At 44.1% G+C, this 72089-nt stretch overlaps 1 protein-coding gene and 2 long non-coding RNA genes across 5 annotated transcripts; 2 read left to right on the top strand and 1 right to left on the bottom strand.

Annotated features, from left to right (window-relative positions):
• Positions 1–19732: 19732 nt before the first annotated feature.
• Positions 19733–32788, top strand: LOC126108901 (uncharacterized). The gene is made up of 3 exons (XR_007523649.1): positions 19733–19945; positions 30876–31374; positions 32661–32788. It is a non-coding gene; the product is annotated as an uncharacterized LOC126108901 (long non-coding RNA).
• Positions 32789–32936: 148 nt separating this feature from the next.
• LOC126108898 (uncharacterized) lies at positions 32937–33627 on the bottom strand. Of its 3 annotated transcripts, XM_049914267.1 has the most exons (3): positions 33576–33627; positions 33262–33418; positions 32937–33104 (listed from the first exon to the last, which is right to left on the bottom strand). In XM_049914267.1, exons 2-3 carry the CDS (start codon positions 33400–33402, stop codon positions 32937–32939), a joined length of 309 nt encoding a protein of 102 aa, XP_049770224.1. In that variant the 5' UTR covers positions 33403–33418; positions 33576–33627. The 3 variants fall into 3 exon arrangements, with proteins under 3 accessions (XP_049770224.1, XP_049770225.1, XP_049770223.1); XM_049914268.1 differs by lacking the exons at positions 33262–33418; positions 33576–33627 and adding an exon at positions 33419–33559; XM_049914266.1 differs by lacking the exon at positions 33576–33627 and having other exon boundaries at positions 33037–33104; positions 33262–33559.
• Positions 33540–39342, top strand: LOC126108900 (uncharacterized). Its single transcript, XR_007523648.1, has 2 exons — positions 33540–33676; positions 39013–39342. It is a non-coding gene; the product is annotated as an uncharacterized LOC126108900 (long non-coding RNA).
• The last annotated feature ends 32747 nt before the right edge of the window (positions 39343–72089 follow it).

The raw sequence follows: 72089 nt of genomic DNA, 5'->3' as shown, positions 1-72089 counted from the left end.
CGATTAATCTGAATGGTTTGCAATGTTCCAGCTATTCTATTCGAACTCAATGCTGATGTACCGACAAGGACCATTTTCGCAGATAAACATGCGAGTACGTAATGGATGTTCAGTTTCTCTATATAGTTCGTCGCACTCACACATTATACATCCGCTGTAAGAACGATTTCATGCATTTACATTTTTGATGTCCCACAATATTGGTTGGCTAAATATTATGACGATACGCTGCATACAACTTCCACATATATTGTTTGTCATGTAGTCAAGACTACGTAACGAAGCCAAAATCGTGGATAAAATTGAAATGTAGTTTGTTTATTAACATGTCTCTTTCCACTAATTAAATATGAAATATGAATCGGGATTGGAGGTGATGATCCTATCCTTCTTTTTAAGTATTTTAGGTCCCCGTTAATTAATATCTGGTAGTTAATAAGCGAACTATTTTTTATGCTGTCGCGTTGTTTGTATCAGTTACCCCCGCAACCGTCCAAGGATAAGATTCTATTCATGTTCCGCGCACACGCGGTCCACCATTTTATAAAATGCAGAATAACCTAAACTATAGCTTTCCGTTGCGCCCAACTTTCGTGGGTTCCACAACCATAATAGTTTCCCAAGAGTATTTTTCCCAGCTAACACAAAGTTCGAATTATGTTGTCGGATTCATTTTCACTCCACACGACAATAAACGTCTCTGATGACTTCGTCACACGTAATGTATTTTAAACGTGCTTGAAGAGTCTTTAAATAATCTCCTTAACGAATTTCGCAGTCGCGTACCACTTTTTCATCGACTAGCCCGATCGCGATAACTGAAGGCAGAGAGCTCAATAATGTGTTACATGTTCTTTTATATGTATTAAAAAACAAACGCGTCCCTATATCTTTCCGTCCCGCTTGGTCTTTGCTACTTTGCTTTGTATTACTTTTCATTATAATGCTTCTTAGTAATACTGTGGAGTTATTAAAGTTTCGTATTACTTTCCCCTTTTTAATTCTTCCAAAATACAGTCTATTTATCCCCCATTTTAATTAATATGATGCTAATTGATACGCCTGCCCGCAAAGTACCGTTATAACAGACACACGAATATTGTGAAAAAAATTCTTTTGGCTTCTACTGCTGTTATGACGACCGCTCGTACTAAGTTTTCTCATTTATCTCGTATTTACAGTCATCGGCCAGTTAAAATTTTATTACATGGATAGAAGATACGAGTTGGACGAGACCAAGTAGATTGAATAAGGTTATTGCCGATGGTAGAATACAATTTCGGTCACAATAGTACATTTCATACGCTTTTTATCCTGTAAAAGCGGTGTCTGCATTAACCCTCAAACTACAAATGGCGATGGGAGGGAGGGAGGGACACAGAGTTCTTTACACCTCCCTTTGAAAATTCACTTTATATTTTAAGATTTTGAAGAAATTATACATTGTTTTTAATGAATTATTCTACCAGATTCCTGAACTGTTTCGAATTTATCAGTAAAACTTAACCCAAAAAACTGACTGTAGTAGACATCAGTTGCTACTGTGAATGACATGTTCAATATTTACAAGTCACTTACGCATCAGTTTCTCTTTCAAAATTATGTTTTTAATGTAAGTTAACGACAGTTAACGAATTGTGCCTTTTTTAATGTGAGTAAGCGCCCCCCCCCCCCCCACCCCTCTATCCTCGTGGAAAACGCTTTGCGAAAAACGTCTAGGTCTCGCTAGGTTTAATGCGAGAAACATCAGGGCGTAAAACATAACTGTTGTCGCCACACGCGGTACTCGGGTACAACAGTGTCTTCTCTGTCACTGACACGTGGTACAGAATTCCCGTCAGCTGCATCCTTCTCCTGTTAGCGCTTGCCCCTAAGTTCGCCAACACACTCGCCAAAGTCCCTCTACTGCGCATCTACATCTACATCCATACTCCGCAAGCCACCTGACGGTGTGTGGCGGAGGGTACCTTGAGTACCTCTATCGGTTCTCCCTTCTATTCCAGTCTCGTATTGTTCGTGGAACGAACGATTGTCGGTATGCCTCTGTGTGGGCTCTAATCTCTCTGATTTTATCCTCACGGTCTCTTCGCGAGATATACGTAGGAGGGAGCAATATACTGCTCGACTGCTCGGTGAAGGTATGTTCTCGAAACTTTGACAAAAGCCCGTACCGAGCTACTGAGCGTCTCTCCTGCAGAGTCTTCCACTGGAGTTTATCTATCATCTCCGTAACGCTTTCGCGATTACTAAACGATCCTGTAACGAGGCGCGCTGCTCTCCGTTGGATCTTGTCTATCTCTTTTATCAACCCTTTCTGGTACGGATCCCACACTGCTGAGCAGTATTCGAGCAGTGGGCGAACAAGCGTACTGTAACCCACTTCCTTTGTTTTCGGATTGCATTTCCTTAGGATTCTTCCAATGAATCTCAGTCTGGCATGTGCTTTACCGACGATCAACTTCATATGATCGTTCCATTTTAAATCACTCCTAATGCGTACTCCCAGATAATTTATGGAATTAACTGCTTCCAGTTGCTGACCTGCTATATTGTAGCTAAATGATATGGGATCTTTCTTTCTATGTATTCGCAGCACATTACACTTGTCTACATTAAGATTCAGTTGCCATTCCCTGCACCATGCGTCAATTCGCTGCAGATCGTCCTGCATTTCAGTACAATTTTCCATTGTTACAACCTGTCGATACACCACAGCATCATCCGCAAAAAGCCTCAGTGAACTTTCGATGTCATCCACAAGGTCATTTATCTACATTGTGAATAGCAACGGTCCTACGACACTCCCCTGCGGCACACCTGAAATCACTCTTACTTCGGAAGACTTCTTTCCATTGAGAATGACATGCTGCGTTATGTTATCTAGGAACTCTTCAATCCAATCACACAATTGGTCTGATAGTCCATATGCTCTTACTCTGTTCATTAAACGACTGTGGGGAACTGTATCGAACGCCTTGCGGAAGTCAAGAAACACGGCATCTACCTGTGAACCCGTGTCTACGGCCCTCTGAGTCTCGTGGACGAATAGCGCGAGCTGGGTTTCACACGATCGTCTTTTCGGAACCCATGCTGATTCCTACAGAGTATAGAGCGCTCATAACGGTGCGACGGTATAATTTATATCTGAGGGAATGAGTCCCGCTACAGATGATAAGGCGTTTAAACCATTAGACAGTGTTTCCCCATATGTATTGTACTTTTGTGTATACCTAACTTTAAAGAAAAATTGCATAGGCTACACCGTGCTAAGGTTGTTTTCTTCCTCATAGTCACATTTAACAGAAGATCTGTGTATCAGTGAAGTCCTCTTTTAACAATTAACTTCGAATGGATGTGGCGCACTGCAATAGTAGAAGTTCTAACCAGAGAGATTTGACCACTCTGAAACCAAAGAACTACAGTAGGTACTCTCGTGTTATATACAGGGTGTTACAAAAAGGTACGGCCAAACTTTCAGGAAACATTCCTCACACAGAAATAAAGAAAAGATGTTATGTGGACATGTGTCAGGAAACGCTTAATTTCCATGTTAGAGCTCATGTTAGTTTCGTCTATATGTACTGTACTTCCTCGATTCACCGCCAGTTGGCGCAATTGAAGGAAGGTAATGTTGACTTTGGTGCTTGTGTTGACATGCGACTCATTGCTCTACAGTACTAGCATCGAGCACATCAGTACGTAGCATCAACAGGTTAGTGTTCATCACGAACCTGGTTTTGCAGTCAGTGCAATGTTTACAAATGTGGAGTTGGCGGATGCCCATTTTATGTACGGATTAGCACGGGGCAATAGCCGTGGCGCGGTACGTTTGTATCGAGACAGATTTCCAGAACGAAGGTGTCCCGACAGGAAGACGTTCGAAGCAATTGATTGGCGTCTTAGGGAGCGCGGAACATTCCAGCCTATGACTCGCGACTGGGGAAGACCTAGAACGACGAGGACACCTGCAATGGACGAGGCAATTCTTCGTGCAGTTGACGATAACCCTAATGTGAGCGTCAGAGAAGTTGCTGATGAACAAGGTAACGTTGACCACGTCACTGTATGGAGAGTGCTGTGGGAGAACCAGTTGTTTCCGTACCGTGTACAGCGTGTGCAGGCACTATCAGCAGCTGATTGGCCTCCACGGGTACACTTCTGCGAATGGTTCATCCGACAATGTGTCAATCCTCATTTCAGTGCAAATGTTCTCTTTACGGATGAGGCTTCATTCCGACGTGATCAAATTGTAAATTTTCACAATCAACATGTGTGGGCTGACGAGAATCCGCACGCAATTATGCAATCACGTCATCCACACAGATTTTCTGTGAACGTTTGGGCAGGCATTGTTGATGATGTCTCGATTGGGCCCCACGTTCTTCCACCTACGCTCAATGGAGCACGTTATCACGATTTCGTACAGGATACTCTACTTATGCTGCTAGAACATGTGCCTTTACAAGTACGACACAACATGTGGTTCATGCACGATGGAGCTCCTGCACATTTCAGTCGAAGTGTTCGTACGCTTCTCAACAACAGATTCGTTGAACGATGGATTGGTAGAGGCGGACCAATTCCGTGGCCTCCACGCTCTCCTGACCTCAACCCTCTCGACTTTCATTTATGGGGGCATTTGAAAGCTCTCGTCTACGCAACCCCGGTACCAAATGTAGAGACTCTTCGTGCTCGTATTGTGGACGGCTGTGATACAATACGCCATTCTCCAGAGCTGCATCAGCGCATCAGGGATTCCGTGCGACGGAGGGTGGATGCACGTATCCTCGCTAACGGAGGACATTTTGAACATTTCCTGTAAAAAAGTGTTTGAAATCACGCCGGTACGTTCTGTTGCTGTGTGTTTCCATTCCATGATTAATGTGATTTGAAGAGAAGTATTAAAATGAGCTCTAACATGGAAAGTAAGCGTTTCCACGACACATGTCCACATAACATATTTTCTTTCTTTCTGTGTGAGGAATGTTTCCTGAAAGTTTGGCCGTACCTTTTTGTAACACCCTGTATACAGATGCACTTAATAGTAGTGAGAGATGATTCTAATAAAATATTTTTGGCTCTACACAGTCGTCTGTTTTTGTTTAGGAGTTACTTATAGATGGCCGTTAAGAGTTTGGAGTTGGATAGTATGCATCAGTTCGCAGCACTCATTGCGATGTGCCCAGAACCATCAATAGCGGGTCATACCTGTGAAATGTAGGAGTGTTACTCAGTCAGTAGCTCAACCGAGAGCATACGTTGGTAATGACTGTACTGAACGTCAAGAAATGAAGACATGCTGTTGCTACATGAAATGGAACAGAGGATATGTTGAGCCAGTATTAGACCGTGTGGTACAGAAATAAAGTCAATTACAACTGTCCTCTTGCAGGTATCCTCACCGACTGTGTGCCAATGTGAGTCCCGTTCCAACAGTTGCTAGTCGATGGTACATACGTCAGCCAGATGGATGTCGTCTTCCGTAGCACTTGCTCGACATTTCGTGCTGTGTGTTGTGGGATATTTTTGTGTTGGCATTCGTCAAGAGCGTCGATTAGGAGCTACACTCTGACTGTGGCAGTTCGCATGACGCAACATGTGTCCTGGTGAGACGATCCAGACTCCAGTAACAACTGTGCGAGCCAGCTGTTGCATTCTAGTATGCACAACCAGTTGTCAACAGCAAAGCAATACAGTTTCCAGTCATAAAATGCCGTAGTTTGTCTCAGTACGTGGAGAAGTAAGGAGGGTAAGTTTCACCAACTGCGACACAGTCGCGTATACAAACAGTGATCCAATACTGTCAAATGTTTTTTATTCCAGTCTTTGATCACAATATGAATTCTTTAGACGATGACCCGTTTCAGTCCGTAATGAGCATCCTCAGATCTATAATATACAAATATATACGTCTAGTGAGCAGTGTGTCTTTCAATATAATACAACAATACGTATCACAATGTACTATCATATAACCAGGCAGAAAATACGGTAAAACGTACCTTTTTTACACCACGTCCTGAAGTGATAAGGCCATAATGGCATCGTCAAAAAATGTAAATACAATCAGCAGAGCATCGCCACATAGATCTAAAACAAGGTGTAGAATAGGCCGCATCGTCTACACAGTCATTATTGCAGCTGGCTACTGAAGTACAGTAGCTACCAGAAATACCTTTGCCTACATCGTCCCTAGATGTCGCTACTGTCGGATTACGTTTACGCAAAAATCATAATCTGATAAAAGCACATTATGTAAAATACGTGTAGCAAACTTTTAAAATTGATAACTATCATAGAAAATAAATTGTGATACGTGCTTCGCGTATTTATACCTAGCCTTACTTGATGATTTATGTCGAGCACAGTAGGTATTTGCCCTACTTCCATACATGAATCGCAAAAACCCTGTAATTGATTATGTCCTACCTATTCATTGAATGTATAACCAGACTATATAATTTTATCTATTGACTGTTAATATGTTGTTTAAAAGTTTCCTGTGGGAGACATGTCAGGATGTATGTAAACCCCTGTGGTGGTTGAGTTCTTACGATGGGTGCTGGCCTACGTAAAGTCCTGGCTGCCGACCCAACAGAGGGCGCTGATCATTGATCTGCCTTTCCTTCAGCTGTCATACAGACGTTTTACCTTTCATAGGCAAGTTATAGGTTGCTACAGCCAACGTAATACGTATATTAATTGTTGACCGTAAATTCACCGTAAAAGTGTCATACCTATTATCTTTATATATTTCCATTTAATAATTTTATATGGGTAACTGTATTCGTTTTTTAATGTATCACAATTTAGTTTCTATGAAAGTTATCAAGTTTAAAAGTTTGCTACACGAATTTTACACAATCTGTTTTTATCAGATTATGTTTTTTGCGTAAATGATGACTACATCTAAGCCGACAGTAGCGACATCTAGGGACGATGTAGGCAAATAGATTTCTGGTAGCTACTGTACTTCAGTAGCCAGTTGCAATGGTGACTGAGTGGACTGTTCTACACCTTATTTTAGATCTATATGACGATGCTCTGCTGATTATATTTATATGTTTTGACGATGGCATTATGGCCTTATCACTTTAGGACGTGGTGTAAAAAAAGGTACGTTTTGCCGTATTTTCTGAACATCTCCCTGGTTATATGATAGTATATTGTGATGCGTATTGCTGTATTATGTTCAAAGACACACTGCACACTAGATGTACATATATTTGTATATTATAGGTCTGAGGATGGTCATTACGGACTGAAACGGGTCATCGTCTAAAGAATTCATATTGTGGTCAAAGACTGGACTAAAAATCGTTTGAGGAGGGTAAGTTGTTCAGTGAAATGAGGCTACAGTTCTTTATGGCTTTGTAAGCATCGTCCTGGTACACCATCCTGAAAAAATCCATGATTGGGAGACTACGGTGTAATTAGAGAGGATGAAGTCTCCACCCATTCTGAGTACATGTGCACGATGGGGCCACTGCAACAAAATGTTCAGCTTCAGAAACTGTGTTGAAGGTTTACAGGTAGTGACCCGTGGCATCAGTTGGACACTGCAAGGATACCTTTGTGTTGTAATTCACCTGTGATGGACAAATGTTATGAAATGCCGCCTGCACGACTTGTTTCAGAATAGACCACGACGGCAGCCACGCAGAAAGTCGAGGAGGCCGCCGCCGTCATCCACGTAAAGGCTCACACCCACCAGGTGATGGCCACGCAGAGCTGGTCTGACGCTTTTCTCCAGGAGCCTGAAGACGTGGTCAGAGTGACGCGACTGCTGCACGAGCCACCAGCAGAACCCAGGTGAGCACAAGACATGGCAGTCATCTGTGTTTGGCAAAGCTGTGCGTGCGTGTGTGTGTGTGTCTGTCCCTAACGTAACGTGTTTCCCGCTGAGTTTCGATGCTGCGTCTGTGCTGTGAGATACGCCTTCAGGTACGGCTGCAGAAGACATTTGCGGGTAGCCCACAGCGCTTTCACTTCTTTCTCGTGTCAGGTTGTGTACAGATATTTAAATTGAGCTGTATTTATTACCACTTAAACTAACTAAAAATCATTACCATCGCTGTCCTGCCCAAAAGCAGGCTTTCGTGTGGTAACTATCCGGGCCCTCCTGTCTCCAACCATCCCCTTCAGGTCTGTGAATTTCCACTTCCCTTTATGTTTCCTTCCATCTCGTATCTCGTCTTTCTACCCAATCTCCTCTCCCGGACGAGACCTTCCAAAGCGCCCTTTAGCAGGCACTCTCTTCACATTGGAAGTCCCATCCAGTTCGTCTTTCTTCATCTTTTAACCAGGAGCACTCTTCTCCTCTCGCCAGCAGTTTCCAACACTCTCCCGTTACTTACTCTCTCCAGACACTCTGTGACCAAAATGGTACTCAAACAGAGGATGACAGACTAAAGGCCGAAATACTAAATGTCTTTTTCCAAAGTTGTTTCACAGAGGAAGATTGCACTGTAGTTCCTTCTCTAGATTGTCGCACAGATGACAAAATGGTAGATATCGAAATAGACTACAGAGGGATAGAGAAACAATTAAAATCGCTCAAAAGAGGAAAGGCCGCTGGACCTGATGGGATACCAGTTCGATTTTACACAGAGTACGAGAAGGAACTTGCCCCCCTTCTTGCAGCGGTGTACCGTAGGTCTCTAGAAGAGCGTAGCGTTCCAAACGACTGGGAAAGGGCACAGGTCATCCCCGTTCTCAAGAAGGGACGTCGAACAGATGTGCAGAACTATAGACCTGTATCCCTAACGTCGATCAGTTGTAGAATTTTGGAACACGTATTATGTTCGAGTATAATGACTTTTCTGGAGACTAGAAATCTACTCTGTAGGAATCAGCATGGGTTTCGAAAAAGACGATCGTGTGAAACCCAGCTCGCGCTATTCGTCCACGAGACTCAGAGGGCCATAGACACGGGTTCCCAGGTAGATGCCGTGTTTCTTGACTTCCGCAAGGCGTTCGATACAGTTCCCCACAGTCGTTTAATGAACAAAGTAAGAGCATATCGACTATCGGAACAATTGTGTGATTGGATTGAAGAGTCCCTAGATAACAGAACGCAGCATGTCATTCTCAATGGAGAGAAGTCTTCCGAAGTAAGAGTGATTTCAGGTGTGCCGCAGGGGAGTTTGTAGGGTCGCTGCTATTCAGAATATACACAAATGACCTTGTGGATGACATCGGCAGTTTGCTTAGGCTTTTTACGGGTGATGCTGTGGTATATCTAGAGGTTGTAACAATGCAAAATTGTACTCAAATGCAGGACGATCTGCAGCGAATTAACGCATGGTGCAGGGAATGGCAATTGAATCTCAATGTAGACAAGTGTAATGTGCTGCGAATACATAGAAAGAAAGATCCCTTATCATTTAGCTACAATATAGCAGGTCATCCGCTGGAAGCAGTTAATTCCATAAATTATCTGGGAGTACGCATTAGCAGTGATTTAAAATGGAATGATCATATAAAATTGATCGTCGGTAAAGCAGATGCCAGACTGAGATTCATTGGAAGAATGCTAAGGAAATGCGATCCGAAAACAAAGGAAGTAGGTTACACTACGCTTGTTCGCCCACTGCTGGAATATTGCTCAGCAGTGTGGGATCCGTACCAGATAGGCTTGATAGAAGAGATAGAGAAGATCCAACGGAGAGAGGATCATTTAGTAATCGCGAAAGCGTTACGGAGATGATAGATAAACTCCAGTGGAAGACTCTGCAGGAGAGACGCTCAGTAGCTCGGTACGGGCTTTTGTTGAAGTTTCGAGAACACACCTTCACCGAGGAGTCGAGCAGTATATTGCTCCCTCCTACGTATATCTCGCGAAGAGACCGTGAGGATAAAATGAGAGAGATTAGAGCCCACACAGAGGCATACCGACAATCCTCCTTTCCACGAACAATACAAGACTGGAATAGAAGGGAGAACCGATAGAGGTACTGAAGGTACCCTCCGCCACACACCGTCAGGTGGCTTGCGGAGTATGGATGTAGATGTAGATGTAGAGATCAACTTATCCTCTCAATTCTCCTCCACATCCACATCTCAAAATATTCTACCCTTTCATCATTATCTCCTCTCATTGTCCACATTTCCGATCCATAGAGTGCTACACTCCACAGTAAACACCAAGTGTTTTACTCAAACCTCTATACAGGTTGCCACACGGTAATGTCTTCTTTCTATTGAATGACTCCTTCGCTATAGCAATGCAAGTTTTACCTGGTGATGGCACCTCACGTCTTCAGTAATCGTACTTAGAATATATGTATAGCCATTACTTGACTGTTAAAATCTTATTCTATCATAATATGTGCCCATCGTTTGGAAATTGTGCTACCCTGTGTCAGATGTTACATTCTGATACGAGACACATATTTTCACTGCCAGACAATCACCGACACAGATTCCCACTCAAAGAACTTCCTGCATTATAGGAATGTCGTTCTTGATTATGGCTCACAAATCAGTGAGATGTCTGAGATAACGGAAGAGAAACGGCACGTCACTTGCGAGTTCGGACTGTTTTGGCTGTAATGGTACTTTGACTTCCGCGCCTCCGCCAATACAAAGATATAATTTACGATCGCGCACGCAGAAGAGCGCTGCGCCAGCGACCGGTTTTTATAAATAATTTTGTTCGTCTTTTTACTTTTGCGTAGGTTTTTGTTTTTAACAACTAACTGATTACACACTCTGTCTCTCTTGTCTTCATACGAAAGACATGTATTTTTCGGCGATGTGTTGAATGTGCTTTTGGGTGGAAATTAAAATTATATTACAAACCGAGGTTGTTTCAACAGTGATTCGAGGTGGTTATCGCCAAATTTGTAAATTCATCACGACAGTGACAACTTGAAGAAGTTTTCAACAGACGGAGAAAAGTGAAAGACGGGTCGTCCTGCAAGAGAAATTAGGAGGACAGCCATGAAGACTATATTGTAATTAATACTGCGTATCTAACAAGATTATAAGGTAAATTTCAATTAGTTTCTGATGCTATTTCCGTACAGTCGCTTTTTGTAGTGTTGCCGACCCGGTCTGCCATGCACGGTCAAATTACAGCACTCTATCAGTCAGTAATACGAAGTCCGCCTTATCCGTTACTGAAACCACCAAAATTCAAAACCCAATCAGATTTTCTATTTTATATTTTTCACGGCAGAACCACGAGGAAAAGGAAACACTACATGGTTTCGATCCTGTAAGGATGCATCTAAGCGTCTATCATCGCTGAGATCGATTGTAAGAGCAGTGCGACGAGGTTCTCGTTTGTTTGTTGCGTTTTTCTCAGTTAACGGTTGACACCAGGTAGACTATGGGTGAGTCGGTAAGCAGTTGGCTGTCATACATGATGGATCCATGGAAGTAACAGTCGCGAGGATATGTAGAAACTGTGGTAAAAACTGAGGTAATTAATGCGCTGCAATCGTCAGGGTGCATCAGGTAATGGAAACGGTGATTCGTGAAATGTGTGAATATGAGTCATCAGATACGTTACATAATCCACACATGGATCTTCTAGCTGCATAATGAGTATTACATTGTCAAACATAGTGCCATGAGCCTTGCTTGGTACATATTAGTGAATGGCTGTGGATATGACCTCAAGACATTGTGACGCAACGTTTGAACAGTGTAGCCACGGGAAACGTGACAGAATATTAACGTCAAGTCATATCAGACTAATGTGACGTGTGTTGGCCCCTCTATTCCCCTCATAACTGCAGGCCTACTGCAGCCACGTCCTAGCTTGCTTGCAGTGGGCACTACAAGGGAAGGAGTGAACGAACTGGGATGAGTGGAGTTACGCAATTTGGTGTTTAAATATAAATCCCCACTCCATCTCAGAAGGCTTTGCTTACATGGCGACTGACCCAATCCTGCACACAACAAGCTTTGTTACTGCAGGTTTTTTTTTTACTCTATTGTAAATAACATAACAGCAAGCTGAGGATATCGAAAGCATGATGTAATAAATGCCTAATTTATACCAGTATTTATGTGCGTGCCATTTTCAGTACTTTGCATCGAAACAGTAGGCTGATGGAGATGAGGCAAAGTTAGTATGAAGTGGTTGACTCACATATCTCAAGCACTGACGTTTTATTTATGTAGGGACTACTGTTGACTCATTTTGGAGTGGTAACAACATTTTGCCTTTTTGTGGAAGCTGGTGAGAGCTGGGTAATGTGGTGACAATCATCTAAATTAGTGATGGATTTGTAATAATTTTAGAAAAAAATATGTATTAGCAATGAACTTTGGGTAAATGCGATACACTGCAATAACAGAACTGCTAACCACAGAGATTTGAGAACTCTGAGAGCAAAGAACTAAAGTAAATACTCAGTGTCACAAATACAGATGCCAATATTAAACATGAAACTAATGTCATGGACTTGACCAGATACATTCATAATGCACTGAATAGTACTATGAGGTCATTCTATCAATATATTTTTGGCTCTATAAGTTGGCTGTTTTTTGTGTAGGAGTTACTTTTAGGTGATCATTAAAAGTTTGGAGTTGGTGAATATGCGTCAGTTCGCAGCGCTACTTGCCATCTGCCCAGAACCATCGGTACTGGGTCATACCTGTCAAGTGTAGGAATATCAGTTACTTACGACACTACTGGCCATTAAAATTGCTACACCACGAAGATGACGTGCTACAGACGCGAAATTTAACCGACAGGAAGAAGATGCTGTGACATGCAAATGATTCATACAAGGTTGGCGCCGGTGGCGACACCTACAACGTGCTGACATGACGAAAGTTTCCAACCGATTTCTCATACACAAACAACAGTTGACCGGCGTTACCTGGCGATGCGTTGTTGTGATGCCTCGTGTAAGGAGGACAAATGCGTACCATCACGTTTCGGACTTTGATAAAGGTCGGATTGTAGCCTATCGCGATTGCGGTTTATCGTATCGCGACATTGCTGCTCGCGTTGGTCGAGATCCAATGACTGTTAGCAGAATACGGAATCGGTGGGTTCAGGAGGGTAATACGGAACGCCGTGCTGGATCCCGACGGCCTCGTATCACTAGCAGTCGAGATGACAGGCATCTTATCCGCACGGCTGTAACGGATCGTGCAGCCACGTCTCGATCCCTGAGTCAACAGATGGAGACGTTTGCAAGACGACAACCATCTGCACGAACAGTTCGACGACGTTTGCAGCAGCACGGACTATCAGCTCGGAGACCGTGGCTGCGTTTACCCTTGACTCTGCATCACAGGCAGGAGCGCCTGCGATGGTGTACTCGATGACGAATCTGGGTGCACGAATGGCAAAACGTCATTTTTTCAGATTAATGCCGGTTTTGCTTACTGCATCACGATGGTCGCATCCGTGTTTGGCGACATCGCGGTGAACGAATATTTGAAGCGTGTTTTCGTCATCGCCATACTGGCGTATCACCCGGCATTTCAGATGTGTTGCGACCAGTGGCTCTACCCTTCATTCGATCCCTGCGAAACCATACATTTCAGCAGGATAATGCACGACCGCATGTTGCAGGTCCTGTATGGGCCTTTCTGGATACAGAAAATGTTCGACTGCTGCCCTGGCCAGCACATTCTCCAGATCTCTCACCAATTGAAAACGTTGGTCAATGGTGGCCGAGCAATTGGCTCGTCACCGTAGGCCAGTCACTACTCTTGATGAACTGTGGTATCGTGTTGAAGCTGCACGGGCAGCTGTACCTGTACACGCCATCCGAGCTCTGTTTGACTCAATGCCTAGGCGTATCGAGGCCGTTAGTAGGGACAGAGGTGGTTGTTCTGGGTACTGATTTCTCAGGATCTATGCACCCAAACTGCGTGAAAATGTAATCACATGTCAGTTCTAGTATAATATATTTGTCCAATGAATACCCGTTTATCATCTGCATTTCTTCTTGGTGTAACAATTTAAATGGCCAGTAGTGTAGCTTACCCAAGAGCATACGTTGACAGTGACTGTATTGAACGTCAACAACTGAAGACATACCCTTGCTATATGAAGTGGAACAGGGAATATGAGGAGCCAGAATTCGATCTTGTAATGTAGAAATAAAGTCATCTAAAATTATTCTATTATCAGTATCATCACTGATGCTGTGGTACTGTGAGTGCAGTTCCAACAGTTCGTAACTGACAGCACATACATTAGTCAGATGGGTGTCATCTTCTCTATTACTTCCTCAAAATTTTATGCCACATATGGTAGGACATTGATGTATTGGCACTCGTAAAGACTCTCAATGAGGAGCTACAGTCTGACAGTGGCACTTCCTGACATAACATGCAACAGTGAGGCAGTTCAGACATCGGTCAGTTGACTATGTGAAGCAACCTCTGCATTGTAACATATACAACTAGTTATTAAGAGCAAAGCAATACAGTTCACATTCATGAAGTATCGTACTTTGCCTCAGCATGTGGAAAAGTAAGGTGGGTAAGTTGTTCAGTGAAATGATGTATAGTTATTTGTGACCTTTTTAAGTATTGTGTGAACCTTCCCGTCTCCTCTACATCTCTTTTTTTGTTACGCAACCTTCCCTTCTACAATAACCTATGAAACCTTCCCTTAGGATTTTTGTTGTTGTTGTTGTGGTCTTCAGTCCTGAGTCTGGTTTGATGCAGCTCTCCATGCTACTCTATCCTGTGCAAGCTGCTTCATCTCCCAGTACCTACTGCAGCCTACATCCTTCTGAATCTGCTTAGTGTATTCATCTCTTGGTCTCCCTCTACGATTTTTACCCTCCACGCTGCCCTCCAATACTAAATTGGTGATCCCTTGATGCCTCAGAACATGTCCAACCAACGGATCCCTTCTTCTAGTCAAGTTGTGCCACAAACTCCTCTTCTCCCCAATCCTATTCAGTACCTCCTCATTAGTTATGTGATCTACTCATATAATCTTCAGAATTCTTCTGTGGCACCACATTTCGAAAGCTTCGTCAATTAAATTAAATATTTCTTCTGTCACCCATGGATTTCTATTAGCCCTCGTCTTTTTGCCAACTTCATCCTCTGCTGTCTTCACTACTTCATCCCTCAAAGCTATCCATTCTTCTTCTACTGTATTTCTTTCCCCCATTCCTGTCAATTGTTCCCTTATGCTCTCCGTGAAACTCTGTACAACCTCTGGTTTAGTCAGTTTATCCAGCTCCCATCTCCTTAAATTCCCACCTTTTTGCAGTTTCTTCAGTTTTAATCTACAGGTCATAACCAATAGATTGTGGTCAGAGTCTACATCTGCCCCTGGAAACGTCTTACAATTTAAAACCTGGTTCCTAAATCTCTGTCTTACCATTACATTATCTATCTGATACCTTTTAGTATCTCCAGGGTTCTTCCATGTATACAACCTTCTTTGATGATTCTTGAACCAAGTGTTAGCTATGATTAAGTTATGCTCTGCGCAAAATTCTACCAGGCGGCTTCCTCTTTCATTTCTTACCCCCAATCCATATTCACCTACTACGTTTCCTTCTCTCCCTTTTCCTACTACCGAATTCCAGTCACTCATGACTATTAAAGTTTCGTCTCCCTTCACTATCTGAATAATTTCTTTTATTTCATCATACATTTCTTCAATTTCTTCATCACCTGCAGAGCTAGTTGGCATATAGACTTGTACTACTGTCGTAGGAGTGGGCTTCGTGTCTATCTTGGCCACAACAACGCGTTCACTATGCTGTTTGTAGTAGCTTACCCGCATTCCTATTTTCCTATTCATTATTAAGCCTACTCCTGCATTACCCCTATTTGATTTTGTGTTTATAACCCTTTATTCACCTGACCAAAAGTCTTGTTCCTCCTGCCACCGAACTTCACTAATTCCCACTATATCTAACTTCAACCTATCCATTTCCCTTTTTAAATTTTCTAACCTACCTGCCCGATTAAGGGATCTGACATTCCACGCTCCGATCCGTAGAACGCCAGTTTTCTTTCTCCTGACAACAACGTTCTCTTGAGTAGTCCCCGCCCGGAGATCCGAATGGGGGACTATTTTACCTCCGGAATATTTTACCCAAGAGGACGCCATCATCATTTAACTATACAGTAAAGCTGCATGCCCTCGGGAAAAATTACGGCCGTAGTTTCCCCTTGCTTTCAGCCGTTCGCAGTACCAGCACAGCAAGGCCGTTTTGGTTAATGTTACAAGGCCAGATCAGTGAATCACCCAGACTGTTGCCCTTTCAACTACTGAAAAGGCTGTTGCCCCTCTTCAGGAACCACACGTTTGTCTGGCCTCTCAACAGATACCCCTCCGTTGTGGTTGCACCTACGGTACGGCTATCTGTATCGCTGAGGCACGCAAGCCTCCCTACCAACGGCAAGGTCCATGGTTCATTGGGTGGTTAGGATTTTTATCTCTTGCTTAATAATAGCAAATGAAATCTTCCCTTTGAAATTAATTCTCTTTCTCAATCTTCGCGTACAAATGTAATTGCTGCTTATTAAAAGTTACTTTCTGATTATTTCGACGAAACATAGAATGTGTCGTCGTCGTGGCCCTCAGTCGTTACCTGCAATAACCCAAAACTGTTCCTCACCTTCTTTGTTGCTACTGGACCGCCATCTGACTGCTACATCAAACTGCGACATGAATGTACTTACTCTGTTTTACTATACTGTATTAGCTGATGGTGGGCTGTCATAATAAGTGGCTGTATTTATTACCAAAGCTGACGTTATTGTTTAATTAATTTGACTGAAGTTACGTAATTCATAGCTAAACTTTTTCTTGACAACAATAAAATTTTGCAAAGTTTTAGGTTGATGGTTTTTGGGATCGATTATAATCAGTAATGCAATATTGCTGGCAAAAATTAATTATATTCTGAATGAAATAATTTTACAAACGTTCAAATGGGACTTATTTTTTACAATAATCTTACAACTAGCAATCCGCAAACATACCTTCAGTAGTCTTGAGTTTCTCAAAAAATAGTTCAATAATATTAGTTCCTCTTGTGATAATAGTTAGCTGATGCCTCTGCACATCCGTTTATAATCTCTACTAAACCACAGCTGGTGGCTGGCAGGCATACAGCTTCTCTCAACCTCTCGCTTCAGACCTGCCACCGACTCGCTTCACATCTCGGTCACTAATGACTTCCTACGAAGGCCAAAGTGCGGTCTCTCCCGCCAACAATGCTTTCTGGTGCAGACAATCCCTGCTACCATTACAAAATGTATCGATGCGCGGTCTTTCCCGCTCTTTTCCCAGGCCGGAGTGGCCGTGCGGTTCTAGGCGCTACAGTCTGGAGTCGAGCGACCGCTACGGTCGCAGGTTCGAATCCTGCCTCGGGCATGGATGTGTGTGATGTCCTTACGTTAGTTAGGTTTTATTAGTTCTAAGTTCTAGGCGACTGATGACCTCAGACGTTAAGTTGCATAGTGCTCAGAGCCATTTTGAACCGCTCTTTTCTTAAAATGTATCCATACGCGGTCTCTCCCGCCCTTCTTAAAATTATATCAATGAGCGGTCTCTCTTGCAAACAATAGTTTGGTGCAGACATTCCCTGCTACCACAATTATTTCCAACATGATAAATATTAATTATTCCTACTTAATCCTCATAATAAAATATAAACATCTTTCATAAATTGTGGTTTGACAATAGAAATACCTTCATCTATATCTACATCTACATCCATACTCCGCAAGCCACCTGACGGTATGTGGCGGAGGGTACGTTGAGTACCTCTATCGGTTCTCCCTGCTGTTCCAGTCTCGTATTGTTCGTGGAAAGAAGGGATGTCGGTATGCCTCTGTGTGGTCTCTAATCTCTCTGATTTTATCCTCACGGTCTCTTCGCGAGATATACGTAGGAGGGAGCAATATACTGCTTGACTCCTCGGTGAAGGTATGTTCTCGAAACTTCAACAGAAGCCCGTACCGAGCTACTGAGCGTCTCTCCTGCAGAGTCTTCCACTGGAGTTTATCTATCATCTCCGTAACGCTTATCTATCATCTCCGTAACGCTTTCGCGATTACGAAATGATCCTGTAACGAAGCGCGCTGCTCTCCATTGGATCTTCTCTATCTCTTCTATCAACCCTATCTGGTACGGATCCCACACTGCTGAGCAGTATTGGAGCAGTGGGCGAACAAGCGTACTGTAACCTACTTCCTTTGTTTTCGGATCGCATTTCCTTAGGATTCTTCCAATGAATCTGTCTGGCATCTGCTTTACCGACGATCAACTTTATATGATCATTCCATTTTAAATCACTCCTAATGCGTACTCCCAGATAATTTATGGAATTAAGTGCTTCCAGCAGATGACCTGCTATATTGTAGGTAAATGATAAGGGATCTTTCTTTGTATGTATTCGCAGCACATTACACTTATCTACACTGAGATTCAATTGCCATTCCCTGCAGCATGCGTCAATTCGCTGCAGATCCTCCTGCATTTCAGTACAATTTTCCACTGTTACAACCTCTCGATATACCACAGCATCATCCGCAAAAAGCCTCAGTGAACTTCCGATGTCATCCACAAGGTCATTTATGTATATTGTGAACAGCAACGGTCCTACGACACTCCCCTGCGGCACACCTGAAATCACTCTTACTTCGGAAGACTTCTCTCCATTGAGAATGACATGCTGCGTTCTGTTATCTAGGAACTCTTCAATCCAATCACACAATTGGTCTGATAGTCCATATGCTCTTACTTTGTTCATTAAACGACTGTGGGGAACTGTATCGAACGCCTTGCGGAAGTCAAGAAACACGGCATCTACCTGGGAACCCGTGTCTATGGCCCTCTGAGTCTCGTGGACGAATAGCGCGAGCTGGGTTTCACACGATCGTCTTTTTCGGAACCCATGCTGATTCCTACAGAGTAGATTTCTAGTTTTCAGAAAAGTCATTATACTCGAACATAATACGTGTTCCAAAGTTGTACAACTGATCGACTATAGAGATATAGGTCTATAGTTCTGCACATCTGTTCGACGTCCCTTCTTGAGAACGGGGATGACCTGTGCCCTTTTCCAGTCCTTTGGAACGCTACGCTCTTCTAGAGACCTACGGTAGACCGCTGCAAGAAGGGGGGCAAGTTCCTTCGGGTACTCTGTGTAAAATATACACGTGTTACTTGTGCAGGATCTCTATCCTAAAGGCCTTCACGATCAAGTGAATACACTCTATTTAGAAATGAAAGAAATAAAGTCTCCACCCGTTTCGACGCTGTGCACGATGAACGCACTGCAACGAAACGGGCAGCTTGGAGGACTGTGTTTGAAGGTCTACAATTGTGGCCTCAGTTGGGTATACAGCATCGATACCTTGGCGTTGTACTTCAATTGTGACGGCCAAATTTTATGAAATGCTGCTCGACGGAGGTCCGCCCGAACCTGGTATAACTACAGTGGGTGCTGCGTAAAGGCAACGCCTCGTTTCAGAGTCGACCACGACGGCAGCCATGGAGGAAGTGCAGGTGACGACGCGTGTCGACCTCGGCGCCCTCCTAGGCGTGGCTGACGGCGCCGCCGTGACGCTGGTATTGGGCGACGCGTGGGCGACGCGTGGGCGATGCGTGGGCGACGCGTGGGCGACGCGTGGGCGACGCGTGTCGGGAGCCAGCACCGCGTCGTGGAGTCCAGTGGTGGCCACGTCAGGAGGGTGGGGTTCCGAGGCAGGCCTTCGAGGGGCCCAGCACCGTCCCTCGGCTGGTCGCTGCTGGCAGCAAGCGTGCTGTGTCGAGGCTGAGGACCCGGCGCGAGCAGCAGCCGGTGTCCCAGCTGAGCGCAGGCAGGCGTTCTGGCAGCCCGGCCCAGCCCACATAAGGGCCCGCAGCACCAGGTGACGGCCGCGTAGGGCTGGGGCGACGCTTCGCTCGGTGGGGCCGCAGACGCCGTGGTGGGCGACCTGAAAAATGTGCTCAGCACGAGTTGCCAGCAGAGTCCAGGTAAGTACAAGAAAAGACACTCATCTGTTTCGGCAATCCTAGCTGTGTGTGTGTGTGTGTGTGTGTGTGTGTGTGTTTTCCAAACACCGAGTGTCTCTAAACTGATCCGTGGCGGTTAGCTTTTAAATCAGCTAAGAAATCGTCATTATCAGTTTCACAGGCTGCGACATCGTCGCGAAAAAACACAGTGACCCGTGTATGTAATAAGTTTCCTTTAATTTACATCTACGGTCACAATCTTTTCTGGTTAACAGATTACCGGTTTCGGTCTTTAATGACCATCATCAGGTCAGCAGCAAAAATGGGAAAAACATAAATACACTCGAAAACTGTATACAGCTTAAGAACGATACATAGAGCATATTGAAAAGTAGTACTGACAAAATTTACATTTGTGCACTTTAAACATGAAGAGGGATACCTGTCTCATAAAAACAAAGTCCTAATGCACTGCAGCCACAGTGGCGTAGTCAACTGTTAAATGCGGAATCAGCACCAGCATCGTCAAATACATATAAATCACATCACACGCACGAGTCAAGTTGTCAGTAAAACTACTGTTTAAAACAAGCTGCCGTGCAGTAGCCACAAGATGTCTCTCCTTTCATTTGTGGCTCCTTTAGCGATTTGTTTTATGTTGTTTAATATTACCCGGTGCAATATGAAGGTGTTTAATATTTATGTTATTGTCTAGAATATTGGCACTAGAGCGAATGTCAACCACTGCTTTTTAACTCTTCATCTTTTTGACAATATTACTTTTGTTGTGTTCTTCTTTTTATGGCTTTTTATTACCGTAAGATCTTTATACTTCATAAGCTTATTACAGACTTTAACTATTGTATCCCCCTTTTATTTTCGCTGTTTCAATTAATTATTGAAAACTAGTGTATACTGACATTAGCGACATCTGGTCAACTTACTACACAAACATCTTGTGGCTACTGCACGGCAGCTTGTTTTAAACAGTAGTTTTACTGACAACTTGACTCGTGCGTGTGATGTGATTTATATGTATTTGACGATGCTCGTGCTGATTCCGAATTTAACATTTGACAATGCCACTACGGCTGCAGTGCATTAGGACTTTGTTTTTATGAGACAGGTATGCCTCTTCATATTTAAAGTGCACAAATGTAAATTTTGTCAGTACTACTTTTCAATATGCTCTATGTATTGTTCTTAAGCTGTATACAGTTTGCGAGTGTATTTATATTTTTCCCATTTTTGCTGCAGATCTGATGATGGTCATTAAGGACCGAAACAGGAAATCTGTTAACCAGAAACGATTGTGACCGTAGACGTAAATTAAAGGAAACTCATCATTATCAGTGATCTGCCCAAAGACAGGTTTTGACATGGTAGCTCTCCAAGCTCCCCTGTCCCCTGCCATCCACTTCAGGTCCACAAATTTCCACTTCCCTTTACGTTGTCTATACCATATTGCATCTCATTCTTCCACTCAATCTCCTCCCACGAAGGAGACATCCCAAAGCGTCTGCCGGTAGGCACTCCCTTCACATCTAATGTTCCATCCAGTTGTTCCTCCTTTGTCTTATAACCAGCAGCTGTCTTCTCCTCTCGACAACACTTTCCAACACTGTTTTGTTATTTAGTCTTTCCATTAGCTTATCCTCTCCATTCTCCTCCACATTGCTATCTCGAGAGGTTCTAGCCTTTTCTCATCCTCTTGTGTCATTGTTCACGTTTCTGCTCTTTAGTGTGCTACACTCCAGAGGAAACACTTGCCAAGTCTTGTCCTCAGACTTTTATCCAGTTAGCCACATAATAATTTCATCTTTCTATTGAATGCCTCCTTTGTGATAGTAATGTGAATGTTCAGCTCCTGATGGGATATGAAATCTCCTGCATTCGTACTTCCGAGAAGTGTAATATTCTCACTTGCCTAGTAAAAACTTGTCCTGTAGTAATATGTGCCAATCATCTGGAAATCTGTGCTACCCTGTGTCAGATGTTATCGTGTGATGCTCACGAGACACATATTGTCACCTCCAGACAGTCACCCACACAGATACCCAGTCAAAGAACTGCTTACTGCATTACATGAATGTTGTTCCTGACTGAGGCTGACAAATAACTGGGAGGTGTGGGACAACAGAGCAGAAACGGCACGTCACTTGCGAGTTCGGACAGTTTGGGTTTTGATACTGTAAGCGTGCATCTTAGCGTCTGTCACTGCTGGGATGGATTGTAAGAGCATCGCGCCTCGGTTCTCTTTTGATCGGTGTGTCTTTCTCTCAGGTGACGGTTCACACCCAGTGGACAACGGGTGAGTCGGTAAGCAGATCGCTGTCACCGGTGACGGACCTGTGGAAGTAACGGTTGCAGAAATGTGTAGAGACTGAGGTAATTAATCTGCTGCAATCATCTGGGAGTGTCACGTAATGGAAACGGTGATTCGTGAAATGTGTGAATATGAATCGAGTAATGAGAAACACGAGAGAATCTTCTAGCTGCATAACGACAACTACATTTGTAATCTCCTCGGGAGCTACAAGTAGGGGGAAGCAATATATTCGATACCTCATCCAGAAACGCACCCTCTCGAAACCTGGACAGCGAGCTACACCGCGATGCAGAGCGCCTCTCTTGCAGAGTCTGCCACTCGAGTTTGCTAAACATCTCCGTAACGCTGTCACGCTTACCAAATAACCCTGTGACGAAACGCGCCCCTCTTCTTTGGATCTTCTCTATCTCCTCTGTCAACCCGACCTGGTACGGATCCCACACTGACGACCAATACTCGAGTATAGGTCGAACGAGTGTTTTGTAAGCCACCTCCTTTGTTGATGGACTACATTTTCTAAGGATTCTCTCAATGAATCTCAACCTGGTACCCGCCTTACCAACAATTAATTTTATATGCTCATCCGACTTCAAATCGTTCCGCACGCATACTCCCAGATATTTTACAGAAGTAACTACTGTCAGTGTTTGTTCCCCTATCATATAATCGCACAATAAAGGATCCTTCTTTCTATGTATTCGCAATACGTTACATTTGTCTATGTTAAGGCTCAGTTGCCACTCCCTGCACCAACTGCCTATCCGCTGCAGATCTTCCTGCATTTCGCTGCAATTTTCTATTGTTGTAACTTCTCTGTATACTACACCATCATCCGCGAAAAGCCGCATAGAACTTCCGACACTATCTACTATGTCATTTATATACACTCCTGGAAATGGAAAAAAGAACACATTGACACCGGTGTGTCAGACCCACCATACTTGCTCCGGACACTGCGAGAGGGCTGTACAAGCAATGATCACACGCACGGCACAGCGGACACACCAGGAACCGCGGTGTTGGCCGTCGAATGGCGCTAGCTGCGCAGCATTTGTGCACCGCCGCCGTCAGTGTCAGCCAGTTTGCCGTGGCATACGGAGCTCCATCGCAGTCTTTAACACTGGTAGCATGCCGCGACAGCGTGGACGTGAACCGTATGTGCAGTTGACGGACTTTGAGCGAGGGCGTATAGTGGGCATGCGGGAGGCCGGGTGGACGTACCGCCGAATTGCTCAACACGTGGGGCGTGAGGTCTCCACAGTACATCGATGTTGTCGCCAGTGGTCGGCGGAAGGTGCACGTGCCCGTCGACCCGGGACCGGACCGCAGCGACGCACGGATGCACGCCAAGACCGTAGGATCCTATGCAGTGCCGTAGGGGACCGCACCGCCACATCCCAGCAAATTAGGGACACTGTTGCTCCTGGGGTATCGGCGAGGACCATTCGCAACCGTCTCCATGAAGCTGGGCTACGGTCCGCACACCGTTAGGCCGTCTTCCGCTCACGCCCCAACATCGTGCGGCCCGCCTCCAGTGGTGTCGCGACAGGCGTGAATGGAGGGACGAATGGAGACGTGTCGTCTTCAGCGATGAGAGTCGCTTCTGCCTCGGTGCCAATGATGGTCGTATGCATGTTTGGCGCCGTGCAGGTGAGCGCCACAATCAGGACTGCATACAACCGAGGCACACAGGGCCAACACCCGGCGTCATGGTGTGGGGAGCGATCTCCTACACTGGCCGTACACCACTGGTGATCGTCGAGGGGACACTGAATAGTGCACGGTACATCCAAACCGTCATCGAACCCATCGTTCTACCATTCCTAGACCAGCAAGGGAACTTGCTGTTCAAACAGGACAATGCACGTCCGCATGTATCCCGTGCCACCCAACGTGCTCTAGAAGGTGCAAGTCAACTACCCTGGCCAGCAAGATCTCCGGATCTGTCCCCCATTGAGCATGTTTGGGACTGGATGAAGCGTCGTCTCACCCGGTCTGCACGTCCAGCACGAACGCTGGTCCAACTGAGGCGCCAGGTGGAAATGGTATGGCAAGGCGTTCCACAGGACTACATCCAGCATCTCTACGATCGTCTCCATGGGAGAATAGCAGCCTGCATTGCTGCGAAAGGTGGATACACACTGTACTAGTGCCGACATTGTGCATGCTCTGTTGCCTGTGTCTATGTGCCTGTGGTTCTGTCAGTGTGATCATGTGATGTATCTGACCCCAGGAATGTGTCAATAAAGTTTCCCATTCCTGGGACAATGAATTCACGGTGTTCTTATTTCAATTTCCAGGAGTGTATATTGTGAAAAGCAATGGTCCCATAACACTCCCCTGTGGCACGCCAGAGGTTACTTTAACGTCTGTAGACGTCTCTCCATTGAGAACAACATGCTGTGTTCTGTTTGCTGAAAACTCTTCAATCCAGCCACACAGCTGGTCTGATATTCCGTAGGCTCTTACTTTGTTTATCAGGCGACAGTGCGGAACTGTATAGAACGCCTTCCGGAAGTCAAGGAAAATGGCATCTACCTGGGGGCCTGTATCTAATATTTTCTGGGTCTCATGAACAAATAAAGCGAGTTGGGTCTCACACGATCGCTGTTTCCGGAATCCATGTTGATTCCTACAGAGTAGATTCTGCGTTTCCAGAAACGACATGATACGCGAGCAAAGAAACATGTTCTAAAATTCTACAACAGATCGATGTCAGAGATATAGGCCTACAGTTTTGCGCATCTGCTCGACGACCCTTCTTGAAGATTGGGACTACCTGTGCTCTTTTCCAATCGTTTGGAACCTTCCGTTCCCCTAGAGACTTGCGGTACACAGCTGTTAGAAGGGGGGCAAGTTCTTTCGCGTACTCTGTGTAGAATCGAATTGGTATCCCATCAGGTCCAATGGACTTTCCTCTGTCGAGTGATTCCAGTTGCTTTTCTATTCCTTGGACATTTATTTCGATGTCAGCCATTTTTTTGTTCGTGCGAGGATTTAGAGACGGAACTGCAGTGCGGTCTTCCTCTGTGAAACAGCTTTGGAAAAAGGTGTTTAGTATTTCAGCTTTACGCGTGTCATCCTCTGTTTCAATGCCATCATCATCCCGGAGTGTCTGGATATGCTGTTTCGAGCCACTTACTGATTTAACGTAAGACCAGAACTTGCTAGGATTTTCTGTCAAGTCGGTACATAGAATTTTATTTTCGAATCCACTGAACGCTTCACGCATAGCCCTCCTTACGCTAACTTTGACATCGTTTAGCTTCTGTTTGTATGAGAGGTTTTGGCTGCGTTTAAACTTGCAGTGAAGCTCTCTTTGCTTTCGAAGTGGTTTCCTAACTTTGTTGTTGAACGACGGTGGGTTTTTCCCGTCTCTAACAGTTTTATTGGGCACGTACCTGACTAAAACGCATTTTACGATTGCCTTGAACTTTTTCCATAAACACTCAACATTTTCAGTGTCGGAACAGAAATTTTCGTTTTGATCTGTTAGGTAGTCTGAAATCTGCCTCCTATTACTCTTGATAAACCTTCCTCTCTTTTTTTAAATTCCTGTTTACTTGCATATTCAGGGATGCAGCAACGGCCTTATGATCACTGATTCCCTGTTCTGCGCTTACAGAGTCGAAAAGTTCGGGTCTGTTTGTTATCAGTTGGTCCAAGATGTTATCTCCACAAGTCGGTTCTCTGTTTAATTGCTCGAGGTAATTTTCGGATTGTGCACTCAGCATAATGTCACTCGATGCTCTGTCCCTACCACCCGTCCTAAAGATCTGTGTCCCAGTCTATATCCCGTAAATTGAAATCTGCACCTTAGACTATAACATGCTGAGGAAATTTATGTGAAATGTATTCCAGACTTTCTCTCAGTTGGTCTGCCACTAATGCTGCATTGTCAAACACATTGCCACGAGCCTTGCCTTCGTACATTAGCTTTGAATGGCTGTGGATTTGATTTCAAGACGTCGTCTTGCAACATGTGAGCAGTGCAGCCGTCTGAAATGTGACAGAAAGCTAATGTTAACTCATATCAGACTAATGTCACGTGTGTAGCGTATGAGCCCCTTTATTCCCCTCAGTACTGCGGGCTTATTGTAGCAGCCTCCTACCTCACTTGCAGGGAGCACCACAAGGGAAGGAGTGAACGAACTGGATGACTGAGGTGGTTGTTAAGTATAAATCCCCACCCCACCTCAGGGGACTTCGTGTACATGGCAACTGATACACACCTGCATATAAAAAACCTTTTTTGCTCTACTGTAAATTACGTAACAGCGAACTGAGAGTGTGAAAAACTTAGGACAATGTAATAAATTCGTAGTTAATATGAATATATTTATGTTTATGTCATTTTCAATACTTTGCATCGAAACAGTAGACTAATGGAGATGAGCGAGAAGTTTGCATGAAGTGGCTGAGAGACGTTTCTCAAGTACTGGTGTTGTTTTATTTCTGTGGGGCCACTGCAGTCTCATTTTGGAGGGGTGAAGATTTTTTTGCTTTTTGGTGGTTAGAGCTGACTGCTGCAGTAAGTGGTAGCAATCACATAAATTAGTGATGGTTTTATAACTTTTTTAATTCATAGAAAAAATGTATTTAACAATGAACTTTGAATGAATGTGATACATTACAATAACAGAACTGCTAACAAGAGAATTTTAGCTCTCTGAAAGCAAAGAACAAAAGTACACACTGTGTTTTATAAATACAGATGCTAATATTAAACAAGAAATTAATTTCATGGACTACAGCAGATATGCCCATAATGCCATGAACAGTACTGAGAGCTCATTCTAAGAACATATTTTTGGCTGTATACAGTCGTCTAGCTGGCCGAAGTGGCCGTGCGGTTAAAGGCGCTGCAGTCTGGAACCGCAAACCGCTACGGTCGCAGGTTCGAATCCTGCCTCGGGCATGGATGTTTGTGATGTTAGGTTTAACTAGTTCTAAGTTCTAGGGGACTAATGACCTCAGCAGTTGAGTCCCATAGTGCTCAGAGCCATTTGAACCATTTGAGCCACAGTCGTCTATTTTTGTTAAGGTGTTGCTTTTAGATGGTTGTTAAGATTTTGCAGTTGGTGAGTACACATCAGTTCACAGCAGTCATTGCCACCTGCCCAGTAGTAGTACGTGATACCTGTGAAATCCAGGGATATCACTTACTTAGTAGCTTAGCCAAGAGTGTATGTTGACAATGACTGTACTGAATGTCAATAAATGAACACATACCCGTGCTGCACGAGGTGGAACAGAGGATGTGTAGAGCCAGGTAATGCAGGAATGAAGTCAGTTGAAACTATCCTCTTGTCCGTACCTTCATTGGCGCTGTGGTAACGTGAGACCAGTACCAACAGCTCCTAGTTGACAGCACGTACGTTAGTCAGATGGATGCCATCTTCTGTACATTTTGTGGTAACACGGTAGGATGTCGTTGTAAAGGCATTTGTCAAGTGTGTTGAGAAGGAGGCTCAGTCTCACTGTGACATTTTGGTTGATGAAAGATGTCATACTGATTCAATACAGGCATTAGTATCAGATGGTCGGTTGACTGTGAGAGCATTGTAATATACACAACTAGTTGTCAAGAGCAAAGCAATACAGTCTCCAGTCGTAAAATATCGTAGTTTGCCGCAGTATGTGCAAATGTAAAGCTGGTAAGTAGTTGAGTGGAATGAGGCTATAGTTGTTTGTGGTTTTTTAAGCATTGTGACGGATCTCCATCCGGAATGACTTCATGATCGAGAGACTGCACTGTTTTTTTTGTTCGCGTATCATATCGTTTCTCGAAGCCCAGAATCTACTCTGTAAGAATCAACATGGATTCCGGAAACAGCGATGGTGTGAGACCCAACTCGCTTTATTTGTTAGTGGGATTTAGATACAGGCCCCCGGATAGATGCCATTCTCCTTGACTTCCGGAAGGCGTTCCGCACTGTCGCCTGATAAACAAAGTGAGAGCCTACGGAATATCAGACCAGCTGTGTGGCTGGATTGAAGAGTTTTCAGCAAACAGAACACAGCATGTTGTTATCAATGGAGAGACGTCTACAGACGTTAAAGTAACCTCTGGCGTGCCACAGGGGAGTGTTATGGGACCATTTCTTTTCACAATATATATAAATGACCTAGTAGATACTGTCGAAAGTTCCATGCGGATTTCGCGGATGATGCTGTAGTATGTAGTATGTAGTATGCAGAGAAGTTGCAGCATTAGAAAACTGCGGCGAAAAGCAGGAAGATCTGCAGTAGATAGTGTTGGAAGTTCCATGCGGCTTTTCGCGGATGATGCTGTAGTATACAGAGAAGTTACAACAATAGAAAATTGTAGCGAAATGCAGGAAGATCTGCAGCGGATAGGCACGTGGTGCAGGGAGTGGCAACTGACCCTTAACATAGACAAATGTAACGTATTGCGAATACATAGAAAGAAGGATCCTTTATTGTACGATTATGTGATAGCGGAACAAACACTGGTAGCAGTTACTTCTGTAAAATATCTGGGAGTGTGCGTGCGGAACGATTTGAAGTGGAATGATCATATAAAATTAATTGTTGGTAGGGCAGGTACCAGGTTGAGATTCATTGGGAGAGTCCTTAGAAAATGTAGTCCATCAACAAAGTAGGTGGCTTACAAAACACTCGTTCGACCTATACTCGAGTATTGCCCGTCAGTGTGGGATCCGTACCAGGTCGGGTTGACAGAGGAGATGGAGAAGATCCAAAGAAGAGCGGCGCGTTTCGTCACAGGGTTATTTGGTAAGCGTGATAGCATTACGGAGATGTTTAGCAAACTCGAGTGGCAGACTCTGCATCGCTGTGTAGCTTGGTGTCTAGGTTTCGAGAGGGTGCGTTTCTGGATGAGCTATGGAATATATTGCTTCCCCCTACTTATACCTCCCGAGGAGATCACGAATGTAAAAGTAGAGAAATTCTAGCGCGGACGGAGGCTTTCCGGCAGTCGTTCTTCCCGCGAACCGTACGTGACTGGAACAGGAAAGGGAGGTAATGGTAGTGGCACGTAATGTGCCCTCCGCCACACACCGTTGGGTGGCTTGCGTAGTATAAATGTAGATGTAGATGTAGATAGAAATTAAACAAATGAAGTCTCTGGCCCCTCTGAGGACGTGCAAGGTGAGGGCACTGCTGCTAAATAGGAAACTTCAAAAACTGTGATGAGGGTTTACAGCTGTGGCATCAGTCGGACACAGCGAGGATACCTTTCTGTTGTAATTCACCTTCGATGGACGAATTTTATGAAATGCTCTGTGCGCCTGTGCCTCATATAACTATTGAGTAGACTTGGCCACTGTTTCTACGTTTCGATATGTGGAACTGTTTCAGTGTTTGGGAACGGCTGTGGTTCACTGTTTCGAAACAGTGGTGTTTCATTGCGCCCCTGTCTCGGATAACCGGACCAGATTCGATCTCGAGCCAGACACAAACTGTATCGTTGTTTCAAAATAAGGCTGTTTCAGTCCACCTGTGCTTGGACCGCCTAATTGTATCGAAACAGTGATGTTTCATTCCGCTCTGTGTCGAACGTGATTCGGGCTCGGCACAGGTACCGAAACACAACACACCACTTCGTGAAACACTCAAGAGTGTCGAAATCTTTTTGACAAGCAATAGCATGAAGCTTAAGATATCCGAAAATAAAGCTTCGTTTCTAGCTGACTGTCCTATTCCGAAATGGCGTACATCTGCTTTATAAACACTAACCAAACAATAAAACAACGCATACTATTCACATTGAAAATAATAAATATGTGAAAGTCATTCAGTTAAATTACACTTTTTTATAACATACGCTTCTCTGTTCATGTACAGTAATCATATTAAGAAACGCAAGTAAGCCTACAACAGTTTGAATAAAAAAAGGGGTAGAGTGACAGTTATTAGACATATAGACAAATTTGATGTAGGTATAATTGCAAGCAATCTGTCTGACATATCACTGATAGTGTAATGGTGAACGGGAAGGGTTGGGAAGCATGGTGAATTTATAGTAACGGTTGGAAACACCTTGAAAGACAAAACTTTTTCTGTTATATTTTGTTATTTATTCGAATTATTTGACATTATTTGTAAGTCTACAGTCACTGTGCCTATTATCCACAATGGTTCCCTTTGTGTGCATGGAAATTATCAGGATGGGTATATTACCCATACTAACGGAATGTGGGAATCCCAGTAGCATATCTGCTGTTTCTGGAGTTTGCTCCCACCTCCAATTCTGTTCGTGGTTGGTCTTCTGTCTTCGGCTATGGCTGTCCTCAGCGAATTGAAAAGTATGAAAGTCACACGACACGAAAGCAGCGCATTTGCTGCAGGAAATACGAAACTGCCAAGACGCCTAAGTGATAGTTTCATACTTTCTGCGATATGATTAGCACTCTCGCAGATCATTTGTGTTTATATGGACATACTTATACAGTAGACATTCAAGATGATAAAATGTGTAGGTTTATTAAATTAGAAATCACAAACTGTTTCACTGTTTCGAAACAGCGTATCGAAACATTATCTTGTACTGTTCGATTTGTTTCGAAACAGTTACGTGTTTCAGTTTGCCCATCTCTACTATTGAGGATGGTATGTAAAGCAAATACATTGTTTCAGAAACGAACACGAGACCGGCCACGAAGGAAGTTCAGGGGGACCACAAGTGTGGGGGCGGGCGGCCCCCTGGGGGCGGGTGACGGCGCCGCGGTGGCGCCCTGCTGCCAGTCGTCGACGCGTGGCTGACGGAGGCCGGGAGCCGCGGTCGCAGAGTCCGGCGGTGGCGCGGTCAGACTGGAGAGTACGGTGCTGAGGCAGCTGCTGGTGCGCCCCTACAGTGTGCAGTCACCCCAGCTGCCCAGCACGGCCTGTCAGCCAGCAAGTGCGGCGTGTCGAGGCCGAAGACCCGGTGTGAGCAGCAGCTGGCAGCTCAGCCGGCCACAGCTGTTCTGGCAGAGTGACACAGCTGCCCCAGCCTCAGGCAGGCCACGCACGTGCACACAAAGCCTCACACACGCCAGGTGACGGCCACGTAAAGCTGGGCTGGTGCAGTGCTCGGTGAGCCCAAAGACGCCGTCAGAGTGAGTCGGCAGCTCCACGAGTCGCCAGCAGACTCCAGGTAACGACGAGACACTTGTCTGTGTTTGGCAATGCTGTGTGTCCGCGTGCGTGTGTGTGTCTGTGTGCGTATTTTATATTTTACTGTTTGTTGCTGAGTTTCCGTACTGTGCCTGTGCTGCGAAATACACCTTTATTGATGCCTCAAAAAACATCTCCTGGTTGCCCACAGTGCTTTCACTGCTTTCTCGTGTCAAACTGAACAGATCTCTAGATTAATCTGTGTTTATTAACAAATTAGCTACAAAACTCATTATCATCAGCGTTCTGCCCAAAGACACGTTTTCATGTGGTAATTCTCCATGCTCTCCTGTCTCCTGCCATCTCCTTCACGTCCACTACTTTTCCGCTTCGTATCTATCATGTTGTATCTAATCCTTCCACTCAATATGTTCCCACGAACGAGACCTTCCAAACTGTTTGTTTGTGGACATTCTCTTCGCATCAAATGTCCCATCCAGTTAGTCTTCCTTTCTCTTATGACCTGCTTCAGTCCTCTCCTCTCCCATCACTCTTTCTGTTACTTAGTCTTTCGTCAGCTTATCCTCTCACTTCTCCTCCACATCTCAAAAGCTTCTAATGTTTTCTCATTCTCTTGGGCCACTATCCATATTTCCGCTCCATCGAGTGCTACACTCTGGCGTACACACTTGGCAAGTCTTTTCCTCAGAGCTTTATCCCATTTGGCACATAATAATGTCTTCTTTTTATTGAATGCCTTCTCAGATATAGCAGTGTCAGTTTTCACCTCCCGATGGCATCCGAAGTCTTCAGTAATCGTACTTCTGAGCTATATATTGCTCTTACTTGCCTAATAAAAACTTATCCTATCTCAATATGTGCCAATCATCTGGATATCTGTGTTATCCTGTGTCAGATGTTATAGTTCTGATGCTCATGAGACAGTCTCCACCCATTCTGAGGACATGTGCACAATGAGGGCACTGCAATAAAAAAATGGCTCTGAGCACTATGGAACTTAACTTCTGAGGTCATCAGTCCCCTAGAACTTAGAAGTACTAAAACTTAACTAACGTAAGGACATCACACACACACATGCCTGAGGTAGGATTCGTAGCAGTCGCGCGGTTCCAGACTGTAGCGCCTAGAACCGCTCAGCCACCCCAGGTGGCGCACTGAAGGTTTACACCTAGTCACCTGTGACATCAGTTAGACACAGGAAGGTTACCTTTGTGCTTTAATTCAACTGTGATGGGCAAATTTTATGAAATGCTGTACTTCATGTGTCTATTGTGGGTGCTATATAAAGGCAGCGCTTTGTTCCAGAATCGACCTCGGAGGCAGCAGTGAAGAAAGTTCAGGAGACCACAAATATGGACGCCCTCCCATATGCGGGTGACGCTGGCAGTGGATCACGTGTGGCTGGTGGACACGAGGCTCTTCCTGTGGCCAGGAGTTCTGCGTCCGATGCCACGTTCCGACGTGACACCCTGGAGGCTGGTGGTGGCACGATCAGCCTCTCTGACGTGGAGCGTCCATTGCTGAGGCAGCTGCTGGCCCACCGCTGTACCCTGCAGATCCCCAGCTCCCCAGCACAGCCTCTCAGCTTCTGGCTGCTGCCAGCGAGTGTGGCGTGTCCAGCCTGACGTCCCAGTGAACGCGAGCCCGCAGCTTGGCTTGCCGTGGAGAACACGGTGGCCGCACTCGTTCTGGCACAGCCGTCCCCGCCTCAGGCAGGCCGCCAGTGCCCTCATAAAGGCTCACACTCACCTGGTGACAGTCATGCAGAGCCGGGCTGATGCAGTGTCCAGTGAGACCCGAGACGAGCTCTAAGTGAGTCGGCTGCTTCACAAGTCGGCACTCGTTCTGGCACAGCCGCCCCCGCCTCAGGCAGGCCGCCAGTGCCCTCATAAAGGCTCACACTCACCAGGTGACGGCCATGCAGAGCCGGGCTGATGCAGTGTCCAGTGAGACCCGAGACGAGCTCTAAGTGAGTCGGCTGCTTCACAAGTCGGCACTCGTTCTGGCACAGCCGCCCCCGCCTCAGGCAGGCCGCCAGTGCCCTCATAAAGGCTCACACTCACCTGGTGACAGTCATGCAGAGCCGGGCTGATGCAGTGTCCAGTGAGACCCGAGATGAGCTCTAAGTGAGTCCGCTGCTTCACAAGTCGGCACTCGTTCTGGCACAGCCGCCCCCGCCTCAGGCAGGCCGCCAGTGCCCTCATAAAGGCTCACACTCACCAGGTGACGGCCATGCAGAGCCGGGCTGATGCAGTGTCCAGTGAGACCCAAGACGAGCTCTAAGTGAGTCGGCTGCTTCACAAGTCGGCAGCAGAATCCAGGTAAGCACGAGACGAGACACTCGTCTGTGTTTGGCAATGCTGTGTGTGTGTGTGTGTTTGTGCGTATTCCGAACATACAGTGTTTGCCAGTGATTTTCCATATTCTATCTGTGCTGTGAAATACACCTTTATTGATGCCTGAAGAGTATGTTTCCTGGTAGCCCAGTAGTTTCATTGCTTTCTCATGTAGGGTTGCACATATCTACTAAATTTAGCTGTATCTGTTTGCACTTAAATTAGCTAAAAACTCATCATAATCATTCTGCCCAAAATCAGGGTTTCATGTGGTAATTCTCCATGCTCTCCAGTGTCCTACCATCCCCATCAGGTCCTGAATTTCCACTTCCCTTTACTTCTCTGTCACCTTGTATCTCATCCTTCCACTCAGTCTCGTCCCACAGATGAGACATTCCAGTGTATCTTTCAGCTGGCACCCCCTACTCATTGAATGTTCCATCCAGTTTGTCTGTCTTATAACCTGTCTCTTGCCAACACTTTCCAACGCTCTTTTGTCATTTAGTCTTTCCATAAGCTTATCCTCTCAATTCTCCTCCACATCCACATCTCAAAATTTTTTGCCTCTTTTCATTTTCTCATGTCCTTGCACATGTTTCCACTCCACAGAGCACTACATTCCAGAGTAAACACTTTCCAAGTCTCTCCCTCAGACCTTTACACAATTTGCCAAATAATAATGTCCTCTTTCTATTGAATGCTGCCTACTCTACAGCAATGGGTGTTTTCACCTCCTGATGGCATCTCAAGTCTCCAGTAAGCGTACTTTCAAGATATATGTTGTTATTACTTGGCTAATGAAAACCTGTCCTATCGTACCATGTGCCAATCACCTGGGAAACTGTGCTACCGTGTCTCAGATGTTATAGTCTGAACACATGAGGCAGTCACCCACACATCTCCAGGTACTCACCCACACATACATCCAGTTAAAGAAGTGCTGTCTGCATTGTAGGGACGTTCTTCTTGGTTCTCAAATGAGTGGAAGGTGTGGGATAACGAGTAAGTTCGTGTACTGACACGTTCCATGACCTTGGATATTTGCTCCTCAATTTGGTCCTACGGAACTTGACGTGTACAATAAATAAATAAAAGCCATGTCACTTGCGAGTTCGGACTGTTTTGGTTTCGATACTGTAAGGATGCATCTAAGCGTCTATCATCGCTGAGATCGATTGTAAGAGCAGTGCGACGAGGTTCTCGTTTGTTTGTTGCGTTTTTCTCTCAGTTAACAGTTGATACTAAGTAGACTATGGGTGAGTCGGTAAGCAGTTGGCTGTCATACATGATGGATCCATGGAAGTAACAGTCGCGAAAATATGTAGAAACTGTGATAAAAACTGAGGTAATTAATGTGCTGCAATCGTCAGGGTGCATCAGGTAATGGAAACGGTGATTTGTGAAATGTGTGAATATGAGTCGAGTCATCAGATACGTTAGATAATCCCCACATGGATTTTCTAGCTCCATAATGAGTATTACATTGTCAAACACATTGCCATGTGCCCTCCTTGGTACATATTAGTGAATGGCTATGGATATGACCTCAAGACATTGTGACGCAACGTTTGAGCAGTGTAGCCATGTGAAACGTGACAGAATATTAACGTCAAGTCATATCAGACTAATGTGACGTGTGTTGGTAGCGTGTTGGCCCCTTTATTCCCCTCAGAACTGCAGGCTTACTGCAGCCACGTCGTAGCTTGCTTGCAGTGGACACTACAAGGGAAGGAGTGAGAGAACTTGTTGGTGGAGGTGAGTGAAGTTATGCAATGCGTTCAATGATGTAAATCCGCACACCACCTCACAAGATTTTGCTTATAAGTGACTGATCTACTCCTGCATATAAAAATCTTTGTAACTTCAACTTTTGTTATTGTAATGTAAATTACATATTCGCAAACTGACAGTATGAAATACTTGGGATGATGTAATAAATGCCTAAGTAATACCAGTATTTATGTTTATGTCATTTTTATTACTACATCAAAGCAGTGGGCTAATGGAGATGAGCCAAAAGTTTGCACGAAGCGTCTGACCGACATTTCTTAACTACTGATGTTTTATTTCTGTCAGGATACTACTGACTCTTTTTGGAAAGGTGACAATTTTTTCTTTTTTTTTTTCTTTTTTGTCGTTCAATGTGAGAGCTGCAGTAAGTGGTAGCAATCACCTAGGTTAGTGATGGTTTTATTGCCTTCGTTTGATAGAAAAAATATATTTAACAAAGAACTGTGGATGAATGTGATACATTTTAATAACAGAACTGCTAATCAGAGAGCTTAGAGCACTCTGAAAGCACAGAACTAAAGTAGATACTCTGTTTGAAAAAAGTAAACATACCAATATCTAACAAGAAATTAATTTAAAGTAGATACACCTGTAATACACTGAACAGAACCGAGAGGTCATTCTAACAACATATTTTTGGCTGTATACAGTCGTGTATTTTTGTCAAGGAGTTACTTTTCGATAGTCATTAAGAGTTTGGAGTTGGTGAGTATGCACCAGTGCACAGCAGTCATTTTTGCCTGCCCACAATGGTCAGTAGTGCGTCATACCTGTGAAATCCAGGAATATCAGTTACTTAGTAGCTTATCCAAGAGTGTTTGTTCACAATGACTGTACTGAGCGTCAATAAATGAAGACTTGCTCTTGCTTGCTATGTGAAGAGGGAGAGGGAATATGTTGAGCCAGAATTCGACCATGTAATGCAGGAACAAAGTCAATTGGAACTATCCTCTTGTCAATGTCACCACTCATGGTGTGGCAATGTGAGTCCAGTTCCTAGATGATAGCACGTACGTTTCTGAGATGGATGCCGTCTACAGTATTACTTCCTCAACATTTTGTGGTACGTGTGGTAGGACGTTGTTGTATTGGCATTCATCAAGAGTGTCGATAAGCAGCTACAGTCTGACTGCGGCAGTTTCCCTGACGTAACAAGTCCCGGTGAGACAATCCAGACTCGAGTAACACACTGTCGAGGCAACCCCTGCATTCTAATGTACACAACTAGTTGTTAACAGCAAAACAATACAGTAAAGTACCGTAGTTCGCTTCAGTATGTGGAGAATTATGGAGGATAGGTTCTTCAATGAAATGAGGCTACAGCTCTTTACGCCTTTTTAATCATAGTGCCGAATCTCCATCCTGAAAGACTTCATCATCAAGTGACTACACTGTAGATAGAAATTAAAGACTGAAGTGTCCATCCATTCTGGGGACATATGCACGATGAGGGTAGTGGAACAAAATGGGCAGCTTTCAAAACTGCATAGGAGATTTACAGCTAGTCACCTGTCGCATCAGTTGGACACAGCAAAGTTACCTCTGTGTCGTAATTCACCTGTAACAGACAGTGGTTACGAGAAGCTGCTTGACAGAGGTCTGTCTGTACCTCGTATAAGTATCGAGAGTGCTGTGTAAAGGCAACGCTTTGTTTCAGAATAGACCATGATGGCAGCCATGAAGAAAGTTGAGGAGACCACAAGTGTTGACCTGGACGCCCTTCTAGATGTGGGTGATGGCACGGTGGTGACGCTGCTAGTGGGGCGACTTGCGTCTGGGGACTACACTGCCCTGTCCTGGCAGCCAGGAGCCGTGTGTTTGATGCCCGAGTCGAAATAAGGCCCCAGGAGTAGACAACATTCCATTAGAACTACTGACAGCCTTGGGAGACCCAGTCCTGACAAAACTCTACCATCTGGTGAGCAAGATGTATGAGACAGGCGAAATTCCCTCAGACTTCAAGAAGAATATAATAATTCCAACCCTAAAGAAATCAGGTGTTGACAGATGTGAAAATTACCGAACAATCAGTTTAATAAGTCACAGCTGCAAAATACTGACACGAATTCTTTACAGACGAATGGAAAAGCTGACCTCAGGGAAGATCAGTTTGGGTTCTGTAGAAATGTTGGAACACTTGAAGCAATACTGACCCTATGACTTATCATAGAAGAAAGATTAAGGAAAGGTAAACCTACGTATCTAGCATTTGTAGACTTAGAGAAAGCTTTTGAGAATGTTGACTGGAATACTGTGTTTCAAATTCTGAAGGTGGCAGGGGTAAAACAGAGGGAGCGAAAGGCCATTTACAATTTGTACAGAAACCAGATGGCAGTTATAATAGTCGAGGGGCATAACAAAGGGAAGCATTGGTTGGGAAAGGAGTGAGACAGGGTTGTAGCCTCTCCTCGATGTTATTCAATCTTTACATTGTGCAAGCAGTAAAGCAAACAAAAGAAAAATTGAAAGTAGGCATCAAAATCCATGGAGAAGAAATAAAAAGTCTGAGGTTCGCCGATGACATTGTAATTCTGTCAGTGACAGCAAAGCAACTGCAAAAGCAGTTGAACGGAATGGACAGTGTCTTGAAAGGAGGATGCCAGTTGAACATCAACAAAGCAAAGCGAGGATAATGGAATGTAGTCAAATTAAGTCGAGTGATGCTGAGGGAATTAGATTAGGAAATAAGACACTTAATGTAGTAAAGGAGTTTTGCTATTTGGGGAGCAAAATAACTTATGATGGTCGAAGTAGAGAGGATATAAAATGTAGACTGGCAATGGGAAGGAAAGCGTTTCTGAAGATGAGAAATTTGTTAACATCGAGTATAGATTTAAGTGTCAGGAAGTCGTTTCTGAAAGTATTGGTATGGGGTGTGGCCATGCATGGGAGTGAAACATGAACGATAAATAGTTTAGACAAGAAGAGAATAGAAGCTATCGAAATGTGGCGCTGCAGAAGAATGCTGAAGATTAGATGGGTAGATCAAATAACTAATGAGGAGGTATTGAATAGAATTGGGGAAAAGAGGAGTTTGTGGCACAACTTGACTGGAAGAAGGGATCGGTTGGTAGGACAAGTTCTGGGGCGTCAAGGGATCACAAATATAGTACTGGAGGGCACTGTGGAGGGTAAAAATCGTAGAGGGAGACCAAGAGGTGAATACACTAAGCAGATTCAGAGGGATGTAGGTTGCAGTAGCTAGTGGGAGATGAAGAAGCTTGCACAGGATAGACTAGCATGGAGAGCTGCATCAAACCAGTCTCAGGACTGAATACCTCAACATCAATCAGTGTTCTGCCAGATGGTAGGTTTCCACGTGGTAACTCTGCATGCTGTCCTGTCCTGTTCCATCCTCTTCATATCTACATATTTTCGACTTCCCTTTATGTCATCTACCATCTTGTATCTCGTCCTACGAATGAGACCTTCCAAAGTGTCTGTTAGCAGTCACTCCCTTCTCACCAAATATTCCATCCAGTTCTTCTCCCTTTCTCTTACAACCTGCAGCAGTCTTCTCCTCTCCTCAGGTGTCTGGTCACGGATGGGGCAGAGGAGAACGTCGTGAACGCCTGGCAGGGTGAGAGCACTGTGCAGCTGGCTGCACACTGGGCTGGGGCAGCCCCAGCCATCCTCGACCCCACGAGTCTGGACAGGCGGACGTGCAGAGGTGGCGGCTGCGCTGCCCGAGGCAGGGGCCGCCGAGTGACCGGAGGACGACGCCCCTGGACTACGCAAGACAGAGCGACAAGCGGGATCTCGTTAATATGCTAATATATTACCGTCTTACCTTATTAAAGGAAATAAGATTCAGTTCACCATTTATCCTAACTTTTAAAATAAAGACAATAAAAACTTAATCCTTTCTTCACTCATTTCTACCAATCATTCCACGGTGCACATATGTACTGTGGTAACAGCGCAGTGAGCGCAACAAGAAACTTCTGTGAACTGACACGAGTAGCCTGTGTACAACACTTCTCGAACAACGTTTAGAAAAGCTCAACAACAGTGGAAAAATACTCCATTAGCAACAACAGTTCTCCACTTAAACATTGTTTCCCACCTGGCATACAAAATTTTAAACAACTCGCAGGAGTGCAGGTGAATGACAACACATTTCGAAAGATGTTTATTTATTTATTTATTGTTCCTTAGGACCAAATTAAGGAGACGTCTCCATGGTCATGGAACGAGTAAATACATGAAATTATAACACGATAGTAGAATCAGACAAAATGAAATACAAGAAACGTACTCAGGCGACAATTCGTAAGTTTAAATAAAGAAAATCAACAATGTAACACTGGAATTTGCTTAATTTTTCAGCTCTTCCAGGAGCTCCTCGACAGAACAGGACGAGTGAGCCGTGAGGAAACCCTTCAGTTCAGACTTAAAAGCGTTTGGGCTACTGTTGAGATTTTTGAGTTCTTGTGGTAGCTTATTTAAAATGGATGCAGCAGAATACTTGACTCCTTTCTGCACAAGAGTCAAGGAAGTGCACTCCACGTGCAGGTTTGATTTCTGCCTAGTATTAACTGAGTGAAAGCTGCTAACTGCTTGGGAGTGAGCTAATATTGCTAACAACAAACGACGTTAAAGAAAATATATACTGTGAGGGCAATGTCAGAATTCCCAGACTATTGAATAGGGGTCGACAAGAGGTTCTCGAACTTACACCACATATAGCTCGAACAGCCCGTTGTTGAGCCAAAAATACCCTTTTTGTATCAGAAGAATTCGCCCAAAAAAATAATACCATATGACATAAGCGTATGAAAATATGCGAAGTAGACTGCTTTTCGTGTTGAACTGTCACTTATTTCAGACACTGTTCTAATGGTAAATAAAGCAGCATTTAGTTTCTGAACAAGGTCCTGAACGTGGGCTTTCCACAACAGCTTACTATCTATCCGAACGCCTAGGAACTTGAACTGTTCCGTCTCGCTTATAATATGCCCATTCTGTCTGATCAAAATATCGATTCTTGTTGAATTGTGAGCTAGAAACTGTAAAAACTGAGTATTACTGTGATTCAGCATCAAATTATTATGCACAAGCCACAGCCAGTCACCTTCGTGACACAAGTGATGAAGTATTGGCAGTAGAAGACATCGTCTGCCTGCATTCCCATTACTTATGCGAACCAGTTCTCCACGTTATTTGATTGCTGGAGATACGGATTTATGGACCGCCCTGCAGGATTCATGGTGTCAGTTCTCTGCAGCGCTTCTTCAGACATTAGTCGTGTCCATGCCGCCGCGCGGGATTAGCCAAGCGGTCTCGGCGCTGCAGTCGTGGACTGTGCGGCTGGTCCCGGCGGAGTTTCGAGTCCTCCCTCGGGCATGGGTGTGTGTGTGTCTGTCCTTTGGGTAATTTAGGTTAAGTAGTGTGTAAGCTTAGGGACTGATGACCTTAGCAGTTAAGTCCCATAAGGTATCACAGACATTTGAACATTTTGAACAGTCCGTGCCATGTCGTGTTGCGGCAATCCTGCGTGCTCGCGGTGGCCCTATATGATATTAGGCATGTGTAACAGTTTCTTTGGCCCTTCAGTGTACAAGATGGATAATTATATGAGCCAAAATCTATGAAAGTGACGGACACTTCCTGTGATTCACTCTCCTCGGTGAACTTGAAACAGAAATTTCGTCTGTCTTTCGAAACCTTAATTCGTTTAGAATATAAAAGTAGGGTACGTCGAATAAACAAGGAATATAAGCTGCAACTGCATCCATGTAACACTCGACTATTTGGCAACACGTGTCGGTCTAAAGGGCAGAGGTTTGAATTTCCAACATACCAGCAATTTGCTTAAAATAGCTATCAACTAAACGGAATGAACACAGCACGTAATGGTAAATTAAATGGGTTTAAATTAAAGGGCTGACAAATCACGACACTGTAATGCCCTCGCCATACATGCAGACACGGGGGGAGTTCAGATGGGCAATACCCACCGTACTAACCCAGTACCTGTATGCAAAATTATTTAAAAGAATCATATGAGAATGAGGATTCACATTCCCTAACACAGCACAGCTGACCGAAAGTCATTCGAAAGCTGAACACATTTCGTCATCAAAAGAAAACGATTATTTAAAGTACGTATCTGGAAACTGTTTCCGAGGTGTACATGTGGTGCGATGTTAAAGTAGCGTAATCGGCAGTGTACCCAGACTACTGTAATACAAGCAGCGTAGTTGGAATGAATCTTCAGCTCTGATCTCAAACTGAATATACACTTTGTCTGCAGTACAGATGGTACACGATTTCATATGTTTAATTAGAATGTGATGTTGGCAGAAACACAAATCGTGGGCCTGCAACTGTATTACCAGTATGCGCTCAATTACAAAGATTCAGAGAGCGACCTCACATCCCTCTTCCTCTCCCACACGGCTGCCCCACTGCTGTTAAGGGGCTCGGGACCGCCCTATACTTGCAATGTTAAAATAACGCTAATAAATTACATCTTTCCTCACAAAGTATTTGAGGTAGGAAGTTGAACTTTTTACAGATTATTTATTGGAATATGGGCTACAACTTAACACAGGGATTTTACAAAATTTTCGTTCAGTTATTAAAGATGATTTTTTTTCAATTGTAATGAAAATTCACAACAATTTTTTGCAATTTTTTATTTATATATTCAAAAATATACAGTTTTTTCGAAAACGGCTGTGTTAAATTATGCAGAAGGTACTGTGTAACATTTACTGAAAGTTTGAAACAAATATGTTTGGAAGATCCTTAGAAAACATGTAATTAGTATGAGAAAATAAAAGTTTTGGGAATCGAGCAACAAAGATTGGATTAACTTTTCAGTGCATTCCAGGTCCATAGGATGGATTATCTTCATCCTCTGCAAACTCCTCCTCCAGCTTCCTCTTGTTCCTCCTCCTGTTTACTCTTGCTTGTATTTCTAGACTCTTTACAGCCCTGTCTGCAGCCCGAAGGCGTTCCTTGTCTAAAGCAAGCATCGCTCGTACCATGTTAGAACCTATCTTCATTCCCACATTTCTAAATACCTTGCACCTTACAATGTTGCCATCATTGAAAGTCGCAACAGCATCATACACACCAAAGTGAAGTGTTTCTATTCCAACAAATACAGTCTTGGGGATTCTCGACCATATAACGCTATTTACACTTTCATTGGGGTTTTGAGTTTTTCCGTGAATACACTTTTTCGACAGTTGAGGTGCTGCTAAGTCTCTGAAAATAGGTTAGCCAAAACACATACATTATCTCACATCACTAAAATGTACCTGATGAACACGGACGTTAATAATAACACCATTTGACAGCAGTTTAACAGCGTCACAGTGGGTCACGCCCATGTAGAACACATTTCAAAAAAAATTTAAAAATAGTTGTAGTCTTCGGAATTGAATAAATTATATATCTATTAAAAGGTAATAGTCTGCAGATTCAGAAAACGTAAAAAAGTAAAAATTGAACTTTTCATGATTTTGAGCCTTTCCGGAGCCCCTTAAGAACAGGCCGGCGTCTGTCAGTGTGACGTGCAGCTCCAGACTGACGTCACAGCACGGTGGACCGAGTGTCGCCACATTGCTCGCTTCCCGTGACCTCCGACCCGGCGTGACGTCGGCAGAGCTCCAGCTGGTGGAAGCGGAGGACTGCCAACTCGGACACACTGTGCAATTGATGCGGGGAAGAAGCTGCGGATCTGTCCACACAGCTCTGTCATAAAGTGAATATGACTCACGATGTGCAAATAACTGTATCTTTCCGAAAGAATAAAAGCCAGTATCACTCGTAATGTTTTACCGAATTACAATACAGTTGCAAAGAACGTAGCAGTCTGCTAAAACAGAAAAGGCAGCCTCAGTCGTCAAACAGGGATGCCGCTGCTGACTACCGACCAGTGACTCACTGCGGAGACAGTCGTGTGACGGCTGTGCGCACCACGGAGGCAAGAATAAGGGGAGATGGCGCTACGTATCCCAGCCGTACTACGTTCTGAAGCCATGGGGGCGTGGCTCGCTGCCATGACACTCTGACCAAAACATTGCCAGTGTGCTATAGCGCTGCGTGTATTACAGTCGCTAATTGCACCATATACGCATGTAACGTCATCAGATTGGTTGTTTCAAAGTTTTCGTGTAAAATAAAATCTTGTAAAGGCGAAATTCCGCGTTTCTTCTGATTAAAAATAGTTTTTAATGTAATATTAAGAATAGCTAGCCTTCAATGTAAACGATACAATTTTGTTAGTTCAGTAATAAACGTGTATCACAAACTAAATAATAGAAACTGAAAACTAAGTTAGCTATACCCTCCCTCCAAAGCCCCATAAATACATCTTGTTTGTAATACGTACTGGGACATTTCAGTTACGTTACACTACTGGGAAACACTGTTCATTACCACCAATATTTACTGAAATACGGTACATAGAATGGCAAATCTACACAGTGTCCTGTTTAGGCCTATACTTTACGCCACTTAATGTAGTGTTAGCTTTTAATTTGGAACATGATGAAGACAAAGCGAGTTACTCAACATTTCGATTATCGACGATACATACGTATTATACTGAAACGTGAACTTGAAAACTAAGAATTTAGTTCTTTGAATTAACATACCTTTTGCAAATGTTTTGGGTGTGTAGGGAAAACTGATGGTACAGCATTTTCTCGGAGCCTTACTGTTGAAAGGGAAGTTCGGTCTATGTCCTCTTCTCGGAAATGCTGAGAACATATAGTGCTCCATTTAGACACACGCCAATTCTTCCCCTCACGGCATCCTCCCACAGAGCTTTCCGACTTTCATTTTTAGGAAATCTAAAATCATACAGGAGAAAAAGACGCTATAGTACAAGTACCGACGTAGCATACGTTCATTCACAATGAAGTTGTAAAATAACACTTAAAGAGACAACTTACACACGAAATGTTATTCCCTTCGATTTCGCATCACAAACAGAACGATTTGTACATCCAAACACCACACAAGTCACCACAATAGCGCAAAATCCTTCCAAAAGCGAGCGACAAGCCTATGCACACAAGCTTACAGTAGCAGTGTTTTGGTCGGATTGAGATGGCTACCCTCGGCTTCACATAGCTTCACAGCTGTGACGTCACGGCGTCTCCCTCTATTCTTACCTCCGTGGTGCGCACGCACACGTGTAGGGGGCTGCAGGGCGCGCACACGAGGGGAAAGGAGGGCAGTCCGGTGGCGGGGCTGCCGTTTCCACTCAGGTGACTCGTGTGAAAGCGTGTCCGAAGTGATTAGAGTACAGTGGGGCAAGACTGCGCACTTAACGTTTAAATAGCAATACACTGCAGGAGATGTCATAAATTAAAATTAAATTTTAACTGGCATTTCCTCTGAATTTTGCCTGTTATATGACAGAGTCCGAAAGTCATAGAAACAATTTAAACTGTAATTCGCACTTGGTAAAAAAAAAGTAATGCAAATGCGCAGTCTTACCCGACCCTGGGGTAAGAGTGCGTTTCTAGTGGGGTACATTTGCGCATTATTGTCAAACGACAAAAACACATGTGTCATTTAGTTCTTCGTCTTTTATTTAATTTATAGCGTACATAAACGTAATATACCTTGTTTCTTAGCATATAACAGTTACTGTTGATACAACAGTTGACCTAATGGACAAATCGGGCCCTGTCATCAAAAACATGCAGAAATATTCCTGTCGGACGAAAATCTTTTTAACAGAGGTCACAAACGAAGTGTCCAGAACCTTCGTAACAACAGCGGGATTCGTGCCACCGCTCCTCGCACTTGAGACATTGAATCCAATCTTCTGTTGGTGGATTATTGTATTTTTCAGTACAGCCTGGACAGTGAAAAGTTTGTGAATTTTCCCTTGACGTATTTAAGTTTTGCTTTGCTTTCTTTCTGTTTGCTTGACCAGAATCAAACAGTTTCCTCTTTGGCTTCTGTATTTCTTGTTCTGTTGATTAGGATCCCAGTTGCTTCTTGAATGGAGTCCCATATACTATTTCTGACTTCTTTCCTTTCTTCTGTCTTTTTGGCAATGTTTTCTTCTAGGCAAAGGAGTTATTTCTTTGGGGAAACGTAGGTACTTGGTCCTCGTTGTGATTCATTTGTAGATGTCTCTGAACTTTGGCTCTGGAGAGATCCAGTTTCGACTGTGGATGCATCATTAAATTTGTCACTTTGGTCTGTAACAGTCGAAGGCAGGAAATCTTCCTCGGTGAATATGTGACGATCGATTGGATAAATGCCACATATCTTGAACGCCTTTCTTGCCTTCGTCATTGTGGCCGTCCTTTGATAAGCGTTTCCAAACAATTCAGCGATACATCCTTGCGTAATTAGATATCCAGGGTGGTTAATGAGCCACTGTGAATAAAAGTCTTTCAGTGGCTTGAAAAAGCAGCGATCCAGTGGCTGCATTTTGTGGCTGCTGTGCGGAGGAATGGTAACCACGTGAATGTTATGGTCCCTGCGGTAAAGAACGGCGTTCAGACTCAAATGTGACGAGTGATTGTCCAAAATTAACAAGACTGAATTATCTTCTGTTGGCTGTGTATGTTTTTCAGAATGTTGTAGCCATGTGAGATACAAATCTGAGTTGATGTATCCAGTGTCCGAACACATCATTAGTGACCCAGGAGGGGTATCGGTCTTCAAATTCTCCTTCATCCTTTTCTGAGGAAATATTATTCGTCGACGGATGTATCTCCCCCCACCTCCCATACAACATACAAGTGTTGTCAGCTGACCTCTTCCTGTAGGTGCTATTTTGCCTATGTGCTTCTTGCTGCATGTTGCAATCACTTTCGGAACTTTGTTAGGAACCGTTGTATGTAATTCCTGACTCATCCATGCTATATATGCGATGAGGTTCAAATTCATATCTCTCCATCAGCGACGAAATATTATCAAAGAAGATGCTCGTTTGCTGTTTGTTGAACCCCATAACACGTCCGGGACTAGTTTTCTGTGGGATCCGAAGGCTAAGATTTCGTCTCTGCAGGAAATCATAAGCCCAGTACTTTTTAGCCATCTTAGTGTTTTGTCAAATTTTGTTTTTATGTTATTCCTCTCAGAGTAGCAATGAACTAATATTCTGAAATCTTTCATAGTCATACCATAATAACATTTGTCCAAAGATCTGCAGTGTTCAGCGAGTTCGAGTTCCTGTTCATCATTAAAAGTTCTTCCGAATCTTCCCAGTTTATTTACCCCAAAACCCTAAAAAAAATGGGGGTGGGAGTATTAATTTTAAGCTTATACCTACGTAGGGAAAAGTTTCCAGAATAAATAATACAGAGATAAAAGTATACTTGGAAGGGCCTCGTACCTCTTTAAGGCGATTTATTAAGGCAGCTTCACTTATTCCAATCTCCCTCGCTATTTGTCGTTTACACTTGCCATTTTTCAAGCCCTCTTTTGCAGCTTCCAGCATTTCTGGAGTGCATGTTTTCCGTTCGGTTTTCCTTTTGTAGACGCTAAAATATAGAAAAGGATTCTTATAGGACTACTGTCGATGTATAATATCCACCTCAACGTTCATAAATATTTCTAGGTCTATGAAAAAGCTGATAACTATAACGCATGTGGTAAGATTACGCACTGCGCAGTTTTGCCCCAGCTGCAACGCGCAAACTTGCCCTGCACTACGACACTGCAGCTTTTGACTGCACATGGAAACGCTTTGTAGGAAGATAGATGTGTTAATATACCAGAAGACTGACAATGCATCGTTGTACACAATGGAATAAAGTTAAAATTGATAATCCCATTATTGCCTGAGTTACAGCTTATTCCCGGAAGATGAAATGTTATACGAAAATAACGTAAAACAGTTCTTACCGCACTGCGCAGCCGTCAACAACAGGACAACAATCAAACTACGACAATAAAGGGTCAGCAACAGAGGCTATTTCGTGCCCTGCAGAGTAGCCAACTGCTGCATTACTAAAACTGAGATACAAGCCTTGCGCAGTCTTAGCCGCCGAGCAATCTTACCCCACTCTACTCTACGGCTGCACGATAGGAATTAACAGACGTTGAATGTGGAATGATAGTTGGGTATAGACGTGTGGGACATGCTATTTCGGAAATCGCTCGGGTAGTCAATATTCCTACACGCACAGTGTCAAAAGTATGCCGAGAATACCAAATGCCGGCCATTAACTCTCACCACAGACGACGCAGTCGCTGACAGCCATCACTGGATGACTGAGAGCAGTGGCGTCTGCTAGAGTCGTCAGTGCTAACAGACAGGCAACACAGCTCGAAATGTCCACAGGAATCAATGTGGGCTGTACAATGAACGTATCCACTAGGACAGTGCTACAAAATTTCGCGGTAATGGGGTATGGCAGCAAGAGTGCCTTTGCTGACGGCACATCGCCTGCAGTTCCTCTCCTGGGCCGGCCTTGGTGGCCGGCTACGGTCGCAGGTTCGAATGCTGCCAGTGGCACGGATGTGTGTGATGTCCTTAGGTTAGTTCGGTTTAAGGGGCTCCGGAACGCCCTATACTTGCAATGTTAAAATGACGCTTATAAATTACATCTTTCCTCACAAAGTATTTGAGGTAGGAAGTTGAAATTTTTACAGATTATTTATTGGAATATGGGCTACAACTTAACACAGGGATTTTACAAAATTTTAGCTCAGTTATTAAAGATGATTTTTTTTTCAATTGTAATGAAAATTCACAACATTTTTTTGCAATTTTTTATTTATATATTCAAAAATATACAGTTTTTTGGAAAAAGGCTGCATTAAATTATGCAGAAGGTACTGTGTAACATTTACTGAAAATTTAATGTTTGGAAGATCCTTAGAAAACATGTAATTAGTATGAGAAAATAAAAGTTTTGGGAATCGAGCGACAAAGATTGGATTAACTTTTTAGTGCATTCCAGGTCCATAGGATGGATTATCTTCATCCTCTGCAAACTCCTCCTCCAGCTTCCTCTTGTTCCTCCTCCTGTTTACTCTTGCTTGTATTTCTAGACTCTTTACAGCCCTGTCTGCAGCCCGAAGGCGTTCCTTGTCTAAAGCAAGCATCGCTCGTACCATGTTAGAACCTATCTTCATTCCCATATTTCTAAATACCTTGCACCTTACAATGTTACCATCATTGAAAGTCGCAACAGCATCATACACACCAAAGTGAAGTGTTTCTATTCCAACAAATACAGTCTTGGGGATTCTCGACCATATAACGCTATTTACACTTTCATTGGGGTTTTGAGTTTTTCCGTGAATACACTTTTTCAACAGTTCAAGTGCTGCTAAGTCTCTGAAAATAGGTTAGCGACAACACATACTTTATCTCACATCACTGAAATGTACCTTATGAACAGGGACGTTAATAATAACACCATTTGACAGCAGTTTAACAGCGCCACAGTGGGTCACGCCCATGTAGAAGACATTTAAAAAAAAATTTTAAAAAATAGTTGTAGTCTTCGGAATTGAATAAATTATATATCTATTAAAAGGTAGTAGTCTGCAGATTCAGAAAACGCAAAAAAGTAAAAATTGTAGTTTTCGTGATTTTGAGCCTTTCCGGAGCCCCTTAAGTAGTTCTAAGTTCTAAGGGACCTGATGACCTCAGAAGTTAAGTCCCACAGTGCTCAGAGCCATTTGAACCAATCCTCTCCTGGGCTCGTGACCATATCGGTTGGAAGCCACACGGGTGGGAAACCTCGACCTGGTCAGCTGAGTCCCGAGTTGAAGGCGTCGACGCAGGTCATCGGCAAGGCGCTGTGCAAGGCGGTGGTCGCATCGTAGTGGCGTGGCCCGGGCTTACACAGGATGGGCTCTGTCGCCCAGTGCAACTCAATTCGTCGCTGACTGCGAAAGTTTACGTTCAGCTACTCGGAGACCATTTACAACCGAGGTGCGATGGAATTCTGATGCATAAGCGGGCAGCACGCCACCGGCACAACCTGGACAACGTGAGCGGTCGGTCTGTACACTCAGATCGCACAAACTGTTTGACCGCCGACACTGCCGTGGTTGTGGCCCGCTGCAGGGGCTCGACGTCTCTGCAGGGGACCGCCGTCTGTGCTGCGTCGACACACTGCACTGCACCGCGCAGGAGGAAGTCCCGGGCGACACTAGGAGCTACTTCGCGACTTTTGTCATCTCAGTGTATGACGGCAATACAACACAATCCTGTTCAGAACTCAAAAAAATGTAGCTACAGAATTTTGAAATAGTCAAGCAGTCTGCGGTGGAGAAAGCATCGAAACTCCATTCTGTTTACTGAAAAACGGTTGAAAAAATTACCAGAGCAGTAACACAGTCAGAAACGGAAGATGACAGATGCAAAAAATAAAATTTCGAACCTCCGAATATCGTATGTACGTTTCGGCCAGAAACTGCAGCTGACCAACGGATTTACGTCGCACTTGAGCCAGGAGATAGATCGCCAACCACCAACACAAGTGATCAGCACATATTACACAACACTGCACACAAAATGTGACACACATCACACAAAACCGTACAGGTGAGGCCATTTTGACAATCATAATAGTAACAAGTAACTACCTATTGTGTGAATGATGGATGTATCGAAAGCAGATGTAAGTCTTAAGTCTGTAAGTAGTACAAGTTTAATTTTAAATTGTAGTGGACTGACAAGACAGCCAGTCCACAGTGACGGGTAACCGAAAGGCACGCGTTTACACACGCCGGCTGGCGTTAGGTCTGAAACAGGATACGTAATGAATGCTATAAAGAAAAGTACGTAGCTGCTGGAATACTTTAATCCATCATTTGTATACAGCATTCTTGATGATACAAGTGAGACTCTCTCTAGAAATGGTTAATGGCGCCTTGCTGGGTCGTAGCCATGGACTTAGCTGAAGACTATTCTAACTATCTCTCGGCAAATGAGAGAAAGGCTTCGTCAGTGTAGTCGCTAGCAAAGTCGTCCGTACAACTGGGGCGAGTGCTAGTACGTCTCTCTAGACCTGCCGTGTGGTGGCGCTCGGTCTGCGATCACTGACAGTGGCGACACGCGGGTCCGACATGTACTAATGGACCGCGGCCGATTTAAAGCTACCACCTAGCAAGTGCGGTGTCCGGCGGTGACACCACATAAATCTTGTACATAATCTGACTGTTCTTAAATGAGGATCACTGAAATGAATAATTTACTTTAATTCTTGACAATAGTTGCTTGTAATAGCGGAGAAACTAGGAAATGTCTGAATGATGGATTTAATGAAAGCAGACGTAAGTATTAAACCTGTAAATATTAGAAGTTTAAATTTAATTCATGTACATAATTTTACTGTTTATTGACTGAGGATCATTAAAATTAATGAAACTCAAGTTTTTCTAATTACATTTTTGTAATGTGTTTATCTGACATGTTCCACATCCAGGAGGATTCCCTCTTTTATGGGTCTACGGAATGAATAATTAATCTAATGTAATTTAATCTAATTAAAATTCTCTGCTGTGGCCAATCAACAAAGTAAATAATTCTCACACTACAAGTCTAACAAATGACTTACTGCAATGTTAATTACTCGAAATCTAGACATTCATCAACAGTAATCATGCACTCTTGATTGTGTAGCCATAGTCCTTAGTTGCTTTACAATTCCTGAGGTCATTTTCGTTCTGTCGTTGGAACTACAAAAAAAAATATGTGTTTCTTCACCAAATGCGTTTCCCTTTTTTTATTTTTTAGTTTATTGTATCTGTGTAATTGTATTTAATTATGTTGCTGTGTACTTGTACTGTATGTTGTGTAACAGTAGTGAAGGAACAGTGATGGACTTCTCCTTTTTGGGTGGGGGGGTGGGGAGCGACAATACTGATATGACGGAGCGTCCACAATGCACTGCATTGCAGTTAGCTAAGTGTTCATGTATGGGCCACACAAGTGTTTTGTATGTGACGCCTTTAATAGACCAACAATAGTTTCCCAGAATCCTCCCAACGACATCTGCTCCACCAAAGTCGCACTTTTCTCGCATCATATACTGAAAGCGATGGGTCAAGGCAGTGAGATAGATGCAGTTTTTCTCGACTTCCGAAACGCATCTCACTCACTGACATATCTACGTTTATTATCAAAACTAAGACAGTATGGAGTACTAAGTGAACTCTGTAACTGGTCTGAGGACTTTTTGGCAGGGAGGATGCAATGTACACTAGTGGCCATTAAAACTGCCACACCACGAAGATGACGTGCTGCAGACGCGAAATTTAACCGACAGGAAGAAGATGCTGTGGTATGCAAATGACCAGCTTCTCAGAGCATTCACACAAGGTTGGCGCCGGTGGCGACACCTACAACGTGCTGACACGAGGAAAGTTTCCGACCGATTTCTCATACACAAACAGCAGCTGACCGGCGTGGATGGGTGAAACGTTGTTGTGACGCCTCGTGTAAGGAGGAGAAATGCGTACCGTCACGTTTCCGACTTTCATAAAGGTCGGATTGTAGGCTGTCGCGATTGCGGTTTATCGTATCGCGACATTGCTGCTCGCGTCTGTCGAGATCCAATCAATGACTGTCAGCAGAATATGGAATCGGTGGGTTCAGCAGGGTAATACGGAAACCAAAGGCCTCGTATCACTAGCAGTCGAGATGACAGGCATCTTATCCGCACGGCTGTAACGGACCTTGCAGCGACGTCTCGATCCCTGAGTCAACAGATGGGACGTTTGCAAGACAACAACCGTCTGCAGGAACAGTTCGACGACGTTTGCAGCAGCACGGACTATCAGCTCGGAGACGGTGGCTGCGGTTACCCTTGACGCTGCATCACAGACAGGAGCGCCTGCGATGGTGTACTCGACGACGAACCTGGGTGCACGAATGGCAAAACGTCATTTTTCGGATGAATCCAGGTTCTGCTTACAGCATCGTGATGGTCGTATCCGTGTTTGGCGACATCGCGGTGAACGCACATTGGATGCGTGTATTCGTCATCGCCATACTGGTGGATCACCCGGCGTGATGGTATGGGGTGCCATTGGTTACACGTCTCGGTCACCTCTTGTTCGCATTGACGGCTCTTTGAACAGTGGACGTTACACTTCAGATGTGTTACGACCCGTGGCTGTACCCTTCATTCGATCCCTGCGAAACCCTACATTTCAGCAGGATAATGCACGACCGCATGTTGCAGGACCTGCACGGGCCTTTCTGGATACAGAAAATGTTCGACTGCTGCCCTGGCCAGCACATTCTCCAGATCTCTCACCAACTGAAAACGCCTGGGCAATGGTGGCCGAGCAACTGGCTCGTCACAATACGCCAGTCACTACTCTCGATGAATTGTGGTATCGTGTCGAAGCTGCACGGGCAGCTGTACCTGTACACGCCATCCGAGCTCTGTTTGACTCAATGCCCAGGCGTATCGAGGCAGTTATTACGGCAGATCTAAAGGTAACTTCAGGTGTGCCCGAGGGAAGCGTGTCACGTCCATGGCTGCTCACGTTGTGCATTGATGGTAACTTCAGACTATACAGAGACTATGCACTCATCTACACTAGTGTCCAAAATTAAAGCAACAAGCCGCTATTTCCCCGTCCTGTGTATAGTTCCCGATATAGTGATACGAACTGTCAACAGATGTCCATGCGATCGTGTTCTGCACGGAAGATGGCATTTCGGTTGACGGAAAACAACTTGAGCGATGACGTCAGGGCAGCTGTCAAATGGAGCGGTGTTTTCTGGGCGGTCCCACATCCACCACTGCTGTGAACGTAGTCGCCGGCAGTGCAATGTGGCAGAGACGAGAAGGCCGCCAGAGTGCCTGCAGTGGAAGTCTGGAAGCAGGACAGTGGCTCGGTGTGGGTCGTTCTTTTCCGGATGTGGTGGCAGTTTGTAGAGACCGAAACTGTATGAAGGAGACCAGGGCAGGATGGAGCACGCGTGACGTCAGAAAGAGAGGTCCGTTCCTTGGCTGTGTGGAAGGGCTGGGCGGCGCCGCCTCAGTGCTGCCCGGCCGCTGCCGGCCTCTGACCTCGCAGACCCCCCCCCCCCCCAAACCCCTGGACGCGTCGCAGCGAGGAGGACGGCGCAGAGGGGGCTGCGTCACGGCGGCCTCTACTGTCGCAGACGTGCTGTGTGTGTGTGTGTGTCTAGAGGGGGGCGACTAGAGCGGTGGCGGCAACGTGGACGGTCAAACAGTGGGCCGGTGTTTCTTATCACAGATGAGTTCCGCTTTGATCTGGAGAGTCCTTCTCGACGGATTTGCATCTAAAGGGAATGTGGAATACAGTTTCGAGACGCAACATCGTGCAAAGACACTGATATAGACGAGGATCGTTGATGGTGTCGGCAGGGATTGTGTTGCTCACTTGAACATCTTGTAACCTCCCCCTCACTTATCGACCTCAATGACAGTGAAAAATTAAACCGCGTGCGCCTAATGGAAATCTGGGAAAACCAATTGTCACCAAAGTTAATTTGTCGGTAAAAAGGGTGGAATGGGTTACATCTAAATGAAAGGAAAAATGCAAATGAAATACGCGGAAATTAATTTTGAGAAAAGGGTAAAATTAATAAAGTAAACGTGCGGTCATTACATTAACAATTAATTGGTGCTAATTAGATATTTGAGATTTGGGGAAAATTATGGTCGCCAGTCCTGTGGACAACTACTATAATAACTGAAAATAAAACATTAATGCACGTATAATTAGCACTAAAAGCGTGGCAACTGAAGGTTGACACGTGTCGTGTGAAAACTGAATGTTTCTCAGAAGTAATAAATTTCGCTACACTCTGACTTACTTTAGCAAAAGAATTAATAAAACCGGAAAACTGAAAGTTAATTCAGTGACTGAAATTAATAGTGAACTTTGTTTCTGAAGCACAACGAAATTCAATAAAATAAGTTAATCTTGGGCTACCTCAACAATCATTTCAAAAGCTACTTGAATCTACGCAATTTAGAAGTAAGAGGTTTAACTTTGAACTTGAATTAAATGATTCTGAACAATTAACAATAGTAAAATTTAGTACGTACCAAGCTGAGCTGCAGTCACAGGTGAGCTAAAATATGGTAACAAAACTCACACTCTTAATTTGTGGTTGTGTAATCTAAATATTGTAGCCAGCTACGAATACTTTAACTGAACTTTGAAATTAAAGCAGTGAAATGGAATGGTATTACTTTAATGCTGGCGTTTGAATTTCAATGACACTCGGGTTCATTCCGGAAAAGGAAGGGACCCTGCTTGGTAATGCAATTGGGACAATGAGCAACAAAGGTTCATGCTAAGTTGCTGTATTTTAGTGATGATAATGTGAAAAGCTGAGGTCTGCCATACAGTTCTAAAACTTTACGTGCTACCAGTCCTCCTTGTTGGTTGATTGAAGGTTTGAAGCCGTCGGTAGAGGAGGTGCGACAGTCCCTCATTGTCGGCCGTCGCTGTTGCAGAAGCTGGATGTTGGCGCGCCTTCTCCTCGACACGGTCACCAGGCGAAACGGGCTCTCGGTGTGCGCCGGCTAATGCTTCCCGTCCGCGACACCGTGTCAGAAACTATCATCGCAAGTCGAGCGCAATTACATGCTGCCAAACCCCGAAAGCGCGGCAACTCGCAGGAGCGTGACTCAACACACCTGCTCCACTGCACCACCCCAGCCAGACTCTGCTCTGCCCGCGCTCCACGCAGCAGAGTTAACACTACCAGAGATCCTAAACATTTTGGTTCTCCACACGACCTATCGATGTTATCGTTCGATAGGAAGACCCAGCGTTAAAATACAAATAATATTTACAAAACAAACCAATTATACATCGACATAAATTGCATATATAAATAGCAAAACAATTACAATATATAAAGACACAGAAATGTCATATCTTCAGGTAACAATATAAGGAAAAACTTTATACTACAATACGAGGTGCATTCAAGTTCTAAGGCCTCCGATTCTTTTTCTAATTAACTACTCACCTGAAATCGATGAAACTGGCGTTACTTCTCGACGTAATCGCCCTGCAGACGTACACGTATTTCACAACGCTGACGCCACGATTCCATGGCCGTGGCGAAGGCTTCTTTAGGAGTCTGTTTTGACCACTGGAAAATCGCTGAGGCAATAGCAGCACGGCTGGTTCATGTGCGGCCATGGAGAGTGTCTTTCATTGTTGGAAAAAGCCAAAAGTCACTAGGAGCCAGGTCAGGTGAGTAGGGAGCATGAGGAATCACTTCAAAGTTCTTATCACGAAGAAACTGTTGCGTAACGTTAGCTCGATGTGCAGGTGCATTGTCTTGGTGAAACAGCACACACGCAGCCCTTCCCGGACGTTTTAGTTGCAGTGGAGGAAGGAATTAGTTCTTCAAAACATTTTCGTAGGATGCACCTGTTACCGTAGTGCCTTTGGAACGCTACGGGTAAGGATTACGCCCTCGCTGTCCCAGAACGTGGACACCATCATTTTTTCAGCACTGGCAGTTACCCGTTATTTTTTTGGTGGCGGTGAATCTGTGTGCTGCCATTGAGCTGACTGGCGCTTTGTTTCTGGATTGAAAAATGGCATCCATGTCTCATCCATCGTCACAACCGACGAAAAGAAAGTCCCACTCGTGCTGTCGTTGCGCGTCAACATTGCTCGGCAACATGCCACACGGGCAGCCGTGTGGTCGTCCGTCAGCATTCGTGGCACCCACCTGGATGACACTTTCCGCATTTTCAGGTCGTCGTGCAGGATTGTGTGCACAGAACCCACAGAAATGCCAACTCTGGAGGCGATCTGTTCCACAGTCATTCGGCAATCCCCCAAAACAATTCTCTCCACTTTCTCGATCGTGTTGTTTCGGTTTGTTGTCACACGATGTTCTGCCTTCATTAAACTGTCGCACCCACGAACGCACTTTCGACACATCCGTAACTCCGTCACCACGTGTCTCCTTCGACTGTCGATGAATTTCAATTGGTTTCACACCACGCAAATTCAGAAAACGAATGATTGCACGCTGTTCAAGTAAGGAAAACGTCGCCATTTTAAGTATTTAAAACAGTTCTCATTCTCACCGCTGGCGGTAAAACTCCATCTTCCGTAGGGTGCTGTCATCTCTGGGACATATTGACAATGAACGCGGCCTCATTTTAAAACAATGCGCATGTTTCTATCTCTTTCCAGTCCGGAGAAAAAAAATCGGAGGCCTTAGAACTTAAATGCACCTCGTACATGGAAATAGGAGGATACGCATTTCTGGCGTTACAATCTCTTCATAATATCGTGTTGGTGAATCGGAAAATTGTAACTGCTGACAAGTATCGAGACGAGGTGTCGGATTCTCATGTTGTTTAGTCTGGAAAGTGGTCAAATTGATTCGAGTCATGTCTATAGACTGTAAGAATGATGTATTTTTTGATGGTGATGGTCTTCAACCATCGGAAAAGCAGACAGTAGCAGAGCACTCTGGAGGACGAGTGGAGACCGCCGCTTTACGAGCGAAAAGCTCACGGGAGAGATTGTGGGCACATTTATGTTTAGGCTGGAAGAAGTCTCAACTGAACTGCCTGCGGTAACAGACGCGATTCAGACGTATAGCTGAGAGATTCTGGGTGGTGAACATCCGCTAGGAGACTTCAATTTCTGAGGACACTTTTTGGTTAATCTTCAAGGGGACAGTTACATGCGTGTTCTAAAAGGAGGCAGACCTGGCTGCGGTAAGGAGCGGTACTCGATCGAGGAGACGTTTGATTCTGCGTGGTCAGTGGCCAATACCGTACTTAGACTTCTGAGGGGACTTCATATTGCGAGAGGTCTTCCTGCTTGTATTACAGAACTGAGTATAGACCGAGTATTAGTTACTATGCTTTGTACTGCAAGCGTTAATTTGTGAATCGTCATGTTGAACTATGAACTGTTTTGAGCTGGTGAATATTTTTTGCATTTTGAGCAGGAAATGGACTTAGCTTCCCCATGTCTTCGATGACTATATAGTTTGGGTTTTTTGCCACCTTTCTTGTAACGCTCTCAACTTCACTTTGCTACATTAGATTCGGGTGTTTTCTGTCTGTATTTTGACTGACTACCATAGCACCACTTCATGTTTATTTGAGGTGTCTTGGCTAGAACCAATATTATTGAAGGTACTTCTCTGTCATCGACATCAATTAGCACTCCGTCTTCAGGCCACAAGTGGCCCATCGGGAGCATCCGACCGCCGTGTCATCCTCAGCTGAGGATGCGGATAGGAGGGGCGTATGGTCAGCACACCGCTCTCCCGGTCATTGTGATATTCTTTGACCGGAGCCGCTACTATTCGGTCGAGCAGCTCCTCAATTGGCATCACGAGGCTGAGTGCACCCCGAAAAATGGCAACAGCGCATGGCGGCCGGATGGTCACCCATCCGAGTGCCGGCCACGCCCGAAATTCTTAACTTCGGTGCTCTGACGGGAACCAGTGTAGCCACTGCGGCAAGGCCGTCGCCCGACATCAGCGAGAGACCTCAAAATAGAACCCTTCTTATTAAATTGTTCTTTTAACTTTTATTTGGTATTTCTGTGTATTTATTAACTCGCTTTTCTTGGGAATGTATAGACTATTTGACTGTAGCATCACAGATACAGGTCACCATTCGCAGTGAATTAGCTGCAACATATGAAAGCAGACGTGCTCTGCTCGACCTGTGCTGCATCGAGCTATTCTCTTTTAACCGGAGCCGTGCGTAGCCCAGGTCCCTAAGGCACAAGTAGTAGCAGCTAAAGACGCAACTGATTCACTCGTATGGGAAAAGCAAGTACACGGCAGTAGGCGCTAGGTGGCACCGCAAGGATATTCCGCTGTCCAAAATGGACATATGGGTGTCAAATCTTATGGGACTTAACTGCTAAGGTCATCAGTCCCTAAGCTCAGACACTACTTAACCTAAATTACCCAAAGGACAAACACACACACACACACACACACCCATGCCCGAGGGAGGACTCGAAACTCCGCCGGTACCAGCAGCACAGTCCATGACTGCAGCGCCTCAGACCGCTCGGCTAGATATTCCGCTGGATGAACAGCATGCAGAATGGTGGCTTACACGTCTCTGATTCTACGTCCAGAGCTACATGCATACTGTCCTGTGAAGTGCATGTCAGAGGGTACGTAGCTTCCTGCGACATATTTCTCAGGATGGACAATTTTGTGAGTCACTACACACCAGTTTTCTTAAATTAAAAATCTAGCACAATGACTGCATTATCGTAAACATATGAAACTCAAATACCTGCTTTTGTCTATTTATTTCGACAGCTGGTCTTGTTGGAGTACCACTCCCTCTTTTACATGGTCCTGTCTCAACACTGTTAGAATAAAATTATAATCGACACGTTCTGATATCGAGAATGCTATTTACACCTACAGTGAAAATGTACTTAATTCATTAAATAACGAGTTACAAGCAGAAGTTATTTTCTGTGATTTGTTCAAAATGGTTCAAATGGCTCTGAGCACTATGGGACTTAACATCTATGGTCATCAGTCCCCTAGAACTTAGAACTACTTATACCTAACTAACCTAAGGACAGCACACAACACCCAGTCATCACGAGGCAGAGAAAATCAATGACCCCGCCAGGAATCGAACCCGGGAACCCGGGCGAGGGAAGCGAGAACGCTACCGCACGACCACGAGATGCGGGCTCTGTGATTTGTCAAAGGCATTCGATTGTGTGACCCACAACATCCTTTTAAATAAATTCGAATTCTATGGTGTCACGGGCAGTGCTGCAAAATGGTTCAAGTCATACCTCGCTAACAGGAAACAAAGGGTGTCAGTGCAAGGGACTAGTGAATTAAGTCATCAGTTATCATCAGAGTCGGAAGAAATTACGTGTGGTGTCCCACAAGGATCCATCTTAGGGCTTTGCTTTTTCTTGTGTACATTAATGATCTCTCATCAGTTACACTGCCAGAAGCAGAGACAAGTATTGCAATAAATAGTATGTCGAGTGTAGTTCTAGAAAGATCTGCTAATGATATTTTCATGGATATTAATAAATGATTTAAAGCCTACTCACTGACATTAAACTTCGAAAAGGCTCACTATATACAATTCAGAACCTGTAAGAGGTTTCGACCCAGCATATGCATAAAGTATGAAGAAGAGCAGATAGAAGAGGTTGATAGTCTTAAATTCCTGGGATTACAACTTGATAATAAATTCAGTTGGGAGGAGCAAACCACAGAACTGCAGAAACGCCTTAACAAATCTGTACTTGCAATTCGAGTGTTAGCAGACATAGGCGACATAAAAATGTCATATGGTATAATATTTTGGGGTAACTCTTCAAGTCAAACAAAGGTTTTCAGAGTCCAAAAGTGTGTAATACGTATTATTTGTGGAGTAAATTCACAGACGTCCTGTAGAAAACTCTACTCCTTAATGAAATTTGTCCTAAATAATATATCTCTTTTTCCAACAAACAGCGCAGTTCATACATACAATACCAGGAACAAAAATGATCTGCACAAGGACTTAAAAGCAGTTACTTTAGTTCAAAAAGGGGTCCACTACTCGGGAACACTCATCTTCAATAATTTGCCAGCAAACATAAAAAATTTAGTTAGAAATAAAGATCAGTTTAAAAGGAGCCTGAAAGACTTATTAGTGGCCAACTCCTTCTACTCCATTGACGAATTTTTTAATAGAAACAAATGATGTATTGTATTTATTCACATTATTAATATTGTTATTTCAGCTTAAAAAAATTGACATGTTCCACACGCACGAGGATCTCCTCAGCACAGATCTATGGAACGAAAAACTAATCTAATCATTTTTTTGCTCACGAACACATCAGTGCTTATACGAATTGAGCTATCTGCGAGTTGCTGTACAGTATCGCAAGGTATTTCTGTTTGTAGCAAACTATGAAAAAAGGCCAGTTTACTGTAAAAGAAATTTCCTGCTGAGAATAATACTTTAAATAGCTAAACTTTATATACAGTGGCCAATTTATTTATACCGAGCGAGAATTAGTTGGAGTAAGGTGTAAATATATAACTCTTACCTGTGATTTCGGTGCAGAGACAATGCTTTCTACAGCTTTCAGATTATGAAATACTAATGGAATGAGAAAGATCGATGAAAGTCAGATTTAGAAATCTCGTCGAGGGTCTGGCGATTAGCGTTGGACTGCCGGCGTAAACGGACAAAGACACTGAAAAGGAAACCGACCAGCACTGGGGAACCTCTCAGCGAGTTTGGGGAGTGGAGTTCACTGCCTGATCTGGTCGCCCGTGACACTCACACTGACAGTGTTTTGAAAAAAAAATAGTTCAAATGGCTCTGAGCACTATGGGACTTAACATCTATGGTCATCAGTCCCATAGAACGTAGAACTACTTAAACCTAACTAACCTACGTACATCACACAACACCCAGTCATCACGAGGCAGAGAAAATCCCTTACCCCGCCGGGAATCGAACCCGGGAACCCGGGCGCGGGAAGCGAGAACGCTACCGCACGACCACGAGCTGGACCCAGTGTTTTGACTGCCGCACACTAACCGGGGAGAAGGGTTGCAACACACGCAGCCAGCACAGCAGACCAGTCTAACACACCTCGAGGCGAACACGGCACCAAGTCCTCGCAGAATTCTTGCTGCGTTTTCCACGGAATAGGTTTCCGAACTACCCATTACCTGTACTCCCTCCGTTCATAGATTCCCACCCTCTCCCCCCCCCTCTTAACAGCAAAAAATGGTTCAAATGGCTCTGAGCACTATGGGACTTAACATCTGTGGTCATCAGTCACCTAGAACTTAGAACTGCTTAAACCTAACTAACCTACGGACATCACACAAATCCATGCTCGAGGCAGGATTCGAACCTGCGACCGTAGCGGTCACGCGCTTCCAGACTGAAGCGCCTAGAACCGCTCGGCCACAGCGGACGGCCCTTAACAGCAGAATAAGACGCAGTTTGTGTGACGTCACTGTGCTGCTTTGCGTTCGCATGCCAGTCACTACGTTGATCGTAAGGTCTGTTAAAAGGTGGAGCGTTTCATCTGCGTCTCTACTCCGTACTCCGCAAGCCACCTGACGGTGTGTGGCGGAGGGTACCTTAACTACCTCTATCGGTTCTCCCTTCTATTCCAGTCTCGTATTGTTCGTGGAAAGAAGGATTGTCGGTATGCCTCTGTGTGGGCTCTAATCTCTCCGATTTTATCCTCATGGTCTCTTCGCGAGATATACGTAGGAGGGAGCAATATACTGCTCGACTCCTCGGTGAAGGTGTGTTCTCGAAACTTCAACAAAAGCCCGTACCGAGCTACTGAGCATCTCTCCTGCAGAGTCTTCCACTGGAGTTTATCTATCATCTCCGTAACGCTTTCGCGATTACTAAATGATCCTGTAACGAAGCGCGCTGCTCTGCGTTGGATCTTCTCTATGTCTTCTATCCACCCTATCTGGTACGGATCCCACACTGCTGAGCAGTATTCGAGCAGTGGGCGAACAAGCGTACTGTAACCTACTTCCTTTGTTTTCGGATTGCATTTCCTTAGGATTCTTCCAATGAATCTCAGTCTGGCATCTGCTTTACCGACGATCAACTTTATGTGGTTATTCCATTTTAAATCACTCCTAATGTCTACTCCAAGGTAATTCATGGAATTAAGTGCTTCCAGTTGCTGACCTGCTGTATTGTAACTAAATGATAAGGGATCTTTCTTTCTATGCATTCGCAGCACATTACACTTTTTCTACATTCAGATTAAATTGCCATTCCCTGCACTATGCGTCAATTCGCTGCAGATCCTCCTGCATTTCAGCACAATTTTCCATTGTTACAACCTCTCGATATACCACAGCCTCATCCGCAAAAAGCCTCAGTGAACTTCCGATGTCATCCACAAGGTCATTTATGTATATTGTGAATAGCAACGGTCCTACAACACTACCCTGCGGCAACCCTGAAATCACTCTTACTTCGGAAGACTTCTCTCCACTGAGAATGGCATGCTGCGTTCTGTTATCTAGGAACTCTGCAATCCAATCACACAATTGGTCTGATAGTCCATATGCTCTTACTTTGTCCATTAAATGACTGTGGGGAACTGTATCGAACGCCTTGCGAAAGTCAAGAAACACGGCATCTACCTGGGAACCCGTGTCTATGGCCCTCTGAGTGGACGAATAGCGCGAACTGGGTTTCACACGATCGTCTTTTTCGAAACCCATGCTGATTCCTACAGAGTAGATTTCTAGTCTCCAGAAAAGTCATTATACTCGAGCATAATACGCGTTCCAAAATTCTATAACTGATCGACGTTAGGGATATAAGTCTATAGTTCTGCACATCTGTTCGACGTCCCTTCCTGAAAACTGGTGCCCTTTTCCAATCCCTTGGAACGCTACGCTCTTCTAGAGACCTACGGTAGACCGCTGCAAGAAGGGGGGCAAGTTCCTTTTCGTACTCTGTGTAAAATCGAACTGGTATCCCATCAGGTCCAGCGGCCTTTCCTCTTTTGAGCGACTTTAATTGTTTCTCTATCAATCACTTTGCCCGTTATTTGCACCAAATAGGTGCGTCGGTGATGCACAGTTGCTTCTTCCACTGCGATTCCTGTCATAATTGCCACAGTGGTTGTCACCGTTCGTAAGGTCAACAGAATCACGGTCTGACACGGAAAGAGCTGCGTCACTAACGGCCGCATGCACCACCTCTGTCTTAACATGAACACGGAGTTTATATTTTAACAACCATATCGCCTCTTGTTGTGACATGGGGACATCACAGTATCGAGTTTCGTTGACGGGTTTCTCAAAATGCTTTTGGAGGCTGCCCTGGTTGCTATTGTGAGGTTCGGCATTGCATACGTCTCTCCGAACCGTTCGCTCGACGGAAGATCGGTACCCAAAGACCGCACAGGTCACGCCAATATTCAAGAAAGGTGGTAGGAGTAATCCACTAAACTGCAGGCCCGTATCGTTAACGTCGACATCCAGCAGGAGTTTAGAACATATATTCTATGCGAACACAACGAATTACCTCCAAGAAAACGGTCTATTGACACACAGTCAACATGGATTTAGAAAACATAGTTCTTGTGAAACACAACTAGCTCTTTACTCGCATATTGAGTGCTATTGACTAGGGATTTCAAACTGCTTCCGTATTTCTGGATTTCCGGAAGGCTTTTGACGCTGTACCACACAAGCGGCTCGTAGTGAATTTGCGTGCTTAAGGAACAGCGTCTCAGCTATGTCACTGGATTCGTGAATTCCTGTCAGAGAGGTCACAGTTCGTAGTAACTGGCGGAAAGTCATCGAGTAGAACAGAAGTGATTTCCCCAAGGTAGTACTATGGCCTTTTGCTGTTTCTTATCTATATAAAGGATTTGGGAGACAATCTAAACAGCCGTTTACAGATGACGCAATCGTAAAGTCATCAGAAGATCAAAACATATTGCAAAACGATTTAGAAAAGATATCTGTGTGGTGCGGAAATTGGCAATTGAACCGAAATAACGAGAGGTGATGCACATCAGTGCTAAAACGAATCCGTTAAACTTCGGGCACACGATAAATCAATGAAATCTAAAGGCTGTAAATTTGACCAAATGCCAAAGAATTACAATTAGGAAGAACTTGAATTGAAAGGGACACACAGAAAACGTTGTGGGGAAGGCTAACTAGAGACTGCGTTTTATTGGCAGGACACTTAGAAAACGTAATAGACCTACTAAGGAGACTGCCTACACTACGCTTGTCCGTCCTGTTTTGAAATACTGCTGCGCTGTGTGGGATTGTTACCAGATAGGACGGAAGTTGTACACCGAAAAAGTTCAAAGAAGGGCAGCACATTTTGTATTATCGGGAAATATGGGAGAGAGTGTCACTAAAAGGATACAGGTTTTGGGATGGACATAATCAAAACAAAGGTGTTTTCCGACGCGGAGGAATCTTCTCACGAAATTCCAATCAGCGACTTTCTCCTCAGAATGCGAAAATATTTTTTTGACGCAGACGTACATAGGGAGAAAAGATCAGCACGATAAAATAAGGGAATCAGAGCTCGTACGGAAAGATACAGGTGTTTGTTCTATCCGCGCGCTGTACGAGATTGGAATAATAGAGAATTGTGAAGGTGGTTTCATGAACCCTCTGCCAGACACTTAAATGTAATTTGCCAGAGTATCCATGTAGATGTAGATGTCACAGACACTCATAGCTTTTAATATAACAACAATTGTTTAGGAAGGGCGTCTCGAATTATGTGTAAGTATGACAACAAACTGCTGTTTCACTGGCCCACATGGCGCCATCTCTTTGAATGCGATTGGACACAAACTGGGTTTTCTGAAAATCTGTCAGCATCTTTGGCATAATATCCCGAAAACTTTCAATGAAAACAAATCTATGCGAATTTTCTTATCGGCGATAAATGGCTGAAATTGCCCACATTTCAGAAGACTACCACCAGTAAGTACAGGGGATAAAGTACACTACTGGCCATTAAAATTGCTACACCAAATACTGTATATGATACTAGAACTGACATGTGTGGATAGATCCTGAAAAATCAGTACCCAGAACAACCACCTCTGGCCGTAATAAGGGCCTCGATACGCCTGGGCATTGAGTCAAACAGAGCTCGGATGGCGTGTACAGGTACAGCTGCCCGTGCAGCTTCAACACGATACCACAGTTCACAGAGAGTAGTGACTGGCGTATTGTGACGAGCCAGTTGCTCGGCTACCGTTGTCAGACGTTTTCAATTGGTGAGAGATCTGGAGAATGTGCTGGCCAGGGCAACAGTCGAACATTTTCTGTATACAGAAATGGCCGTACAGGACCTGCAACATGTGGTCGTGCATTATCCTGCTGAAATGTAGGGTTTTGCAGGAATCGAATGAAGGGTAGAGGCACGGGTCGTAACACATCTGAAATGTAACGTCCACTGTTCAGAGTGCCGTCAATGCGAACAAGAGGTGACCGAGACGTGTAACCGATGGCACCCCATACCATCACGCCGGGTGATACACCAGTATGGCGATGACGAATACACGCGTCCAATGTGTGTTTACCGCGATGTCGCCAAACACGGATGCGACCATCATGATGCTGGATTCATCCGAAAAAATGACGTTTTGCCATTCGTGCACCCAGGTTCGTTGTCGAGTACACCATCGCAGGCGCTCCTGTCTGTGATGCAGCGTCAAGGGTAACCGCAGCCACGGTCTCCGAGCTGATAGTCCGTGCTGCTGCAAACGTCGTCGAACTGTTCGTGCAGATGGTTGTTGTCTTGCAAATGTGCCCATCTGTTGACTCGTGGATCGAGACGTGGCTGCACGATCCGTTACAGCCGTGCGGATAAGATGCCTGTCATCTCGACTGCTGGTGATACGGGGCCGTTGGGTTCCGTATTACCCTCCTGAACCCACCGATTCCGTATTCTGCTAACAGTCATTGATTGGATCTCGACAGACGCGAGCAGCAATGTCGCGATACGATGAACCGCAATCGCGATAGGCTACAGTCCGACCTTTATCAAAGTCGGAAACGTGATGGTACGCATTTCTCCTCCTTACAAGAGGCATCACGACAACGTTTCCCCCGGCAACGCCGGTCAACTGCTGTTTGTGTACGAGAAATCGGTTGGAAACTTTCCTCGTGTCACCACCTTGTAGGTGTCGCCACCGGCGCCAGCCTTGTGTGAATGCTCTGAAAAGCTAATCATTTGCATAGCACAGCATCTTCTTCCTGTCGGTTAAATGTCGCGTCTGCAGCACGTCATCTTCGTGGTGTGGCAGTTTTAACGGCCAGTAGTGTATTTGCCGACCCCCACGCCTGGGGCGGCGGCCCAACATTTCTGTTTACATCCGATTCTCGCGGTGAAGCAGAGTGCGTTCCAGCGCTTTGAACAGCGGCAGGTGTTGCGTCTTTGACGACGTTATTCACCGTTGAAAGTTGCCTCTTCGTTTTATTTTCCTCTCCAGTCGTACCGTCACGCCCCTGTGCTGAACCAGTGTCGTTCACGTCGCCAGCTTCGGTCCGTCCCTACAAACGCTCGCCCGTGGCTCCGCTGCACTTCTACAGGCAGTTCCGCCGCCTGCGCTCCCTAAACCAATTGTTCTCTTTTGTCTAACTGGAGAGTATGGACAAGCGTGATCTTTTTTACTCTTTTTACCGAAATTTTTCTGTATTTGTTTTTCTTGCTCAATACCAACAGTCTGTAAGTGTCCATGGTGCTGCTGAAAGGTTCCTTCTAAACATTCCTGAGCTGCTTTCATTTGCTTGTCTTGCCTGTACAGGTTATTCGCAGCCTCCAGGCTTACTCCAGAAACTGAGATTTAATTCTTCTTTCTAGTTCAGATGCTACAAGTACAAGATTCGCGTCCACATCAGAACTAAGCTGTGCAGTTTCTTTAGGATGTGTTTCAGATGTCACACTTTCGAAGCTTTCGTTCATTTGCGCCGTTTGCTTTTGTGCGGTTCGCTATGAATTCGAGCTTAACATCCCTTCAAGTAATTTATATTTGTCGAGAAACGATTAAAATATATGATAAATTTCTTGTTCCGAGGACCACCTTTTCGACTGAGGTACTTGCTATTTCTTGTTCCCCAACATCCGATTCCACGCCACTATTGTCAGCAGAAGGCGTCTCTATAGGCCTTCTGACATCTTTCATTAATTATAATAATTTTGGGGTGTTGTTGTTGTTGTGGTCTTCAGTCCTGAGACTGGTTTGATGCAGCTCTCCATGCTACTCTATCCTGTGCAAGCTTCTTCATCTCCCAGTACCTACTGCAACCTACATCCTCCCGAATCTGCTTAGTGTATTCATGTCTTGGTCTCCCTCTACGATTTTTATCCTCCACGCTGCTCTCCAATACTAAACTGGTGCTCCCTCGATGCCTCAGAACATGTCCTACCAACCGATCCCTTCTTTTAATCAAGTTGTGCCACAAATTTATCTTCTCTCCGATTTTGTTCAATACCTCCTCATTAGTTATGTGATCTACCCATCTAATCTTCCGCATTCTTCTGCAGCACCCCATTTAGAAAGCTTCTATTCTCTTCTTGTCCAAACTATTTATCGTCCACGTTTCACTTCCATACATGGCCACACTCAATACAAATACTTTCAGAAACGACTTCCTGACACTTAAATCTATACTCGATGTTAACAAATTTCTCTTCTTTAGAAACGCTTTCCCTGCCATTGACAGTCTACTTCGACCATCATCAGTTATTTTGCTCCCCAAATAGCAAAACTCCTTTACCACTTTAAGCGCCTATTTTCCTAATATAATTCCCTCAGCATCACTCGACTTAATTCGACTACATTCCATTATCCTCGTTTTGCTTCTGTTGATGTTCATCTTATACCCTCCTTTCAAGACACTGTCCATTCCCTTCAGCTGCTCCTCCAAGTCCTTTGCTGTCTCTGACAGAATTACAATGTCATTGGCGAACCTCAAAGTTTTTATTTCTTTTCCATGGATTTTAATTCCTACTCCGAATTTTTATTTTGTTTCCTTTACTGCTTGCTCAGTATACAGATTGAATAGCATCGGGGAGAGGCTACAACCCTGTCTCACTCCCTTCCCAACCACTGCTTCCCCTTCATGGCCCTCGACTCTTATAACTGCCATCTGCTTTCTGTACAAATTGTAAATGTCCTTTCGCTCCCTGTATTTTACCCCTGCCACCTTCAGAATTTGAAAGAGAGTATTCCAGTCAACAATGTCAAAAGCTTTCTCTAAGTCTACAAATTCTAGAAACGTTTGTTTGCCTTTCCTTAATCTGTTTTCTAAGATAACTCGTAGGGTCAGTATTGCCTCACGTGTTCCAACATTTTTACGGAATCCAAACTGATCTTCCTCGAGGTCGGCTTCTACCAGTTTCTCCATTCGTCTGTAAAGAATTCGCGTTAGTATTTTGCAGTTGTGGCTTATTAAACTGATTGTTCGGTAATTTTCACATCTGTCAACACCTGCTTTCTTTGGGATTGGAATTATTATATTCTTCTTGACGTCTGAAGGTATTTCGCCTGTCTCATACATCTTGCTTACCAGATGGTAGAGTTTTGTCAGGACTGGCTCTCCCAAAGCTGTCAGTAGTTCTAATGGAATGTTGTCTACTCCCGGGGCTTTGTTTCAACTTAGGTCTTTCAGTGCTCTGTCAAACTCTTCACGCAATGTCATATCTCCTATTTCATCTTCATCTGCATTCTCTTCCATTTCTATAATACTGTCCTCAAGAACATCGCCCTTGTATAGACCCTCTATATACTTCTTCCACCTTTCTGCTTTCCCTTCTTTGCTTAGAACTGGGTTTCCATCAAAGCTCTTGATATTCATGCAAGTGGTTCTCTTTTCTCCAAAGGTCTCTTTAATTTTCCTGTACGCAGTATCTATATTACCCCTCGTGAGATAAGCCTCAACATCCTTACATTTGTCCTCTAGCCATACCTGCTTAGCCATTTTGCACTTGCCGTCACTCTCATTTTTAAGACATTTGTATTCCTTTTTCTCTGCTTCATTTACTGCATTTTTATATTTTCCTTTCATGAATTAAATTCAATACCTCTTCTGTTACCCAAGGATTTCTACTAGCCCTCGTCTTTTTACCTACTTGATCCTCTGCTGCCTTCACTGCCTCACCACTCAAAGCTACCCATTCTTCTTCTACTGTATTTCTTTCCCCCATTCCTGTCAGTTGTTCCCTTATGCTCTCCCTGAAACTCTGTACAACCTCTGGTTCTTTCAGTTTATCCAGGTCCCATCTCCTTAAATTCCCACATTTATGCAGTTTCTTCAGTTTTAATCTACAGTTCATAAGCAAGAGATTGTGGTCACAGTCAACATCTGCCCCTGGAAATGTCTTACAATTTAAAACCTGGTTCCTGAATCTCTGTCTTACCATTATATAACCTATCTGAGACCTTCTAGTATCTCCAGGCTTCTAAAATTCTACCAGGCGGGCTTCCTCTTTCATTCCTTAATCCCATTCCATATTCACCTACTACGTTTCCTTCTCTTCCTTTTTCTACTATCGAATTCCAGTCACCCATGACTATTAAATTTTCGTCTTCCTTCACTATCTGAATGATTTCTTTTATCTCATCATACATCTGATCAATCTCTTCGTCATCTTACCGTCGGTTTACACGCATCCCTATTTTCCTATTCATTATTAAACCTACTCTTGCTTTACCCCTATTTGATTTTGTGTTTATAACCCTGTAGTCACCTGACCAGGAGTCTTGTTCCCCCTGCCACTGAACTTCACTAATTCCCACTATATATAACTTTAACCTATCCATTTCCGTTTTTAAATTTTCTAACCTACCTGCCCGATTAAGGGATCTGACATTCCACGCTCCGATCCGTAGAACGCCAGTTTTCTTTCTCCTGATAACGACGTCCTCTTGAGTAGTCCCCGCCCGGAGATCCGAATGGGGGACTATTTTACCTCCGGAATATTTTACCCAAGAGGACGCCATCATTATTTAACCATACAGTAAAGCTGCATTCCCTCGGGAAAAATTACGGCCGTAGTTTCCCCTTGCTTTCAGCCGTTCGCAGTACCAGCACAGCAAGGCCGTTTTGGTTAGTGTTACAAGGCCAGATGAGTCAATCATCCAGACTGTTGCCCTTGCAACTACTGAAAAGGCTGCTGCCCCTCTTCAGGAACCACACGTTTGTCTGGCCTCTCAACAGATACCCCTCCGTTGTGGTTGCACCTACGGTACGGCCATCTGTATCGCTGAGGCACGCAAGCCTCCCCACCAACGGCAAGGTCCATGGTTCATGGGGAAGAATTTTGGGATAGTTTTCAAAATTGCCTAATAAGTCAGCTATTAAGCTGTTCTGACTGTTATTTCACTAAGATAACTCATAATGGATCAGCTACAGGAAAATAATCTAACGACGCTATTGAAAGTTCTGCACCAAAGTTCGGTCATCTTGTGGACCGTAATCTCGACTTAAAGTTCCTATATCCTACAGGTATAAAAATTTTGAAAAAATATTGAATGCTAATTTGGGGCGCATTTCATCACATGTCACTTCCTATCCACACGAATAACTCAAAGGTAAGTGATAGAACAGTATGTCTCTTACCTTTCGTTGTTAGTTCTGCGCTCAAGCGCGTAATTTATTATTTTAAACAATTTGAAAAAGTTTCCTATTATCTGGGCTTTGTGTATAGTATATCTCGTTTTCGTTTCCATGATAGTATCTCTCGTTCCGTTGTTGTACACGAAAAAAAACACAAGGTTTTAAACACACGATAACAAAATACATGAAACTTCTTGGCGGATTAAAACTGTGTGCCGGACCGAGACTCGAACTCGGGACTGCAGGAGTGCTATTTCTGCAAGGTTCGCAGAAGAGCTTCTGTGGAAGGTAGGTTTGGAAGGTAGGAGACGAGGTACTGGCAGAAGTAAGCTGTGAGGACGGGGCGTGAGTCGTGCTCGGGTAGCTCAGTTGGTAGAGCACTTTCCTGCGAAAGACAAAGGTCTCGAGTTCGAGTCTCGGTCCGGCATACAGTTTTAATCCGCCAGGAAGGTTCATATCAGCGCACACTCCGCTGCAGAGTGAAAATCTCATTCTTAAAATACATGAAATTAAGTCATACATAAGATTAAATTCAGTACCTCCCAATTTACGGTGGCGACACTAAAATATGGCCTACTATACTACAAAAGAATAAGTAGCTCCTACTGTTCCTTATTTAATAGTTATAAAAGAATGGGCAAACCACCCTGAACGAAAAAAATAAAATTAACCTTTGCCTTCACTACAAGTCGAAGTGCAATGACTGACTGAATATTCCTCTTTTAAATAAAATAGTTTAAACGTGAATGACGTTTTAATTCAGCTGTTGTGGGATTAGAAAATATCAGATAGGTTCGTAATTTTTGTGGAATCGTTCCGTTTAACAATAGTGCGACCGCGTGATTATCAAACAGTATACTTTAAATGAAAATCTCCGCTAGTGTAACATTAGAAATTTGCCTCTTAATTTTGCAGGTTCAGTTTTTAAAAAATAGTGAATAAACTGCAGCGAAAATTACCACACAGAAGAACTGATTTCCTTTCAAAGACGGCCATATTTTAAATTACCTGATCATTTCTGCCATTAACTTCTATGATATGCAATTTTGAATAAGTTTTCCAACGCATTTTATCTTGAAATGATGTATTCTCCATTTAAGAGAACAGTAGATGTAACTCACGTTTAATCTGGGTGACATCCAACGAAACAATAAGATGCGTTCAAATACACATTATTCCTTTTATCTACCCGAAAAGACAAATATATTATTTCTTCGTTACTAGTTACAAAATTATTATTCATATGCGTGTTTTATTGTCTCTGTACATACGTTTCGTCGTAACACGGCGACAAAGTGAAACTATTTGGGGGTTTTACCAAAAAAAAAAAAATGAAAAAGAACGCTATAATACCCCAGCTACCTTCGGTTCGAGCAACCGGAGGTGAGGTCGCAATTGGGGTTTTCTTAAAAAGAAACTTTTAATAGCTTCATTCCAGATGACCCGTTCCAACAGTTAAGACCGTCATCTTCTGATCTTCGAAAAACTTTTTTTTACGCCCTAATGACTCTAGCACACATTCCATGTTCACATTATAGTGGATGATATGTAGCACGTTCC

This window comes from Schistocerca cancellata, chromosome 11 (genome assembly GCF_023864275.1).
Source record: "Schistocerca cancellata isolate TAMUIC-IGC-003103 chromosome 11, iqSchCanc2.1, whole genome shotgun sequence".
Lineage (NCBI taxonomy): Eukaryota > Metazoa > Arthropoda > Insecta > Orthoptera > Acrididae > Schistocerca > Schistocerca cancellata.
The sequence above is the reverse complement of the archived record's forward strand: the minus strand, read 5'-3'. Positions and strand labels throughout refer to the sequence as shown.

Coding starts and splice junctions, on each gene's coding strand:
- LOC126108898 (XM_049914266.1), bottom strand. CDS start 33,559: ATGAGGGCACTGGCGGCCTGCCTGAGGCGGGGGCGGCTGTGCCAGAAC. Junction 33,105..33,261: donor CTCTGCATGGCCGTCACCTG/GTGAGTGTGAGC, acceptor GACTGTCACCAG/GTGAGTGTGAGCCTTTATGA.